The 52,436-nt window shown below is 43.0% G+C and overlaps 1 protein-coding gene and 2 long non-coding RNA genes across 4 annotated transcripts; 2 read left to right on the top strand and 1 right to left on the bottom strand.

Annotated features, from left to right (window-relative positions):
- Window positions 1–236: 236 nt before the first annotated feature.
- Window positions 237–47,120, bottom strand: jakmip2 (janus kinase and microtubule interacting protein 2). 2 transcript variants are annotated; one of them, XM_068332124.1, is made up of 24 exons: window positions 46,991–47,120; window positions 27,035–27,283; window positions 26,316–26,570; window positions 25,876–26,118; window positions 25,259–25,468; window positions 24,641–24,739; window positions 24,344–24,490; window positions 24,087–24,227; window positions 23,529–23,585; window positions 23,106–23,225; window positions 22,889–23,017; window positions 20,146–20,229; window positions 19,459–19,521; window positions 17,913–18,011; window positions 11,247–11,348; window positions 10,939–10,992; window positions 10,788–10,853; window positions 10,623–10,691; window positions 10,186–10,263; window positions 9,927–9,977; window positions 9,378–9,530; window positions 5,576–5,641; window positions 5,144–5,220; window positions 238–367 (listed from the first exon to the last, which is right to left on the bottom strand). In XM_068332124.1, exons 2-23 carry the CDS (start codon window positions 27,161–27,163, stop codon window positions 5,170–5,172), a joined length of 2,466 nt encoding a protein of 821 aa, XP_068188225.1. In that variant the 5' UTR covers window positions 27,164–27,283; window positions 46,991–47,120; the 3' UTR covers window positions 238–367; window positions 5,144–5,169. The 2 variants fall into 2 exon arrangements, with proteins under 2 accessions (XP_068188224.1, XP_068188225.1); XM_068332123.1 differs by lacking the exon at window positions 5,144–5,220 and having other exon boundaries at window positions 237–367.
- LOC137606733 (uncharacterized) lies at window positions 6,945–13,169 on the top strand. Its single transcript, XR_011037912.1, has 3 exons — window positions 6,945–9,045; window positions 9,366–9,511; window positions 11,549–13,169. It is a non-coding gene; the product is annotated as an uncharacterized lncRNA (long non-coding RNA).
- LOC137606731 (uncharacterized) lies at window positions 13,287–17,822 on the top strand. Its single transcript, XR_011037911.1, has 3 exons — window positions 13,287–16,513; window positions 16,606–16,832; window positions 16,945–17,822. It is a non-coding gene; the product is annotated as an uncharacterized lncRNA (long non-coding RNA).
- Window positions 47,121–52,436: the final 5,316 nt, after the last annotated feature.

The following is a 52,436-nucleotide window of genomic DNA, read 5'->3' as shown; positions in this document are numbered from 1 at the left end:
ATGGTGATGAATGACATACAGTATTATTACCCTGCATGGCAGAGAAAGCATTTCCCAGGCTTTGGTTTGAATTTGTGAAAGAATGTATGTGTACAAGAGTTTGCATACATTTGTCCATTGTAAGTCTTCTTTCTTGCAAGATGTTACAGTTACTCCTTGTGTTCAAATAATTTAATCCAAACACATAAAATACATAAGAAAATCTGAGCTGTGAACATCCATGGCCAGAACATAACACACCACCTATAATGACCACGCCAGGGATGTTATGACACTAGCAGCCACTGCTACGCATTGCCTTCCACACATTTCCAGATAATAAATAAACACTGCAGTCACAAACAAGATTCCAAAGCTGACGTGGCACCTGAAGGAAAGAGAGAGAAGGGTGACAAACAATTAATGAGGTTTGAAGTGCACAAAAAAGTTTTATATTTTTTAATATTTAAAAGTCAGCACTTATTCTGTCTCGTTCATAGTCAAGATTGAAATGGAGCATTAGAAATGAACATGTTGCATTACATACAGTGTGCCCTCGTTCTTTGCGGTTAATGTGTTTCAGGAGCCACACGCGATTAATGAATTCCGTGATAGAGCAACAAACTATTTTATTATTTACTGTAATTTAAATGTTTATGACCCCATACTGATATCAAGCCAACTTCATTCTGTATTACCTTTTCCCACTCTCTTGTCGACTGTTTGAACCACTTTTGTGTTGCACGTACAAAGTCCGAAACTCACGGAGCTGAGAGCACTTCAAGATGCCGTCAGCCAATAGAATGCTAGTATGGTATCATGTGACTGCCTACCAAAAAAATCCGCAATGAGATGAAGTCGCAAGCTTTGATGTGCGAATGCATGAGGGCACACTGTACATCCATGAATGAAACAGAAACAAAAACACAAAATCATGACAACTTTTTATTATTCATTTTAGGCAACTGGATATACAAGTACGGGGAACGGATGAATTTAAGTACCGACCCTTAAAATCAGCCCCTTAAGAGTGCTTGCAATAACTTACACACACGTTACGTTTGTTGTATGTGTGTGTGTGTGTGTGTGTATGTGTGTGTGTGTGTGTGTGTGTGTGTGTGCATCAATAGATGTGAGCATGTGTTGGTGTGTTGAGATATACAGTGGGAGGAGAATGGTGGAGAGGTTGTACATCTGTAGTACTCTTTTTTGACAAGAAACCATACTGCTGCTCACAAATGCTCACTTATGCCCTTAGTCTTGCTTCAACTACTTGTTACCATAACTTCATTGTATGGCTCATTAGCTTTATTCCTCTGTAGTTGCCACAACTCTGCACATCTCCCTTGTTCTTAAAAATGGGCACCAGCACACTTCTCCATTCCTCAGGCATCTTCTCACTATCTAAGATCCTATTGAACAACCCAGTCACAAATTCTACTGCCACCTCTCCGAGACACTTCCATACCTCCACAGGTATATCATCAGGACCAACTGCCTTTCCACCCTTCATCCTCTTCAATGGCCTCCTCACTTCATCCTGACTAATCTTTGCTACTTCCTGGTCCGCAACAGTCACCTCTTCTAGTCTTTGGTCTCTCTCATTTTCCAAGTTCATCAACTCTTCAAAGTACTCTTTCCATATTCCCATCACACTACTGGCACCTGTCAATAGACTTCCATCCTAAAATTCCTTAATCACCCTAACCTCCTGCACGTCCTTCCCTTCTCTGTCTCTATGTCTTGCCAACCTGTATACAGTAGATCAGTCTCTTCCTCCTTACTGTCCAACCTAGCATACAAGTCATCATAAGCCTCTTGTTTGGCCTTTGATACCTCTAGCTTCACCTTACTTCACCTTGCTTCTACTTTCCTTCCAGATGACACACCAAGTACTCTCCTACCTGTCTCCCTGATCACATTAGCTGTTGTTGTCCATTCAGCTGGAAGCACCTCCTGACCACTCAGAGCCTGTCTTAAGTCCTTCCTAAAAGTCATACAACACTCTTCCCTTTTCAGCTTCCACCATTTGTCCTCTGCTCTGCCTTTGCCCTCCTCATCTTCCTCACCACAAGAGTCATCCTACACACCACCATCCTATGCTGTTTGGCTACCCTCTCTCCTACCACCACTTTGCAGTCACGGATGTCATTCAGATTACACCGTCTACACAAGCTGTAGGCTACCTGTGTGCTCCCACCTCCACTCTTATAGGTCACCCTATGCCCATGCCTCTTCTGGAAGAAAGTATTCACTATAGCGATATATTTATTTATTTTTGTTTATTTAATATACTGTTTTGATCCCCGAAGGGAAATTAAGCATGCACACTCTAGCTAATGATTCAAACGCATGCATATATATATTAGTGTGTACAGGCCCCTGTAGCACACACACACATGAACAAGGGGGCCTGTAGGCATGCAAGGGAGGTAGAGTGGCAGGCAGCTCCATCTTGGTGCGCCTTAAATGAGCAATTTTGTAAAGGGGACGGCACCTTGCTCAAGGGCGCCTCGGCAGTGCTCCAGAGGTGAGCTGACACCTCCCACTGTCAGCTCACCTCCGGGTATTTTTTTTTGGCGGGAGCGGGAAGCAAACCGCCGATCTTGAAATCATAGGACGACCCGCTCTACCGCCCCTCCATGGGGCGGCATTGGCAAAATTAACCGCCATCTGTCCTTCTGCATACCTCTCCTGGATACCAAACCTGCCCATCACCTCCTCATCACCTGTTTGCTGCATCATTGAAGTCTGCAGCAATGACAAATCTCTCACTTCTGCATATGCTCTGCATCACTTCGTCAAAGTCCAACCAGAATTTATCCTTCTCGTCCAGCTCACATCCAACCTGTGGAGCACACCCACTAACAACATTGAACATCACACTTTCTTTTTCTAGCTTCAGACTCATCACTCTAAACACTCTTTTTACCTCCAGGACATTCCTAACAAACTCCTCCGTCAAGACAACTCCTTATCCATTTCTCTTCCTATCTACACCATGATACAGTAGAACAGCTTAAACCCTGCTCTTAAACTTCTAACCTTGCTACCTTCCCACCTGGTATCCTGGACACGCAGTGTGTCTACTTTCCTCCTCATGTTAACCAACTCTTTACCTTTTCCTGTCATAGTTCCAACATTCAACATCCCTACTCTCAATCCTATACTCCTGGCGTTCCTCTTCTCTCTCTTCCTCCAGACAAACTTTCCTCCTCTCCGTCTTCGCCCACAGTAGTCCAATTTCCACTGGCACCCTGTAGGTGAACAGCACCGATGGTGGTTGTTGTTAACCCGGGCCTCGACCAATCCAGTATGGAAGTTATATGTTTGATTTGCATGTTTGATTTGGTAAAGGTTTTATATCGGATGCCCTTCCTGACACAACCCACTGTATTTATCCGGGCTTGGGACCGGCACAATAAAACACTGGCTTGTGTCCTCTTGCAGCTACCTTAATTAATACTTTAATATTATTGCAGTAATTACCACAAGTATTCAGATGTTTTATTCAAATAAAAAAGCTTTACTAATTTGTAAAATGTTCTGTGCTACAATTTAACTCGCTACACTAAAAGTAAATATATTCTATACAAATGCCTAAAATAAAAGTACCTATGGTGTAAAATGGCTCATCAAATTAGCCATAAGATAAGAGATGCACTAAGTAGTATCAACAGGTTGTAGCTATTTTCATCAACTTTTACGTTGCTGTATAGTGTAATCTATAACAACATCGATGGTTGATTTATGATTACCATTTTATTAATCTTGAACTATACTATACAGTCCATTGTTTTGAATGTACACTAACTGAGCTAAAAAAAAAAACAAGTCACCACTTGGCTGATAAACATAATACAGTACTATGCTAAAGCACAAAAGTTATTTTTCTGGAGTTGGAAGAGACTAAAACAGAGCATAATTATAGCATAGACTTATTCTTCTGGTCCAAGAAACAGAAAGCTGCTGGACTTATAGACCAGCAACTGTCTGCTAACATGTATTATCACTATTGCACAAATATCTCTCCCTCCACATACTTCACCTCAACCTCTTGCTCATATAACTGTTACACTAAAATTGTTCTGTTCACAACGAAGGGCAAACCTGACATATGGCTTCTGACAAGTCCATTCTGAGTTCAGGTGAATGCTAATTGAGTGTGATACTAATCTATCAGTGTTTTAGCAATTAGTATGCACAGAACTTCAGTTTTGAATAATGTCAAAGGTAAAAAAGTGTTCAATGTTTAATAGAAAGGGTTTAGGGGTGAGAATGTGCATACACTTGCGCAAGCTGGGGTTGATGTTGTGCGCTTTATGGGTCAAGTTTCAATTACTGTGTATTTTTTTAAATTTTAGACTGTAAGCAAGTGTAGAAAACAGACAAATTCATTAGGTGATAATATTTGTTCTGCTGCCCCCAGGTTGTTGGAAAGGCAAATGCAGGTTAAAGGAAAAGATTAACTGCTGAGATTTACAAGTCAAGTCAAATTAGAAAACAGAATAAAATGAGAACTTATAAACCCTTTGAAAAAATATGCATAGTTTAAAAAAATCAGTGGTGATAACAAACAAGTACAAAAGATATGCTGTTGGCATTTTTTGCCTTCTGGATTTTGCAGCTCAGTAATAAATACATGTATATGGAGAAACATGAATTCAACACATATAAATCAGTAGATTGGAATCAAAGACAAACAAAAGAGGACAGCTGATTGTTTCCAGGTGAACACAAGGAAAAACTTTCATTACACAATAAATGTACAGTTGTGACACCCAGTTTTCACATTATGGATTAAAATTGAAAATTTTCAAAAATATAGTTAAAAGTTATTTCTAAAGGTTTCATTTTATGGACATAATAGGTCAGCACCAAATCAGATCACTTTAGAACTATTTCAAAAGCTCTAATCAACTGTTCTACTGTAATCTACTATTTAATTTTATTGTCCAGGTCTGTGGATTCACACAAAAAATGCATCTTGACTAAGAGCTTGTGAAGGACAGTTAAGATTTTATAGCTGGAGCTTTCCCAGATTTGGCTTTGCTGAATGCGCAAACCCAAAACTCCCAAAACTTGCTGTACAGGTGCTGCTTTAATAGAGAAATATTTGACGTCAGAAGAGACACGGTTTCTACTCAAATGTATGGGGACTCACCTCTGGTACAGGACATGTCAAAGACTTCAAGGCCAGAGGATGAAGGCAAGAGAAAAGAACAAGAACAGAAATAGAAACTAAGGAAATAAATAAGGAAAGGAGGAAAGAAAGAAAGCAAGAAAATGTTAGAACACTCAAGACATGTTAGTAACAGCAGAAAGAAACAGGTTCAGTGTACAGAGGAATTTAACTGTACCTATTGAAACATAACTAAATGCACATTGTGTGAGATTTTTATTGCAAGAGCAATTTGCATAACATGAATGGAAAAGGTTATAGTATTTTCTGTCTACTCTAAAAACTAATTTCATTATTGATTACACATTACTGATTATACAGTTTGAAAGACCCCTTCACCCTTATGTTTGAGCCGCTGCTTATTCAATCTACATACAGTAATTTCTATACAGAAAGACATCAAGAATGTTTCACCTTTTCTTCCAAGTCTTTAATCTGCCTCCTCTGGATTTCTGTCTTGTCTTCAAGGTCACGAATTCTCTGTAAGGATTGAGAGAAGAAACAGAAAACTCTCTTTGTTTTGCTGAACAACATTTCCAATTCATTTCAAATGGGGGGTAAGTCCTAAGCCCCAAAAGTATGCTAGCCAATCTCAGCGTAGCGTATCTCTGACCAGCTTCCTACATGCTTTGGAAAGGTCATTCAATACCTCCTCTTGCTTGAAAGAATTGAACAGTTTCATGGCCTGGGGGACTAAAAAGCTCCTCACTCTGTTGGTGGAGAAGGACAGAGACAGCAAATTGCTTCTGAACATGTTTGTTTGTTCAGGTCTGTCTCTACTGCTGGTAAAATGAAGTCCTCCTTATACTACCGTGACATACAATGTACACAAGTTCTTCGGATCCAAACCCTATAGAAATACTCGTGTATCCTCTATGTGGTGGTTAATTTACAGGGTAATTTGTATTCTTTCGTTTCCAAGCTTTTTATTTGATTTTACTTTAAGTTAAAGCAGCCTTTAAACACATATTTAAGTTTGATTTTTTTCACATCTCACATTTCAACATTTCTTCATTGATAATTTAGTTCAAATGATGTGCCCGACACCAGCTCTAACAGAGTAGCTGAGGCTTACAATGAAAACACAGGGCTTAGTGAAGCGTCGCTTCTCTGATATGGATATACAGTGGTACCTCTACTTACCAATGTCTCTGCATACGAAATTTTCTACTTACGAAATGCCTCAACAGGAAAATATTGCCTCTTCTTACGAAAGAAATTTCGTGTTACAAAAGATAAAAATACCTTTGGGAGCTGCTACTCACAGCTCCCAAAGGTTCCTGAACGCAACATTCTTATAGCTGCTCTGCCATTGGCTATTACCTATTATTATTTATTATTGGCTATTATTTATTATTCTCTCTGGTGGGTTATTATTTATTACTCTTTCTATTTGGTATTGGCATTACTTTCTGTGCATCTTTTCTTTCTGTGTACGTACTGTGCTGTGTGTAATGTGATGGAGAAACTAATTTCCCTGATGGAACTTCTTGAAGGGATGAATGAAGTCCCACTCTACTGTCTACTCTACCTAGCATCTTCCTGGCATTCCATTGGCTAAGACGGACCTCTGTGTGTAGCTAGATAGGTGTCAATGCTGTCATTCAGCCCTTGATCCATTTGCGAGCAGGATGATGATCTGCTCTGAGCGAGTTTCTTATGCTTAATTTTGCGTTTTTTTCTATGTTTCTGTGTATATTATTTTAACATAAATTTAGATAATGTATAGTAATATGCTAGTGTACTCAAGGGAGGAGTTGATGTCCATGAGGGTCAAGGGAGACCCAGCAACACGCGATCTCATCCCAGCCGAGCTCCGACGGAGATATCGCGGATGCCGAGCGGGTCGCGTTGAAAGGACTAGACTAATGGCTAGAGCCGCTAACCGGAGGCGAGTCAAGCCCTCCGTTCCCTCCGTCATCATGGGGTACATGAACTCGCTACCGAACAAGTTGGACGAACTGACGGCGCTGTGCAGGACTGAACAGTGCTACCGGGAGACCAGCTTGTTTGTGTTCTCTGAGATGTGGCTAACTGGTGACGTGCCAGACACTAATGTCGGACTAAACGGCTTCTCCTCCGTACAAGCGGACCGGGACACGAACACCGCCGGTGAGAAGAAAGGAGGTGGATTAATCATCTATACCAACAATAGATGGTGCCATCCGGGACATGTGACTGTGAAATCAACACTGTGTAACCACGATCTGGAGCTAACAGCTGTTAGCATCAGACCCTACTACCTGGCCTGAATTTTGACCTGAATTTTGACCTGAATTTGACCTGAATTTTGACACGTTATTGTCCTCGCCGTCTACATCCCTCCACGCGCGGACCCTGAGACTGCACGAGAAACCATCTGTGGCACCACCTCCGCTCTTTGGACCCGGCACCCGGAGGCGCTCGTCATTATCACCGGTGACTTTAATCACGTCACCTTGGACTCATCTCTGCCCACAATGGTCCAGTGTGTAGACTGCCCCACACAGAAGGACAGAACCATTGATCTGTTCTACACTAATGCTAAGGAGGCATACACTGCCACCCCCCTCCCTCCACTAGGTAAATCAGACCACAACCTAGTGTACCTACAGCCCACCTATATCCCGCTGGTGAAACGGCTGCCAGCAACAACACGACAGGTCAGGAGGTGGTCCCCGGAAGCAGAGGAAACGCTGAGGGACTGCTTCCAGACCACCAACTGGGATGTCATCGTGGGTTCACACGGGGAGGTCATTGAGGGGGCTGCTCAGTGTTTTACAGATTACATGAACTTCTGTGTGGACACCGTGGCCCCTGTCAGGACAGTCAGGTGTTACCCCAACAACAAACCCTGGGTAACAAAGGAAGGCAAGGCTGTCCTGAACAGAAAGAAGCGGGCGTTCAGGAGCAAGAACGAAGAGGAGATGAAGAAGGCCCAGCAGGAAGTGAGACTGCCTGAGGAAGGCCAAGGATGCGTACGGGAGGAAGCTGGAGAAGCAGCTGGGGCGCAACCAGGTGCGGGAGGTCATGAATGGGATGAGAACCATCGCCGGACACGGGAAAGGGCGCAGCACTGTGGTAGGGAACAGTGAACGAGCGAATGAACTAAACAGCTTTTTCAATCGGTTCAGCTCCCCCATCACTCCCGGCTCCTCGTCCCAGGTCTCTCGCGGCCCTGCAGACTGCTCCACTGATGCTCTCTCCTTCTGTGCTTTCTCTCCTTCCACCCCTGCCACTTCTCCTTCCACCCCTGCCCCTGCCACTTCTCCCAAGCCCACTCCAAGAGCTGCGAAGCTCAACAGCCCCACTTCAACCACTGGACTTCCAACCTCGCCACGACTTCCTGCTCCCACCACGACCAAGACCGTCATCACTGCAGACCTGGTGACGACAACGCTGTGGAGGCTCCGTCCCTATAAGGGCCTGTAGGCATGCAAGGGGAGGTAGAGTGGCAGGCAGCTCCTTGTTGGTGCACCCCAAATGAGTAAAGGGGGCGGTGCCTTGCTGAAGGGCGCCTCAGCAGTGCTCCGGAGGTGAGCTGACACTTCACACTATCAGCTCACCTCCTGGTGTTTTTTCTGGGGGGGGGGCAGGAGCGGGGATCGAAACGCCAAATCATAGGATGACCCGCTCTACCACGCGCTCTACCACTGAGCCACTGCCGCCCCCAGGCCACTGAGCTACTGTTGCCCCCTACCGAGCCACTGCTGCCCCCTACATCTACAATGCATCTACAATCGCCACGTTATTAAAACAAAAGGAAGTTTAAGGAGTTTAAGGCATCGCGACAGTGGTTGGAGAAGTTCAAAAGGAGGACTGGAATTCACTCTGCTATTCGGAATGGTGAGGCAAGAGCGCATGAACGAAAGAGGGCAAAAAACGATGAGGACAGCAGTTAAAAGGTAAATGACCATCATTTTTATTCTTTGTTTTTTACATTATGTAAAACTGTCATTTATTGTTTAATAATCTAATTGTAACATACTGTATATTTGTTACATGTTTTGATGCATTTTTATGCTATGTAAAAGATTTCTGTCTGAATTTTGGGGGGCTTGCAACGGATTAGGGCATTTGCATGGAAAACACTTCTCTACTTACGAAATTTTCTACGTACGCAATTTTTTCCACAACCAATTAATTTCGTAAGTAGAGGTACCACTGTATTTTCATAAAAAAATTCTGCTCTCACATTCATACCATCTACCTATCACCCATTCAGACTTGGACAGACCTGATGTGCCTGGTGCAGCAGTTCCATCCTCTCCTGAAGAATCTGGCAGTCGTATTCTCGACTTTTTCTCAGCATTTGCCTCCTGAGCTTCTCCACTGCCGTCCGCAACTCATCCTTTTGAAATTCATCTAAAGGTTCGCCGTACTTTATCACCTAAAGAAAGAAAAGTGTCAGACACAGAGGATACCGTTATGTATTTTTTTTTTAAAAAGCTCTGAAAAGATGCTGTTATCTATTGTGTAACTTTTACAAAGAGTCACAGGAACTAAACCAATTTTATTTGTACTGTACAATGTCTTTTTCATCTATGTTCAGAACTACAAAGCTTCCAGTATTCATTTAAAAAACTGAATAAATGGATAAATATATACTGGGCACATGTTCCGGAAAAGTGGATTGTGCGTGATCACAAGGGTGCATTCCTCAAAGCAAATAATTAAATTATTATCAGATGTCACATCACATTTTTCAAAATGATGCTTTGATTTGATCAAAGTCAAATGTCAAAAAATGTTTTTCAAATCTGTAATGCATTATGATATGAATCACCTTGTCCTGCTGCAGGGCATTGTACAATGTTGCTTCCAATTCTTGGATTTGCTGGCAGGAAAAGAGAAAAAAGTTTTTTTATTTGATTGTACATTACAATGATAAAACCCCAAAGGCAGTTGGCATTCACGTAGCCATGACAGCCACAGCCCTTAACCCAGGTCTTCATGGAAGTCCCAATATAAATAAAAAATGAGAGACACATGACTACTTGTCCAAGGATGGACGTTAAGCTTCACTTGCACACACACATACTGACCATATAGGCCTGGTCCAGGGCTTGTTTTCTGTAGTCCAGCTCCTCCTCTAGATATCCTTTCTGCTTACAGAACATCTCCTAAACACATTAAGATGATTAATGATTAAAATATTTGGGGCATAATAGAAATTATATTACTTTTCCTGTGTGTGCAAATCTTTCAAGCTGTAGTCTTACTAAGTGCTGTGGTGGATGTTTAAAAACTAGAAAACATTTATGTGGATTATGACTATATTCATCCCTCAAAGATGAACAATTTATCAGATTTGTTCAAACCGAGTTATTTAACTAGATCACTAGTAGGGAGAACATTGGCTGCAACTTTCATCATATCACGCTGGAGTAAAGCTGCTATAAGGACATAACTCGAGTGGTTTAAAAAGCATCATGTACATAATCAAATAGATGTTCTCCTGTACGCATATATTATGACTAACCATCTCTATCTCCAGGTCCATCATCTTCTGATGGAGTGCTGCCTCAGTCCCTTCAATCTGTTGAATCCACTACAGAACAACAAATAGTAAATCATGAGCTGCCACAAATTAGTCAGTGTGATTCTGTTTCAGTGGTGTCATTTTTACGTTTTATTAGAGACTCACCTTCTCAGCTAGTGACAAAACAGTGCTAGCCTGAATGATGGCTACTTGCTCCTCATTTCTTAAGTTCTGAGGAGAAAAAAGGGGAGGGGGGTATTAATAATGAGCTTGTTCTTGTATTATTTGTTCATATGTTGAATTCTGAATGATTCACCCCGTTGTCCCCAAGGATATCTAGAAGTTTAATGAGATCTGGTATGCACACATCCTGTGAAGAAAACAATAAACATCAGAACCATAGGATTACACAATTCTTTAAAATAACGTAGACATCAAATATTCATACAGAATGTAGTAACAAATCTAAAAACTGGCAGGTATCAATAACAAAAACAACAACAATAATAATAATAATAACAAAATGCAAATTTCAGAGCAACATTGGAATCCCTTTCATAAAGCATAGAACATAGTAAAGATTATCATAAATTACTAATTTATAGCAGATAACTACTTGCATACCTTGACACCCTCTTTCATACAATAGATCTGCAGTGCACTCACTCCCTCAGAGAAGGGATGCATTCTGAGATGGTTGAATGGAGGGGACCTCCTCTCACGCTCCTATCACAAAAGACATAAATATTTTGTTACGCAAAGAAAAAAATGGAATGTTACGTAAAGAAAAAAATAACTTTGTTACGTAAGAAAAAACTAACGCAGAAGGCGATAGGGTTAGAAGGTGTTAAAATCCTCCACTTTCTTGATCCCTTCTCCCTGTACTCTGTCTTACTGCGGCTAACCTTCATTCCTCTCCTTTCCAGGACAAACCTCCACCTCTCTAGCTTCTCCTCCACCTGTTCCCTGCTCTCACTGCAGATCACAATGTCATCTGCAAACATCATAGTCTATCGGGATTCCTGTCTAACCTCGTCTGTCAGCCTGACCATCACCATAGCGAACAAGAAAGGGCTCAGAGCAGTCCCACCTCCACCTTGAACTTCTGTGTCACACCTATAGCACACCTCACCATTGTCTTACAGTCCTCATACATGTCCTGCACTGCTCTAACATACTTCTCTGCCACTCCAGACGTCCTCATACAATACCACAGTTCTTCTCTGGGCACCCTGTCATAAGCTTTCTTCAGATCTACAAAAACACAATGAAGATCCGTTTGGCCTTCTCTGTACTTCTCTATCAACATCCTCAAAGCAATTACTGCATCTGTAGTACTCTTTATTGACATGAAACCATACTGCTGCTCACAAATGCTCATTTCTGCCCTTAGTCTACTCCTTCCCATAACTTCATTGTATGGCTCATCAGCTTTATTCCTCTGTAGTTACCACAACTCTGCACATCTCCCTTGTTCTTAAAAATGGGCACCAGCACACTTATCCTTCATTCCTCGGGTATCTTCTCACTATCTAAGATCCTATTGAACAACCCAGTCAGAATCTCTACTGCCACCTCTCCTAGACACTTCCAAACCTCTACAGGTATATCATCAGGACCGAGTGCCTTTCCACTCTTCATCCTCTTCAATGCCCTCCTCACTTCATCCTGACTAATCTTTGCTACTTCCTGGTCCACAACAGTCACCTTTTCTAGTCTCTCTCATTTTCTACGGTCATCAACTCTTCAAAACACTCTTTCCATCTTCCCATCACACTACTGCCACCTGTCAATAGACTTCCATCCTGAAAGTCCTTAATCACCCTAACCTCCTACACGCCCTTCCCTTCTGTCTCTCTGTCTTGCCAACCTGTAATGATTAGTCTCTCCCTCCTTACTGTCCAACCCAGCATACAAATCATCATAAGCCCCTTGTTTGGCCTTTGCTACCTCTACCTTAACCTTATGTTGTATCTCCCTGTACTCCTGTCTACTCTCCTCAGTCTTCTCAGTGTCCCACTTCACCTTAGCTAATTTCTTTCTCTTTATACACTCCTGTACCTCCTCATTCCACCACCAAGTCTCCTTATCTTCTTTCCTTCCAGATGACACACCAAGTACTCTCCTACCTGTCTCCCTGATCACATTAGCTGTAGTTGTCCAGTCATCTGGCAGCACCTCCTGACCACCCAGAGCCTGTCTTAACTCCATCCTAAAAGTCATGTATCACTCTTTTTCAGCTTCCACCATTTCTTCCTCTGCTTTGCTTTTGTCCTCTTCATCTTCCTCACCACCACAGTCATCCTATACACCAGCGGTTCCCAAACTTTTCAGTCCGCGCACCCACTTCTACCTCCCGACTTAGCTTACGCACCCCCAATGCCCAAAACATGAAAAAAAAGAAAGAAAAGGCGTAGTCTTTATAGCCATATAGGTATCAAGTTTAATAATAATAATAAGTTATTACTATGTAACAAATAGGCATATTTAACAAACTAACAGTTATTATATGCTAACAAATATAGAAAGAATCACAAAGAATCAAAATAAAATAGGCCGAAGTTCAACATGTTTTGTGAAAAGAACAAAAACATTATCGGGGGGCGGGGGGGGGGGGCAATTGCAGTAATACGGCCCGATCCACAGAGAGAGAGAGAGCTGGAGTGGAGGAGAGAGGGAGAGAGAGAAAGAGCGTTATTGACCTGGTAGTGTGCCACGGTTTTTTTTTCTGTGTTATTTTATTAAAATTAGAACGTGCAATGCATTGTAAAATACTTACCCACTTTAATGTGAAGGATGGGCCTGCGTCTCTGCACAAAGCTCTGTGAAGTTTGGCTCAATGGAGGACAGTTTAATGCGCATATCCTTTTCGACAGCATTTAGTCTTTGGCGATATTTTGTTTTCACTGCCATGAGAGCGGAAAATCCTGCCTCGCAAAGATAGGTTGTTGCAAAAGGCATCAAAACTCTCAAGGCTTGCTTTGCCAGGACCGGGTATGCTGTCATTACCTCGGTCCAGAAGTCTACGAGTGGCTTTCGCTTGAAATGCAGCTGCAGCGCTCTGTCGGATGTTACGTCAATCAGCTGTTCTTGCTGCTGAAGTGACAGCTGTAGGACAGGGAGGGACACTTCATAGGGGTTGCGAATCTACGCATGAGATTCGTCCATGGATGGGAAATATTTCCGCAGCTGCTCGGCAAGGTGTTTGAGGTGTTCAGTTATGATTGTTTTTACATGATCACCCACGACAAGGTCGTTTGCCTCCAAAAACTCATGTGGGGAAACACAAGACTACGTTGCTACTCACACAGCTCACCCAGAAACGTAGCTTTTTTATCACAGCTTTGGTCTTGTCCTGAGTGTTGAACAGGGTGACACTGACCCCCTGAAGACTCAAATTCAGTTCATTCAGAACCGAAAATATGTCAGCTAGATAGGCGGGTTTCTGCAGAAAATCCTCATCATGCAGATTGGAGGCCAGATGAAAGGGGTTGTCTTCAAAAAATTGCTGAAGTTCATGTCGCAGTTCAAAGAGCCTTGTCAACACTTTTCCTCGTGACAACCAACGCACTTCAGTGTGCAAAAGCAATGTTCTGTGTTCACTGCCCATTTCGTTGCAAAGTAGTGTGAACAGCCTTGAATTTAGCGGACGAGCTTTAATGAAGTTCACCAGTTTCACCGCATCATTGAGGGTGGAAAGTAGATCCCCTGGCATGTTTTTGGCTGCGAGGGACTCCCTGTGAATACTGCAGTGTAACCAGTGAATAGATGGACATACTTTCCTGATGTGAGCTATCAGCCCTGTGTGCTTCCCTGTCATTGCCTTTGCTCCATCTGTGCATATTCCCACGCAATAGCGTCCAGTCGATTTCATGGGACCTCATAAAATCCTCAATTAATTTGAAGATTTCCTCTCCTGTTGCTCGGGTAGTGAGCGGCCGACAGAACAAAAAATCCTCCTTCACTGTGCCTTCAAAGATGTAGCGAATGTAAACCAACAGATTCGCCAGATTTGCCACATCTGTGGACTCGTCTACCTGAAGTGAATAAAACTCGCTTTTATTCACACGACTGACGAGTGTTGTGAGGATGTTTTCGGACATTGAATCGATGCGGCGTGACACAGTATTGTTGGACACCGAGATCGTGTCCAACAATTTTGCCTCTTTCCCTTCAATCATGCATTGAACCATATCCTTTGCAACTGGCAAGCATACATCTTCTACAATTGTGTGAGGGAGCTACTCTGTAGCTGGCAAGATAAGAAGCCTGTAGTGCACTTTTTGAAGATCCACCACATGAATAGAACTGCAGCTGGTTTTTTCTGTTTTTCAGTTCCTCCAATTTAGCTCTGAAAAATGAAAGGGGTTTCTGACTTATACACAGATGCTTGGTGTTGAGGTGGCGGCGTAGATATGAGGGCTTAAGACTACTGTTAGACAGAACTTCACCGCACACCACACACTGTGGCTTTGGGTAGGCAACATCACCAGTCCATGTAAACCCCAGACCCAGATAGGAGTCATCGTATTTTCTCTTTCGAGTATGAGTCTCATTATGTTCTTTACCCCCTTCTCCTGATGAAGTGTCCGGGTGAGTTTTCTGTACTCTGTGCTCCTCATTTTCAGTTTCCCCTGTCTCGTCATCATCAATCTCTTTTTCCTGCTGGATTTCTTCAGCCTTGTACCCTGCACAGCTCTCAGTTGTGGCAAATGTATTCTGTCCTCTTCCATTTCTCCCAGATTTAATTCCGGACAGACTGCCCGTTTTTAACCAGTTATGCATATTATTGTTGTTGCTATCACAAGTTAGCACGTAGTTAGGAGAAAGCCAAATGCATTTTGGGGGGTTTTTTTTTTTTATTTAAAATTTTCCCAAAATGTTTTTTAATTGAAAATTACAAATGATTTCCGTGAATGAATTTAAATATTTAAACTGTTAATCCTCCACTAAAAAGTGTTTAAATTATTTATTTAATTATTTATGTATTTCAAGGTGCTCAGCTGCCATCACACTCGCGCACCCCCTAGCGGCAGCTCGCGCACCACAGGGGGTGCGCGCACCACACTTTGGGAATCCCTGCTATACACCACCATTCAATGCTGTTTGGCTACATTCTCAGCTAGATGTAGTCTACCTGTGTGGTCCTACCTCCACTCTTATAGGTCATGTTCCTGCCTCTTCTGGAAGAACGTATTTACTATAGCCACTTACATTCTTTTTGCAAAGTCACAAACCATCTGTCCTTCTGTGTTCCTCTCCTGGATACCACATCTGCCCATCACCTCCTCATCACCTCTGTTTCCTGCACCAACATGTCCATTGAAATCTGCACCAATGACAACTCTCTCACTTCTACATATAATCTGCATCACTTCGTCAAAGTCCAACCAGAATTTCTCCTTCTCCTCCTGCTCACATTCTACCTGTGGTGCATACCTGCTAACAACACTGACCATCACACCTTCGATTTCTAGCTTCAGACTCATCACTTTATCTGACGCTCTTTTTACCTCCAGGACATTCCTAACAAACTCCTCCTTCAAGATAACTCCTACTCCATTTCTTTTCCTATCTACACCATGACAGAACAACTTTAACCCTGCTCCTAAACTTCTAGTCTTGCTACCTCTACCTGGTCTCCTGGACACACAGTATATCTACCTTCCTCCTCTGCATCATGTCAATCAACCTTCTACCTTTTCCTGTCATAGTTCCAACATTCAACGTCCCTACTCTCAGTCCTACACTCTTGGCGTTCCTCTTCTCTCTCTTCCTATGAACAGACTTTCCTCCTCTCCTTCGACCAACAGCAGTCCAATTTTCAACGGCACCCTGTAGGTCAACACCACCGATGGCGGTCGTTGTTAACCCGGGCCTCGACCAATCCGGTATGGAAGTCATAGGTTTGATTCGCATGTTTGATTTGGCAAACGTTTTACGCCCGATGCCCGTCCTGATGCAACCCTCTGTATTTATCCAGGCTTGGGACCGGCACAATAAGACACTGGCTTGTGTCCTCTTGCATGTCCTAAAGTGAGGTTAGAGCCAGTCTATGTGGTGCAGCATGACAGGGCATTCTTCCGTGCCACAGTGCCACCGAAACTCTTTCATATTTGTTCAAGACTGGTGCAATTCAAATGACTGTAAGTGCAGACCTTCCAGACATGTGACAGACAAACTGGCAGCCATAAGAGAAATTTGGAACAGGTAAGAGGAGCAGCTGTCCTACTTCTACAACGCAGAGCCTGGTGTGACAATGAACAATCAGCTCTTTTTTCTCTTGACAATTGTCTGTTCTAATGTCTTCTCTCTTCCGAAGGTCTTTATCATCTCTGGTAGTATATGCCCAGCAAACTGGCAAAATACAGGATCAAGTAATGGGTTGCCTGAGTCCTACACTGCAACTGCCACAGAGGAGGTGTGTAATAAACAAGACAAGGTGATCAGAACAACCCCTGATCATCTCCCACTACATGTCAGTGCCTCAGTGTCGTCCTGGAATGTCTTTGTGATATGGAGAGAGATCAACCTCAGCTACATGCCTCACAAGCAGAACAAGAGCAGTGTGTTCCTGTCGCAGCTGGGAAAGACACTTGAGACTCCATACATCCAAGAAAGAAGTCTAGCAGAGGACCAGCAGCAAACCCAGGATCCAGTCTTTCCAGACAAGACTCAACTGTTGCCCACAAGGAAGGACTGTCAAACATATACAGTGTGTATACAGTATGTTGCCAGTGTAGGAAATATGTCTGCAAAGGCTGTGCACTGGCATACTGCCCTCCATTGTCTAAGTATGAGGGTTTATTGAAGGTGTGGACACTGCAACTGATGAAACTGGTTGTATACAGTGATGGAAGCGCAAGGATTAACTAGATTTTTCGTGTGGAGACAGCATGAGTCAATGACAGTCAGGTTTCATTGTCAGCTGACAATCATCCAGTGAGCGTTTTGACTACTTGCTGCAGGATTTTGTGTGTTTTTTTGTCCTTGATTTCACAGCTGATTTGTGCAAATATTAACAACTGCTACAAGATCCAATATTTGTACCATAAAATAAGCAATTTCTGAGAAAACTGGTTCAGTATAGCTAGAAAACCTTCCTTTGCAACCCACATGCTACACATGCATGTGCATCACTTGTTTCTATCAAAAAATAGGTGATATCTCATTTTCTGGTATATATTGAATCATGGTTTAACACAATTTAGAAAAATCTTGTCTTAATAAACAAAAATATTGAATGATGAACAATGACAAAAGCCTTGAGAAACTCTCTTTGTGACTCACCTCTAGCTCCAATATTCTAAACTCTAACAGTTCATTCTGGTCTCTGGAGTCTTGTAGTTCCTGCTGTAGTTGACTGCAGTCTGACTCCAACTTCTCCACCTGAAACAACATACGGAATCACAGAAAAAGAAAGATGGATAGCAAATAATGAGGTCTGTTTACGTTCTCAGTTATCCAAGTCAAGGCAAATCAAGAAGAGCAAAAAATTATCTACTGAACTGATTCTTTTTTTGCTCTTCTAAACATTTAGGTTGTAGCAATAAAAGGTTATGCAGTACAATGGTAAACTAGTAACTATTTTAAATGATGCTATATACTGTAGCAGCTGTTATGCCAGGTGATATAGGTAATAGATCTTCAGGCCTATATTAAGAAATTTTATTTAACATAATTCAAATAGAACTCTCTTATTTAAGACTAGACTTAAAACTTTTCTTTTTCATAAATTTTACAATTAATGGCAACTTAGGTTACTACGTTTATATTCATATAGACCTACACTGCTGGAGACTCAACATCCAGACTCACTGAGTTCCTCTCTCCTCTCCCTTCTCTCCAACCATCTCTGTTACTCCTCCTCCTCTCTGACCTCACTCTCCAAGTCTCCAATCACACCGTACTAACTAAACTTCTTCCCTGGAGTCTCTGTGCTCTATGTTCTCCAAGGTTTTTCTCAGGTTCACCCCTCATCCGCCCATCTGCTATGGACCTGCTCTTCCCATCCCACCAGTACCACCCCTAACCTAATTATCGGCTGGGGTCCGGCTTCCTTTTTCCTCCGCGCCACCATACTGTTCCACCCCTCATCCACCCATCCGCTGTGGACCATCTGCTGTGGACCTGCACCTCCCATCCACCAGTATCACCCCTCATCTAACCATCGACTGGGGTCCTGCTGCCTGTCTTCCTTGGTGTCATCTTACTTTTCCACCCCTCATCCGCCCAGCCGCCGTGGACCTTCCTCTGTGGACCTGCACCTCCGAGCCCACCAGTATCACCCCCATCTCTCCATGTGCTGTGTACCTTATCCTCCAAGCCCACCAGTACCACCCCTCAACTATCCATCGGCTGGGGTCCTGCTTCCTTTCTTCCTCCGTGCCACCATACAGTCATCCACACAGCTGTAATTGTGCCTTGACTTTAGCAACCTTAACCATATTGATACTGCCTCTATCTGGCCTATCTGTCACTCTCTCTCTGTCTCTCTCTCTCTGTCTCTCTCTGTCTGATGCTGTTCTTGTCTTCCTTTGATTTCTTTTCCACCCAACCGGTCGAGGCGGATGGCCGCCCAAAAGAGTCTGGGTCCTGCCCGGAGTTTCTTCCTCATGGAGGGAGTTTTTCCCCGCCACTGTCGCTTATGCTTGCTCTGGAGGGTTCAGTTGGGTTTCTCTGTCTGTTAAAGTGCTTTGAAATGTCTGCTGTCATGATTAAGCGCTATATAAATAAAACTTGATTGATTGATTGATTATAAAATCATTAAAGTCAGTAAATCTTAAAATACATATTTTTTTTCTAATCAAAAACCCAACAAAAGCTTGAGTCCAACCTTCTCTAAAAGCTCCTGATTCCTTCGTAAAAATAGCTGCTTCTCCTCCACCCATTTGGAGTCCTGATGGAGCAAAGACATCTTAGATGAATGTGAGGACAGAAAGGACAATGATGATGATGACCAAGTGAAGTATTTAGTGCATACATTAATCAGTTTTCATTATCTTCATATTCAATTTACAGCATGTTCATAAGGTTCATAATTTAACATATTAGGCATACTACATTTCATACGCAATCTACCGGTATATACCCACTCCAAAGTAAAGTCTGTGTGTGTGTGTGTGTGTGTGTGTGTGTGTGTGTGTAATACTATGGAGTATTATGTAAGATGTATACTGTAGATTCAAACAGTTTACATACTGCAATAAATTAAATTCACAAGAAGATACCTCTTGCTTGAATTATTTATTTTTAGCAATATACTGTAATTGTACAATACAGTAAGAACCTTAAAATAGTCTAATTTGTTGCTGCCAGTCAATTACTGTGAATGTGGTATTTGATGGTATTTGGTATGGTTAAGTGCCAAAAAAAAAAGTTATGGCCCTTTGTCTTAGTGTGTGTGTGTGTGTGTGTGTGTGTGTGTGTGTGTGTGTGTGTGTGTGTGTGTGTGTGTGTGTGTGTGTGTGTGTGTGTGTGTGTGTGTTCAGCTTTTATTCATACATATACTCTCCTGTCCTACCTGTCCCTTCATGGTCAGCTCCTTCTCAAGGTCATCTATTTTGGCTCTATACCTGAGAACATCTGCTTGGAGCTGCTCATGAGCCTGAAACATTCACATAAGGTACATTAATTGGAACCTGTTTCACTCTTTCTCAAGTGAGGGTAATGCTGGAATTTCAAGAGGTGTGTGTGATTTATAAAGGATCATGCATTTGCGCATGTGCCTGTTTTTCCATCACAACCACAGCTAATGTCACATACTACTGGACCCAAAGTTAAAGCACACAGGATGGACATATGACCATGGTTTGAATTGCATTCTATTATATCTAAATATGTACTGATAGCTCTTGTGGTTTAGGATGTGTATCCTTCCTAATCTCTTTGTTGAAAAGTCAACTGCACTTTGTAGAGGGAAAAAATTGAAGTCATTTGGCCTCTCATCTAGAAGTCATCTTCAGTTCTGAACAGATGGTGGGGATTTCCAGATATTTAACCTAATGGAAGTCATCAAGGTCTTTAAGCAATGATTAAAACCCTTATAACCCAGTCATACATGTTTCAGCAATGGAAATGGAGGCCTTCAAATCACGAAGGATAAGTTACCTGAAAATTGCTCAGATGATGGTTGAGATGTTTGATCCCTACAATCATACAAATTGATGATATGAAAATGATATTTAAGCTAACTGGGGAGGGAACACTAAACTGCTTCAGAACTGTATTGAAGACCTCCTTCTCTATTGAGGGATGACTGCTCCAGTTTGACATACATTAGGTGAGTTATTTGACTCCATTCCCATACCCTAATGTTTGGCCAATATATGTTGTTATCTTTGAACAAATGGCCCTTATCCTTGTGCACTTGGACACCTGTGTCCTGCCTTAAGCTGTTAAACCTCATGTCATCCACTTGTGGAGTGGGTGTTTTATTTACGTAATATATGTCTGGCCAGTCCTCACTCCAGTGAGATGCAGAAATTTGTTGGGAATTTCTTTTTAACCATGGAAATAAGAACAAAGCGCATCTGCTTACACAGACATTGGTAGCACAACACTTAGTCCTTGTCTACCACAGTTTTCTAAACATAGAAGTACAGAGCATGCAAAACACATAGATAACTGATACAATAGAGGCTGAGTCAGGCGGCGGCTGGTGAGCTCATAAGTTCTCAAGGATAACTTATGGCAGACACTATGGCAGGCATCATCAAGATCATAGTGAGTGAACATTCTGATGTGGAGCTCATCCTTCAAGGAGAGTCTAACCCAAACACTATAAAGATCACGTCCAACTAACATCCTCTCCAGAGGTTTGTTGCTGCATCTGTTGGAGAGTCCAGCACTGTATCCTCAGCAACTTTGTAAACTGCTGAACTTCTTCAGTAAACCTTTTTGGAATACCATTTGTCTCATCATTGAAGATACACCTCTCAACTGAGCTAAAGAACGGAAGAGGGTTTTGTTTGGAGCAAAACCCTAACACATTACCTCACTCAGTTTATGTCTGGGTGTCTTGTCTTTGAAGTAAATCAGCCTCTGTCTTAGGTTGTTGGAGGAATTAAAGTGTACGGGGCTGTTGTGTACATTAAAGATCTGTTTTAAATTATTTGATACCCCAGCCACATATAGGAAGATTATGTATTCCTGCATGCCTTCCATCTCTCTGTGGTCTGTTGTAGGTCTGTGGTCTGCTATGGGTCTGATACCCCAAAAGCACAGGTGGGGTATCCACATGATTGGAGCTAGGACCTATGAGTCTCTTGTTTTTCTTGTTGCATCCTACGAAGCAGTGATGTATTGTAATTGTCAGTGTTAGTGTGTTCGTCCGTCCGTCCACCAAATATCTTCACAACCGTTGCAGATAGAAAGATGAAACAAAAAACCCATTACTCGGGCGGCAAAGGGGATGAAAATGAGATGATAACATTGACCTTGAGAAACTAGTTCAAGGTCAAATTTCACCTTTTGTGCATTGTTTTGCACATATCTCAGGAACCGGATAAAATAGAAAGACGAAACTCAAGGTCAAATTTTCACTTTTATACCTTTTTAGGTACACAACCTGATGAGATATACAGTGCGCCCTCATTCTTTGCGGTTAATGTGTTCCAGGAACCACACGCGATTGAGGAATCCGCGCTAGAGATGCCGTCAGCCAATAGAATGTGCATACGGTATCACATGACCGCCTACTAAAAATCCGCGTTGAGGTGGAGTCGCAATCGTTGATGTGCAAATTTATGAGGGCGCACTGTAAACAAAAAACAAAAAGCAACATTTTCAGGAAGCCAGAGGCACAAAAATGTGTAGGTCAGAGTAAAATTTTGAATTCAGCGGCGTTGCAGTATTGTTGCATTCTCTGCATGCTTTTTTCCCCTCTGCAGTTGCAGGTACACTTTGGGCCCTGTGGTGTAGGTCTGATGATTCCTTATTTTGTAGAGGGTAGTGAAAATAGAACTGTAAATACTGGTCTGTGTGGGTGGGCTTCCTGTACACTTCTGCACTGAGTGTCCCGTTACCTTTCTCTTTTATCCAAGTCTAAGTTTTTAGCAAGATGATCAAGTACAAATTGTATTGGTATTGTATATTATCTTATGATTGAAAAATCACTGATCATATTTTAGTGTAATGTACATACGTAATTATTTCATAGTTTCAATAAGAAAATAAGAAATAAGAAATACAAACCACAAATATTTAGGTGCACAAATATTTCAGGTGGAAATGAAACCAGTGATTGTGATTGTGTTGGCTTGTACCTTTGCTTCCATCTCAGCATCCAGAATGCCTCCTTTTTGTTCTTGTAGTAGGGCATAGGCTCGCTGTAAGGCCTGATACTCCCTCGTTAGCTGACAAAATCGCAGCTCCGACTCCTCATTGGACAGCCCCTTGTTTCACACACGTGACGTAAAAGACAACGGCTCAGTTGGGCTTCAAACACTATTTTAATGAAACTGAATGGATCGTAGTTCTCACCACTTCCAGGTCTTCAGGAGTAGCTGGCGTTCTGTCCATCCGGAATGAAGCCATGGAGGATGTCTCCGAGTCCATAGACTCTTCATCATAACCAAAGAAGGTGTCAACTACAATGTGCCTCTGCAAAGAAAAAAGCTGATTAAAGATCTAAAAAAAATCTCTGGTGAAAAACGTCCAGTTAAATAACAAGCTTGATCCTTGGAAGGTTTTTCGTTTCCCGTGACATTGCAATTTTTTCATTTCCCGTCACAGTGCAATGTGACGGGTGAACTTAAAGTGTCAATTTTGAGATGACTGAAGGTCAGAATTTGAGGTGAAGCTCAATTTTTAGTTTTTAGTAAATGGCCATGACAGTCAAGTCAAGCCTTTAAATAAGCTGACGGTTATTTGGTTTAAGTGTTGTAGTCTTTTCATCATTACTACCTTTACTGGCCTCGAACTTCTTTTATGTCTTTTCTTTCTTAGAAGCTTTTCTCGGTCCTGGGAAAGACAAAAGATAAGAAGGCATTGTAAGAAAAATGATTACTGTATTCTATTTCCAAATTTAATTCAAGGATTGTCATTTGCACTCAGGTCATAACTTAACTATACAAATTTTCCCCACTTATAATAACTTCAATCATTTTAATCTGTTCCAGCCTCATAAAAAGATGCAAAGTTTTTGGAAAAACAAGTTTTTATCAACCACTGAACATGCATACTCTTCCTGTGCATAATTAATGTTATATAAAAAGTTAGGTAAACAATGATAAAATATATAAAGCACACACGAGCTATGTCTGAACAATATTGTGCTCTCAACTGATGCTGTAGCCATGTGCCAACTAGCGGTGGTGACCTAAAGCAGAAATATGTATCTCACTCATATGATAAGGTACTACTGCATTTATAAAATAAGATGGATACAGTCTGAAAATGAATGACAATTTTGTGAAAAATATTAATTTGCACCCTCACTAAACACATCCACATAAAACATACTCTTGTTAGTTCATCAATTATGCTTTGTTGTTCCAAAACTTGAAGCTTGAGAAAGGCTATTTCCTGGTCATCGTTGGCTTGGTCCAGGTCATTCAGAGACTTTAGCTTCTTCAGAGGGGGATGGGAGCTGATCTTTTCCTTCTGTAGACATGCGACACAAAGGGAGAACTCTTTCAGAGATCACATCCACCCGTCATTGACCTGGGCCTTTTACTTAAATATGTAAATATGAAAACAAAGCCGAACTTTGTGCCTACCATTTCAAGATTTTCCTTGGATATGCTCTTGAGTTTATCCTCCATCCTCTGGATAGTCTGTGTCAAATCATCATTCCTCTTACTCAGCAGTTTGTTCTTGTCCAACAGGGGCTTGCACTGCTTCTCTGACTCACGAACTCGCTTCAGCTAGTGCAGAGAAATAGACACAAGGGTATATGCAACTGAGACTGACAAGAGGAGGGAGGAAAGGAAGGAATAAACTGGAGATCTGAAGGAAAGAAACAGTGAAGAGATAATGGAAGAAGCATAGTTTGTAGCTAAATCCTTTGATCATACCAGTTCATTCCTTTCGTCAACCAGCAGTGTGTTGCGGTCTTCCAATTTACGTATAGTGGAGTTGAGTTCTGCAATACGCCGCTGGTTTCTCCTCAAGTCCTGAAACAAGCACACAAAAAAAGTCTTTTCATATATAAGTAATTGTATGGAAAATCCTTCATAAACATATGTTTATGAAGGATTTCATAAACAAATGTCTTTATGACATCCTTCACGGTCAGTGGTGTTTGTAGCGTCAATATTTTGAGATTTATTTTGCGGATGTCTCCATTTGGTTGGTTAAAGAATACATTTAAAGAAAGAATTTAGTTTAAATATTTGTATCTGGGCACTCCTGAAGGCTGACTTGACTAAATACAGGTCAATATTTTTTTCTCTGCAGTATCTTTAATATATTCTCATCAGTTTGGCACTGGAAAAGTAGGACCCTTTCCTGTAAAAGTAAATGTCTTGTAAGAGATCTTGACAAATGGCATTAAAGCTATATATTACTCTGAATGGGCTGAAGCAGAGAAAAAAGCAAAAGGCACTCACTATCTTTCACCAGAACAGGTCAATATTAATATTTGATATGAATACAATGAGTGTGAAAAGTCACTTTGGTTTTCCTATACTCACTGGACTACCACAGTGTTCAGCTCCATCCCCAGCTCTGCCCGGAATCTCTCGTTTCGGACTACCCAAACCACATTCAGCCTCTTTGACAAGGAAGAGTTGTTCGTCCAGGGCATCCTTCTGGAGCTGCAGCTTCTGTAAGAAACCCGTCACCGACTCCAATTCCTTCTCCAAAGCAAAGATGGTGCGATCTTTGGATTTGATTTCATCCACCTAGAATGACATTGAAATTGTGTACTAAAGAAATAGCTGGACTTCTTTTGTAGAGTTTGTAGTATCTTGATTTTTTATTTTCTATTACCACGTTGCTGTTGTCATCACAAAATACGTTTTTTGTTGAAATTTAAATTGCTCAAACATTAATGACTTCAAAATTAATCACTATCATGTTCTTCTGTAACAGTTGTATTTAATGAGGATGAGATTTCTTTTTCAAATTGTATGAAGGAGCTCATATTTTCACCTGTGTTATTATTGTGTTACACAGAATCTGCAAAGCAACACCTTGAACTTTAACAGGATGTTGCAACGTGAGCTGTAGACCAAATATACCATATATGATAATATCAATATTAGTGTCAGTGAGGTTTTAAATGTTGAGTATTAGCGACTTTGCACACCAGTCTCCGGATGTCCCTCTCACAGTCCCATTTGATCTTGGAAATCTGCTCCTGGTGTTGCTGGTGCTCCACCCGCAGGTCACCGGCCTTCATCTTGTCAGCTTGGATCATGTTGCTCAAAGCTTCATCAGTCTGCTTCTTAGAAGACTTCAGCTCAGCTATCTCCTGCAAAAGCTTCACACGTTCCTGGTCAAAGAAGCGACGTGCATCTTCCTTGGCTTCCAGGGTCAGTGCAGTGCGAACCTGAAAGAGCAGGGCAAATTTCCACAGAAATACTCATTTGGGTTTTGATTCTTTATCTGGAAAAAGAAAACATGAGTAATGAGTATATTTTTCTATTGCTCCCTATCCTTTCTCAGAAGTTGTTTTATTTTGAATTAATTGCATGTTCCTCTTATTCACATCTAAATAATCAAGCCCGCTTGAAGCTGTAAACTCACCTTCTCTCCACTGCCATCCCGCATGGTGCTCAGTGCAGCTTTGAGCCTCTGGTTCTCTTGATCTTTGATTTTTGCATGGCGGGCAAGCTCCTGCTCATGCTGCCGCGTCAGGTTTTCCCTGAGAGCCTGAAGCTCCTTTTGTTTTTCCTCATGCCACTTGGCCCTCTGCTCTGTTAACATCGCAGTGTGGCGGTGCTGCTCCTGCTCCTTCACACGCTTCACCTCCTGCACTTTGTCACGCTCCAGTTTGCTCACCTTTGAGAGAAGCAATGAAGGAAAAACAGACAAGAAGTCAGTTACTTTACATCTGGTACAGCTAAAGTTCAACTTTATTGACCTTATAGGTTTCAGACATGAATTCCAACTGGTTCAAGAGTCTTATCTTCCATGATTTAATTGTAATTTGTTTAGTTTGACATTTAGCATTAACTGGACATACGGTATGTCATACAAGGATGACCTCACAAAAATTAGAAACATACTAGATGTGGTTTAATGTTACAAGGTGCACTTGCATCTTCTGGTTAAAGCAGAGCAACATCCAGTGGTCGCTGTAAGTATTCCATTGAAAGCTGATATCATTGCCTTTAAAAACATAATGAATCACTTACACAATGGTGGGATAAGAATCTGTATAGCTTGCATTGAGTGTGGCCTCCACAATTAAAAATATTAAGGGTTGTCAGGGAACATATCTGTCTTTTTATTTTGTACAGTACCTTGCATTTTTCCTGGTGGAGCTCTATCTGAATGTCAGTCAGCTTGGACCTGAGATCTTCATTTGCTGCCTGGAGGGCAGAGATGAGCGCTTCAGGCTTCTCACCCTTTGAACGCCCCTTTTTGGCCATTGAATAAATCACTAGAGATAGTCGTCTGATGCTTTCATTGAGACCTCAAAGAAACTTTCCAAAGTGCTCCAAAGGTTTCCCAGTACCTTTTCTTCCTCATTCTCCTATCAAAGAAAAGGGCTTGAGGGGATGAAAGAGTGACAAATTAAGACATGTTACCACTACAGATGCTGATGTTTAGCATGTATAATGTTCACAGTGTAGGCATTCTTAGTATAATGAACGCTGATCAGATACTTAGTATTTCTTTAAGGTATTTGACCATAAATAATAGTAATAATGGATTAGATTTTTGTAGCGCTCAAAGTCGCTTATTATTCATTCACTTCTCATTCATACAAGGTGATGGTAAGCTACGTATGTAGCAGCAGCTGCCCTGGGCAGACTGACGGAGGCGTGGCTGCCAATCCGGCCTCTCTGACCACCACTGGAACAATCACCTACATTCACACACCAGCGAGTGCCTCACTGGAGGCAAGGAGGGTAAAGTGTCTTGCCCAAGGACACAACACAAATGACTCGGCGGTCTGGAATCGAACGGTCGATCTTGAATCACTGGACGACCTGCTCTACCACTGAGCCACTGCCGCCCATACAACAATCACAGTTGGTTAATTTTGGGGTACATATACAACTTGAGGGCGGCACAGTGGCGCAGTGGGCAGCACTGTCGCCGCACAACAAGGAAAGTCGCGGGTTCAAGTCCTACTCTGTGTGGAGTTTGCATGTTCTCCCCATGTCTGCATAGGTTCTCTCTGGGTTCTCCGGCTTCCTCCCACCTCCAAAAACATGTGCTTCAGTTCAATTGGCTGGTCCCAAATTGCCCTTAGGAGTGAGTGTGTGTGTGTGCGTGGTTGTCTGTATTTGTTTGTGCACGGTGTCGTGCCCAGAGTGTCCCCCGCCTCACGCCCTATGCCAGCTGGGACAGGCTGCAGCTCCCCGTGACCTGATGCGGCGAATGAAGCAGAAGAGAATGGATGGATATACAACTTGATAGATATCACTTGAAAAAAAAACTTTCGTAATAATCTGGAAATAGGGACCTTGTTACTATTGTGAGGCTGGTCTTTTTCAGTACTTTTTTCAATGATGCATAATTTTACAAATGAAAATATTGAGAAAATTTTTGACAGATTTCCATGAAAGCAAGTGGAAAGAGAAAAAAAACTGCTGAAATTGTAATTGTAAATTTTTGCGTAGAATGAGATAAAGAGGTAGACGAATTATTTTTTGATTTATTTATTTATTTTGCTCTAAAGGGACCTTTGGGGAAGTCATTCTGATGGACCACATGCCTTGTTGGAATAGGATTAGGATGCAGTTAATTAAAATACTTTTCCAATATAAATACCCCTAAACCCGATCAAGCTTCATGAAAATGACCTTACCTTAATTAAATAAAGGTTTAAGTTCTTCTGTATCAGCCAAGATTTGAAGCTAAGACCTTCATGCAACAAGGTAGTGGTGTCTATGTGTATTCTGACACACATGTTGTGTTGATCCGGCTAAAACAAATCGTACAGTCAACCACAAATCTCACCATTACTAATACTGTATTAACCTGCAACCATCCATAACAGATTTGTGCTATTCCAAAGGGTTAGACTAGACACAAATTTAATATGAGCTCAAGTCAATCTGATTATGGTCGTATTCCATTTTTAGACGACTCTGGGAAGTTTTGTAGCTATTCAAACGAACACAATATAAACAGAGACAGGAAATATGGGTAATATTGGGCCATGCACATGACGTTGCCTCAATTGTTTACCCACTTTTAACCTTCATAGCTCATTTAAATGTATTACTTTTACTGGAAAACAGTGTCTTGTGAATTAAATTAGGTTAACTTCTTATTAACTTCTTCACTTCTTGTATTGTTGAGTTTTAACTAAAAGCAGAAATCCTTCCTTGTTATTTCTCCTCTCTTTTTCGAGGGGTCCCACAATTTAGCAAAACCGTTACATAATGAGATAAATAAATTGTATTAATTATTTAACAGTTTATATTGATTTCAGAAGAAAAAAAACAACAAAGTTCAATTAATAAAAAAAATATAATTTTAACATTGGGGTGGCTAAGAAGACCAGCTGAAATAGACAATACACAATAAATAAGCCCAGAAGTGATTGAATATTTGTTTACAGATGCAAGATGGAGACAGAAGTGCTTCCAAATCTAAGCTAGACGATTGTAGCCCTGACTTTAGAAAGCAGTTGTATTTGGTTGGCAGCACAGTGGGCGGCTGATGAGGGCTGTGACATGAGTCCTGACCAACCGGATGAGACTCCCGGCATCCCTGGACACCTGAGGTCTGGTCTACTCCTTGCCGTGAACCGCGACACTACCATTTTGTCCTGGAGCGCACGCTGCCGGACCGTGCAAGTTGTGAGAGAGAACTACGAGGATTCCACAGTCTAATAAAGAACAGCAGCATTGCGGCCATTCAATGGTGAGTGGAGAAGGTCCGCTGCTTCTCAGTACATATATATGTGCATATATGAGTTCATACAGATTAGACGGGAATTGAAAGTCGCACTAGCCGCGCTAATCGTGCTAGCTGTGGTAGTGAGGCTGGTTGTGGTAGCCATGCTAGGTGTGCTGGTCACATGAATCGCTGCTAATAATTGCCTTGTTAATAATCGCAACGTGAATACTATAGTTATTATCATTAATCCAAACAAGTGTGTTCCTGTTTAGGTTTGTTCAACCTTATGTTGTGTAATATTATTTATGTATGGCCAGTCTGCAGGGCAGGTTTTTCTGGTACAGGGTGAAATTGGGAGTGGGTTCAGGACCGGAGAAGCGCTTGTTGCTCTGTTGAAGAAGGACGCATCCATTGGATGGAGGTGATTCTTACAAAACCGAGTCGTTCACAAAATTACCGTATTTTCCGCACTATAAGGCACACCTAAAAGCCTAAAATTTTCTCATAAACCCGTAGTGCGCCTTTTAATCCGGTGCATCTTATATATGGATTAATATTCATATTAATATTGGTTAAAAACATGATCTCTGAAAAAAAACCGGCAGTCTGGCCGCCAGTCATGCCGCACTCCACCACCAGAGGAGCACCCTCACAAGGCACTCAGGCCTACGCCCCCTAACAACAGTAGTCAAGGGGCATTACCGAAGTCCCGGCTCTGACTGAGCTGCTCATAGACGGTAGAGCAGACTGTAGGAGCACCGGTGATTACCTAGCAAAACGTAAGGAACTTTCAACAATTCTGTTAATAAAGTTTGACTGACTGACAGATCTCAGTATTTCCTAACTATTTGGCGTCGTAAATAACCCACTTTAAACTTAATTGGTCTTAAAAATGCCATTGTGCTATCATCTGGAATCTAGTGACGGTCCTTTCTATTAGTCTGTGGAAACACACGGAGAAACTGACATAAAGGTGAATGAAAGACCCTCAAACCTGAACTTCCAGTCTTTTCTGAAATTTCAAGAGCAGTCACTGCTAGACAAAGGTGCAAATGGGTATGCTACAATTGATTTACAAATGTAGTTGATAGCTCTGGGCGGGCGGCGGAGGGGCATATTCAGGCTTGTGTATTCTGTCTGCAGCGACATGTGGTGAGATTCACGGCGATGAGATACCGATGTTAAAGTCAGTTCTAGGAGTAAAACAGCGTCATATTTGCCAGTAAATTAGCAGCCTGACATTAAAAACTAGTTAAAAAATTGTTTAGGACACACAGCAAATAGCTGCAACTCACCTCTGACTGGACTACCGATCGATTGAACAATATTTAATTAATAAACGAAGACGAACGTCGGAGCTTAAATATCTGCTTCGAACTTCAGATCAGGAAATAATCCGCTCTGTTCAAACTGACTGCACTTGTAATGAATTTAACCAGTTTTTAATGTCAGGTTTTTTAATATGCGTGTTGACTTCTTTCTAAGATGGCAAAGTTATTTAGTGATCCGGTTTGCTTGATGAGGCTCAGAATGGTTTATTGACATAACAATAGGGGCCATTCAAAGGTAGTCAGGAAGTCATGAATGCAATCATGACTGCCTGAGCAGCGCGGCTCTATCTAGTGGACGGATTGCGCAACAACAGCCGCTGCAGTTTATCAAATAAATTTTATTTATTTTGTATTGTGTGCGCCTTATAATGCGGTGCGCCTTATATATGAAATAAATTATAAAACAAAAAAATTATTGAGGGTGCACCTTATAGTCCAGTGTGCCTTATAGTGCTGAAAATACTGTATGTTCTGTAATGCTACAAGTTACTGATTAAATGCCAGAAATCAACAATGTGTGTTCCCTGTGTAGTGCCTGCTCTGACCGGAGTTACCGCTGTGGATAAGGTGGTTCCAACACACAAACAGTCCCCCCAATTATATCTCTAATAGATGGTGATTACACGAAGGACTCATCCATGAAAATAAAGAAAAAAAAATAAAGGTAATACAGAAAGTAAGATATGATTCTCTCTGCAAAGACAGTGAAGGAAAGGACACGCAACATCACCAATCAGCAAATCAAGGACATTAATTCAACTCCAGTATACTCAATTAATCATGATGAGTCGTGTGATGTGTTCGATATTGAACAGACAACGCTGTTGTGCAGGTATGTAAACTCCGACGAGCCGCACGAAGAAATGATTGAATTAATAGCACCGCTTGTTTCGAACACATTACCTAAACATGCTCAATAAAAGTCCCCAGGAGCGGAAACACTTTTGTCATTGGAGCTCAAGCTGACTGAACGCACCAGGGATGTACAGCGAGGCTCTCTCACTTTCCCTCCCTGAAAGAATCCAGAGACATTCATCCCCATCACACACTGAACGGGTATTACTGTATTTAGGAGCGATCGTCGATTTGTGAGCTGCATTTGGGAATCAATTTGATAGTAGGCTAATATACACACTTAGAGCTTGTGTTGCCTTTTTTTGGTAGGCAGTCACGTGATACCATACATGCATGCTATTGGCTGACGGCATCCAGAAGTGTGCTCTGGTCCGTCAGTCTTGGACTTTTGTGAGACACAAAGGTGCTTCAAACAGTCGGTAAGAGTGTGGGAAAAGGTAACACAGATAGAAGGAAGTTTAATATCAGTATGGGGAGGGTTTATAGTAGTATGGGGAGGGTTTAATATCAGTATGGGTAGGGTTTATAAAATGTAGCCACAATAGGAAACAAGCCAGTGTCTTATTGTGCTGGTCCCAAGCCTGGATAAATACAGAGGGTTGCGTCAGGAAGGGCATCCAATGTAAAACTTTTGCCAAATCAAACATGCGAATCAAACCTATGACTTCCATACCAGATAGGTCAAGGCCCGGGTTAACAATGACCTCCATCGGTGCTGTTGACCTACAGGGTGCCGTTGGAAATTGGACTACTGTTGGTCGAAGGAGAGGAGGAAAGTCTGTTCATAGGAAGAGAGAGAAGAGGAACGCCAGAGTATAGGACTGAGAGTAGGGTCATTGACAGGAAAAGGTAGAGAGTTGGTTGACATGATGCAGAGAATGAAGGTAGACATACTGTGTGTCCAGGAGACCAGGTGGAAAGGTAGCAAGGCTAGAAGTTTAGGTGCAGGGTTCAAGTTGTTCTATCAGTGTAGATAGGAAAAGAAATGGAGTAGGAGTTATCTTGAAGGAGGAGTTTGTTAAGAATGTCCTGGAGGTAAAAAGAGTGTCAGATAGAGTGATGAGTCTGAAGCTAGAAAAAGAAAGTGTGATGTTCAATGTTGTTGGTGGGTATGCTCCACAGGTAGGATGTGAGCTGGAGGAGCAGGAGAAATTCTGGTTGAACTTTGACGAAGTGATGCAGAGCATATGTAGAAGTGAGAGATTTGTCATTGCTGCAGACTTCAGTGGTGTAGCAAACAGGTGATGAGGAGGTGATGGGCAGGTTTGGTATCCAGGAGAGGAATGCAGAAGCACAGATGGTGGTTAATTTTGCAAAAAGAATGGAAATGGCTCTGTCCATGCCTCTTCTCCAGAAGAGGCATGGACATAGGGTGACCTATAAGAGTGGAGGTGGGAGCACACAGGTAGACTACATCTTGCGTAGACGGTGTAATCTGAAGGACATCCCTGATTGCAAAGTGGTGGTAGGTGAGAGGGTAGCCAAACAGCATGGGATGGTGGTGTGTAGGTTGACTCTTGTGGTGAGGAAGATGAGGAGGGCAAAGGCAGAGCAGAGGAAGAAATGGTGGAAGTTGAAATGGGAAGAGTGATGCATGACTTTTAGGAAGGACTTAAGACACGCTCTGAGTGGTCAGGAGGTGCTTCCAGATGAATGGACAACAACAGCTAATGTGATCAGGGAGACAGGTAGGAGAGTACTTGGTGTGTCATCTGGAAGGAAAGTAGATAAGGAGACTTGGTGGTGGGATGAGGAGGTACAGGAGTGTATACAGAGAAAGAGGTTAGCTAAGAAGATGTGGGACACTGAGAGGATTGAGGAGAGTAGACAGGAGTACAGGGAGATACAGCGTACGGTGAAGCTAGAGGTATCAAAGGCCAAACAAGAGGCTTATGATGACTTGTATGCTAGGTTGGACAGTACGGAGGGAGAGACTGATCTACTGTATACAGGTTGGCAAGACATGGAGACAGAGAAGGGAAGGACGTGCAGCAGGTTAGGGTGATTAAGGACTTTCAGGATGGAAGTCTATTGACAGGTGCCAGTAGTGTGATGGGAAGATGGAAAGAGTACTTTAAAGAGCTCACGAACTTGGAAAATGAGAGAGACCAAAGACTAGAAGAGGTGACTGTTGCGGACCAGGAAGTAGCAAAGATTAGTCAGGATGAAGTGAGGAGGGCATTGAAGAGGATGAAGAGTGGAAAGGCAGTCGGTCCTGATGATATGTTTTATGTTTGAAAGTGTCTAGGAGAGGTGGCAGTAGAGTTTCTGACTGGGTTGTTCAACAGGATCTTAGATAGTGAGAAGATGCCTGAGGAATGGAGAAGTGTGCTGGTGCCCATTTTTAAGAACAAGGGAGATATGCAGAATTGTGGCAACTAAAGAGGACTAAGCTGATGACCCATACAATGAAGTTATGGGAAAGAGTAGTGGAAGCTAGACTAAGGGCAGAAGTGAGCATTTGTGAGCAGGAGTATGGTTTCATGGCAAAAAAAGAGTACTACAGATGCAGTTTTTGCATTGAGGATGTTGATAGAGAAGTACAGAGAAGGCCAAAAGGATCTCCATTGTGTTTTTGTAGATGTGGAGAAAGCTTATGACAGGGTGCCCAAAGAGCTAACTGTGGTATTGTATGAGGAAGTCTGGAGTGGCAGAGAAGTATGTTAGAGCGGTGCAGGACATGTATGAGGACTGTAAGACAGTGGTGAGGTGTGTTGTAGGTGTGACAGAGGAGTTCAAGGTGGAGTTAGGACTGCATCAGACATGAGCTCTGAGTCCTTTCTTGTTCGCTATGGTGATGGACAGGCTGACAGACGAGGTTAGACAGGAATCTCCGTGGACTATGATGTTTGCAGATGACATTGTGATGTGCAGTGAGAGGAGGGAACAGGTGGAGGAGAAGCTAGAGAGGTGGAGATTTGTCCTGGGAAGGAGAGGAATGAAGGTTAGCCACAGTAAGACAGAGTACATGTATGTGAATGAGAGGGACCCGAGTGGAAGAGTGAGGTTACAGGGAGAAGTGATCAAGAATGTAGAGGATTTTTTTGTTCAGGTCTGTACATAGGAATAGCATTTAGATAGATGGATGGATGGACGGACGGACGGACATATCCACTGGAGGAAATTGTACATATCCACTGCTCAGGCATTACGTAGCGAATAAATACTGGAAAAACACCATGAGAAAAAGAAATACTGACATCACAGGACATACCACAAGACATACACTATACTAACAGACACATGCAGCATTAACAGGACTTATATACTAAACTATAACTAAATTATAAACAGTTCATTCATTCATCTTCTAACCCGCTTAATCCGCAAACGCGGGTCGTGGGGGAGCCGGCGCCTATCCCGGCAGTCTGAGGCGTGAGGCGGGGGACACTCCGGGCACGACACCAGTGCACCGTGGAGCCACATAGAAACAAACAATCAGTCACACACACACTCACTCCTATGGTCAATTTGGGACCGGCCAATCAACCTGAAGCGCATGCTTTTGGAGGTGGGAGGAAGCCGGAGAACCTGGAGAAAACCCACGCAGACACGGGGAGAGCATGCGAACTCCGCACAGAGCTGGACTCGAACCTGGGTCCGCTGTGTTGTGAGGCGGCAGCGCTAACCACTGCGCCACCGTGCCACCCATTATAAAAAGTATAAAATTAAAATATAAACAGTATAAAATTAAATTAAAATATAAACAATATAAAATTAAATTAAATCTGGTCAACCACGTGCTGACCTCGCCACCTCACCCCGCTCCTCCTGACAGAGTCATTGTACCCCCTGGTGGCACGGGACACGAAGGAGGACCTCAGCCTCTCCGTGGAGGCGCTGTGTGACAGCAGTCTGCAGCTGAAGGTGCTTCTCTGCTGGGAGAAGGTGGTGTGCAGGGGGTGGCTGGTGTTGTTCATGATAGCCTTAACTTTAGACACGGTCCTGCTCTCCAGAAGCGTCTCCACAGAGTCCAGGCTCAGACCAACCACTGGATCTACTCTGCGGATTAGTCTGTTAAGACGATCCATATCTCTTTTCCTGGCCCCACCACCCCAACACACAATGTCGTATGACAGCACACTGGAAACTACGGACTGATAGAACATGAGAAGGAGCTTAGGACAGATGTTGAAGGAGGCCAGCCTCCTAAGGAAGTACATCCTGCTCTGCCCCTTCTTGTACATGCAGTTTGAGTTGAGTGACCAGTCCAGTCAGCTGTCTAGCTGCAGTCCCAGGTACTTATAGTTTTCTACCACCTCCACCTCACTTTCCTCGATGATCACTGGCTGTGGAGAAGGGGGTGCCCGCCGGAAATCCAGCACCATCTCCTTTGTCTTGGAGATGTTGCCATTGATCTGTATCTCACCCTTAGGTTTGTTCTCCAGGGTTGTTGTTCTGGTTTATTTCTCAGGTTTATTACATAGGAAATACTGTAAACATTATCAAGATCTTCTAACCTTTAGGGTTAGAAGAACATTTGGTGAACCCCTTCCACAGGATTTACCCCCCCCACACACACACACACACACACACTTTGTCCCTTTGTTCAACTGTAAAGTAGGTTCTCTCACAGGATACAATCAACACTTGCTAAATAACCCCAGTTTCATAGCCTTTGAAGATCTAGTTTATGGAGTTTATAATGTTTCTCACACTGTCCCTTCACCATTTGTTTCTAAGACTGTCCCTTCGCCATTTTCTTCTAAGGCCCCGTCCACACGATAACAGATATTTTAAAAACGCAACTTATTTGACGATTGGTGGTTCTGGTGATTTAGTGTAGGGAAAGTTTAATCTGGCAAAAAGAAGTAAGACAAATTCTGTAGCCATAAGTGTAGGAAAAGAGATTAAAGGAGATTAAAGAGAAATAAGAGAAGTCTTGTAAACTTAGGGACAGTGCAGGAGTGCACGTAGTGAATTAAAGCGGAGTCAGTTACTGCCATTGGTAGAATTCGTGTAGGAGAAAGTTAGACTGTAGTTGTTGAGGGTCAGTGTAGGAGTGCACGTAAGAGACGTAGTAGAGAGTAGCGGAGTCAGAAGTACTGCCGAATAGTGTAGGGAAAGAAACGTGATCACTGTTGTTTTGTTGTGTGTGTTGTTCTGAGTTGGCCAACATGTGTGTGTGTTTTGAATGTGTTTGTGAGACTGAGAGTGAGTGAGAGTGCCGGCGGGAGATTGTTGTTAGTTTTGTTTGTTCCTTGTTAAGGCTGAACGCTAAATAAGACTGTTCAAGGAATTCAGTGTGCATCATTTTTATCCATCATAAGACATTTTGTTGGCGTCACAAATAGTTGAGAATGGAGGGTGAATTTGATAGAGAAACCGAGTGGTTTGACCTGGATGTTGTGCGGGAGTATCCGGGGGGGGGGTCACACTGGGTGACCAGCTGGAATCTGCTCTTAAGATTTATTATGTTGGTTTGTCCGATGATCATAAAAGACAAAAGTTTCAGAAAACTCCAAAAAAGGTGTTTCAAATTTATAAGGAAAAAGATATGTTTCCACTGATGAAATCCAAGAAGGATTTGTTTTCTTTGATGGCCGCAGCAGAGAAATCTGCTGTGGCAAAGATTGAATCTGTGAAGACGGTGTCTGTGACGGGGCCCCCGACTGCAGTGAGGCGCGCCCATTCACTGCTTGAGTCTTTTAATAAATTTAGAACAGTCATACATCCAATTGGTCTGGCTGCAAATTTGGTGTTATATAAAGGAGAGTTGGTGCGAAAAGAAGGGGGCAAAGAGTGTGTCCCTGAGGAGAAAGTCGTCCCTTAGGGGGGAGGATTGGCTGTAGTGACGGAAGGCAAGGAGGATTCAGACAGAAAAGATTTTGAGGAGGAAACTGTTAAAAGTTCATCTCCACTCTTGACTGGTGTCCTTTATCCTGTATTGCTGCCACATCCCATACCTACGCTAAATGTAACACCGCCTCCATATCTCACACATCACAATTCTTTTATCCAAGCATCTGGGGGGCCTATTATACAAATTCCCCAATTACTTGTTAAAGCAGGACAGTTTGATTGCTAGTGTAACACTTAATCCAACCGTATCGTGCCCCAACATAACGAAAACACAAACGACGAGCACATCTCATCCAGATCTAGGTTTTGATTTGAGTGCCGTATATACAAACATTGTGATGAAATTTGAGGAAGTTTTAAGGATATGTAGGGAGATAGATGGTTATGATAGTGTTGACAATCGGAAACTCAGAAATGAATTGGAGCGAAAGATTAAGGAACTCTACAAGCGACATGACTTTGACAATGACATGAGAGAGCGACTGACACATAGATTGAAAATTACTTTAAAGAATTTTGAGCATCATATACTGGAAGGAAAAGAGCAGGAAAGTAGAATCTAAATTAACACCCAAAACTGATCCTGACATGTCACGCGACACCAGACAGTTACAGATCGACTCTGAGGATAACCCTGATGCTAAGTCATCAGAAGAACACACTCCCCGTTTGTCGTATTCGGTGTTTGGGCAAGGACTTGATGAGGCAATAAAAGAAAATAAAACAAAAAAATAGAGGAATAGCTGAATTTGAAAAAGTGACTGCTATGATTAAACGTGCTTAGTGTGAGTGTTACTGATGTCAGAGAGAGTCATGCAGATACCAGAGCAGAGGGGGGAGTTGTAGCCTCCGGTGCACGCCCCCACACACGTAGTCAAACTAAAGGATTAATGGCACCACTAGTAGCGCGTCAAGATGCAGACACTGGTAGAGTGCTTATGCAACATACGCCCTGGTCTTTTTCAGATACCTCGACCATCGCTTCCCAACTACCGCCCCTTTCATCAGGAGGCCGTTTGTGGTTGAGAGAAGTGCATAGGATTACTGCAGGATGCAGGACAGGTACTGTGTGTTGGCGACATTGTTGCCCTTCTGGGCCGCTGTTGCTCAGTGATGGAAATGCAGACCTTATGTGCATCTCTCGTGTGGATGGAGTTGGTGCATAACACTCCTTTTAACAATTTTATGTCTACTACACTTATTCAGACGCTCATTGCAATGTTCCCTACGCTTGTGTTTATACTGATTTGTGTTATTCTATTAAAGAGAGTGAATCACCTGAGGATTTTGTAGGTTGTGCTACAGCTGATTATGTGAAGGTTACTGGAGAAGCTCATACGGCGACCCCATGCAAACTCAGATGTTTAGAGCAGCAATTTTAAGAGGTGCTCCTGCCTCTGTGAAAGCAGCTGTGGAAGATAATCCAGACATGCCTAGTGCTGATGATGGATGGTGGATGACACATTTCAAACATCATTTAAAACGACATATGCAAAAAATTGATTCACATGATGGTAAGATCAATAAAATGAAAGAGGAATTGACAGCACTTCGGCTTCAAGAAGCTAAATGTACTGCCTCACAACCAAAGAAAAACAGCAACATCATGGTACAGACCCCTCAACCATTGCAAGTGAATTCGGCCGCAATGATGTATCCGGAAGCTATTCCCTACATGCAGCAGCCTTTTTTGCCTCCTATTGAGCAAAATTATTATAATTTTCTGCAGTTTATGGGTCGTGGAAGTGCAGGTTGGAGTCGTGGTGGTCACTGGGTGGATTTACTGCCTCCAGTGGCTATAGATGTTGGCTGTGTGTGGGAAGGAAGGTCATTTTGCTTGTGATTGTCCTAATCAACAAGGACTATGGAGAAGTATGCCACAGAGAGGAGGATATTGTGGTTGTGGGAAATTTCAACCCCAAACGCCTTATCAGCCTCCAAACCAACATCTCTCTCCAATACCTCAGGATCTAAGGCTGGCTGGTCAGTACCCTCAGTGATGGAGCCCAAGGGAAGACACGTCACCAGGGTTGGTGGATCCCTGTGTGACAATAACTGTGGATACATCTGACAGAGCATATACCTATCCAGATTGCAGGACAAGTTTTCCTACATCGATTCATCTATGCTCCGAACTGTCCTTTGAATCTTCTGGGAAGGGATTTGCTGATTTGCTGGGGCGGCAGTGGCTCAGCGGTAGAGCGGACGTCTTGGAACCAGACAGCGCCCAGCCATCGGCGGTTCGATTCCCGCTCCAGCCAGACATCTTCGGAGTGTGAGCTGACAGTGGGAGGTGTCAGCTCACCTCCCAGCCACTGCCGAGGCGCCCTTGAGCAAGGCGCCGCCCCCCCCACAAGCTGCTCATTGGGGCGCACCCCCAAAGTTGCGACCCGTCCCTCCACCTCCCTGTACTCCTTGTTATTAACTGCATGCCTACAGGCCCCTAGTGTGTGTTGTGTTCAGGGGCCTGTGTACAATGTTTGTGTGTGTATGCCGACTAACACATATGTATATATGCATGTACAGAAAACTGGAGAGGAAAACATAATTTCCCCATTGTGTGGACTATTAAAGGTGGATTATTATTATTATTCGAGCTGCTGTAGCTATTAAGTGCTCTTTTGATGGACTATTGTTGACCTTTCCTGGTCTTGTCCTTCTCATACCACATGCACCAATGTTTTGTTGTATTGGAGAACGACCCAGAGCTCTGTAAGTAAAGTACGATGAACTTCAACCATCGTCTCAAGAGTCATCTGTCTGCCCTGATCATCTAACGAACGCGCTGCGGAGCTAGGTCAGAATCCGCTTCAGTACTTGGGGTCAACAGTCCAGAGCAATGGAGAAAGAGGTGAAGAAGCATGTACAGGCAGGATGGAACGGATGGAGAAAGTGTCAGGTGTGATGCGTTATAGAAGAGTTTCAGCTAAAATGAAAGGAAAGGTGTACAAAACTGTGGTGAGACCAGCAATGTTGTTTGGTCTAGAGACAGTGTCACTAAGGAAAAGACAAGAGACAGAGCTGGAGATAGCAGAGATGAAGATGCTGAGGTTCTCTCTGGGAGTGACCAGGAAGGATAGGATCAGGAAAAAGTACATCAGAGGGACAGCACATATTAGAGGTTTTGGAGATAAAGTCAGAGAGGCCAGACTGAGATGGTTTGGACATGTCCAGATGAGAGACAGTAAATATATTGGTAGAAGGATGCTGAATTTGGGACTGCCAGGTAGGAGGCCTAGAGGAAGACCAAAGAGGAGGTTTATGGATGCAGTGAAAGAGGACATGAAGGTAGGTGGTGTGAGAGAAGAGGAAGCAGAAGACAGGGTTAGATGGAGGTAATTGATTCGCTGTGGTGAACCCTGAAGGGAAAAGCCGAAAGGTAAAGAAGAAGTACAAGGAGGATGAGAGTTTGGGCATCTAGCGACTCATCCCAGGTGTCTTCATCTGAATCACATTCTGACAGAGATATCCAACTAGTTATAATGTCCCATTTTGGTATACTGTGTGTATGGAAAAGTTAATCGCGCTACCGATGCTAACATGCTAGCCCTTCAATGAGATTTTCCATATTATGTTAGCATTGAGCTAGCCGCTATTCGTTACTGTTGGGCTGTGTGGAATTAATAACAATTCTAGTTTATATTAATGTCTTGTATTTACGAATGTATAAGGATCAGGACCTGACATGCTGTTTTTGTAGGTTTTATTTCAGTTTCACAGTTCTTTTCAGTAAAATGACCTATCACTTTTTGATATTGTTTACTTTTCACAAGAAGAAGAAGAAGAAGAAGAAGAAGAAGAAGAAGAAGAAGAAGATTTTTTTTTTGATTTTTGCAAAAACACTTTAATCTCATTCAAACATTTTGCAGTTTTACATTAGATGAAAGCATTTAAGTGCCTCAGAACATCTTTTCCAAACAAACTTCAATCACATTTAACATGTAGAACATTTAGAACATTTAGAACATTTAGAACATTTAGAACATTTTACAATTTTTCATTAGATGAAATTTCAAAAACACTAAACACTCAAAAACATTCAACACCAAGAAACAAAGGGAAATACAATATAAGAATTAGTGCATTATAACAGGAAGTTTGCAAAAGTGAGGTGGTCATCAACTAAAGTGCATAGGACATTTTTGTAACACCAGATGTTCCTAAAGTTATTCAGGTCTTTTGTCAATTTATAGAAACCAAATTAAGAAGAAGAAGAAGAAGAAGAAGTATACTTTATTGATCCCCGCAAGGGGAAAATTACAAAGTCACTCGTTGACAAGTATATAGGCCCCCTGAACACAGCACACAAGGGGGCCTGTAAGCATGCAGTTAGTACAATCACATTAAACTACACACATCAGGGAGGCAGAGTGATGGGCAGCGGCTTCGGAACGCGCCCCAATTTTGAGCAGCTTGTAGCGGGGGACGGCGCCTTGCTCAAGGGCGCCTCGGCAGTGGCTGTGGCAATAATAACATAATACCAAGTGCCATAATCGCGCGATAATCTGGTCATAAAAACATTTATACAATACCTCCAGTAGCTCCAGACATTAATTAATTATCCACTAAACCTTGGGAATTCAGAATAAAAACTATGGGTTGTCCAAAAATGATTTTACCTTCAAATCTCTTTGGAAATCATCTGAGGTAAAGTGCTCATGACAGATCCTCGGATCCTTTGTCACATTGACCCGGTTTATCTGTGCTCTCCATCTCCTTCCTAGCTTCCGAGAAGGTATTCTAAAGAAGGATAGGTCCTTGTCTTTGTGTCTTCTTGATGTTCTGTTGACACAACCGTTCACTGCAGAGGTAACCATTATATTTTTGGAGTTAAGCGCGTCGTAGATTGCATTGTTTCTTATGGCTGCCAAGCTATGTTGGGCGCAAGTGACATATGACGCCCACGTGACCACTGGATGCGGAAGCTGCAGCGCAGATTTTAAGGTTTTCTGACCAAAGGGATGATGCTACACATATAAAATGTATTTTTTTCTTCTATTTTTCATAATGGTAAATAAATATATATGTCACTTAAAATTAAGTTTATTGTCCCTTTAATTAAACTCATATCTCAAGGTACTATCCTCATTCATTCATTCATTTTCCAACCCGCTTAATCCGCTAACGCAGGTCGCGGGGTAGCCAGTGCCCATCCTGGCAGTCTCAGGGCGTGAGGCGGGGGACACTCCGGGCACGACGCCAGTGTACCGCGGAGCCACATAGAAACAAACAAACAACCATTCACACACACACACTCCTATGGTCAATTTGGGACCGGCCAATCAACCTGAAGCGCATGCTTTTGGAGGTGGGAGGAAGCCGGAGAACCCGGAGAGAACCCACGCAGACACGGGGAGAGCATGCGAACTCCGCACAGAGCGGGACTCGAACCCGGGTCCGCCGTGTTGTGAGGCAGCAGCGCTAACCACTGCGCCACCGTGCCGCCTTCTCAAGGTACTAATATATTTTAATTCTATGGTTGATGATGTGATGTCACTCATTCATTCAAAAATCAGTGGGACAGATTTGTGACTAAGGACACGATAGATTGAGTCATCAATCCCAACAGGTATGAGCGGATATACGTCGGACAAGATGCTACCTAGATGGTGTGAGGTGTGAGCAGGTCACCTGTAATATACTGTACAGCATAATGCAGGTTAGCCGCTAGAGGGAAACGCAATTCCAGAAAAGTAAAAGTATCACTAACACCTATGCCATAACCTCTGCAGGTGAACTGGAGCTGAGTTTAAAGACTGAGGACCCTTCTAAAATGCCCTCAGGCCAAACTGGGAATACAACTGGAAATGCAGACAAAAAGACTTTCCACAAATACTTAAGAGCTTAAAATGTTTTGAAAATCGATTGAGTCAGACTGTTGACATGCCTTATCATTCGATCCAACTTGGACTATTACTCAAGTGATAGAGGTAAGGCGACAATAACCTGGAGAGTGGCTACATAAAGTGTCTCATAGCAGGGGAAGAATTGTGTGCTCTTGATTATGGAATCCACCACCATTAAAGTAATGGAAGAAGAAGCTCTCCACGGGTTCGTATAGCCAGGTGATGTATAAAATCCCTTCCTCTGTGTCCTCTCTCTCAGGGGAACCCTCTGCAGATAACTGAGTAGGGCTTCTCGACCCATCCACCTTCAGGATTCAACAGTATAAGGAAGAGGTTGTTTACTGAGATGAGGGTTTCCCAGTGGAAAGTAAAGGTAGCCAAACACTGCTGTGCACTTGTCGTAGATATATAACTCTTTCAGCGCATTTGAGGGACACTGTTTAAAATGGGTCGGAGTCGCAGGACAATCAGTGGACAATTGTGTGTTGCCGGTCAGGGCTGCGTAATAGTTGGAGAGGTTCAGCGGACAGTCTGAGTCAGCCCTGTCTGGGTCTCTCTTACAACCACAGACCACAACCTCAGCCCAGGATGACTGGTGGTACAGTCTTGAGGAGATGGAAGGCTTTGCTGATGAAGGGATCCCTCCTAGCTGTCTCTTGGAGGACTGCATTGAATGAGGCAATCCTGTCCCTGATGGTGATCAGGAGGCAGTCTTTTTTCTGATGTTTATTAGACATCCAAATCGTATCCTCCCAAAGGTCAACCATCTTTTAATAAGCTTTCAAGAGTAGTCACTCATCTTCAATGAGTAAAGTTGGCATTGTTGACCTGAAGCTGTATATCATGGAAGCAGCTGACAAAGAGTAAACAGATCAGGTCAAGCTAGTGGTAGTGAAAGTAAAGTGATGAAATGTGAAGGAATTCTGAAGTCTTTCATTTTTAAAGTATGTCTTTTTACCTAGAGGTAACATATTCTCTATCAACCAACTACCTGCCATCCATTACTCTACTGAACAAACATATTTTACTTCAGGATAGTGTTGCAATAAATAATAAACTATAGTGAGAATGCCAGACAAGAAAGCCAGAAGCAGCTCTGTAGTGAAGGAGTGAAACTATACTGATCATTAATTTAAAGCATTATGACTTAAATAAATAAAGCTGAAGGGCTTTGTCAAGAAAGTGACTATCTCTTATTATCCAATCAAATTAGTATGAATGCATTTCATACATAAATGACACAACCTGATAGCGTATTATAACATATTATCAGAGTGGAGTCAAACTGTATAAATCTCCACATTAAATCAGTTACAACACAAATGTTGATTTTAACTTTCCTTCATTCATTCATCCATTCTTCTTGTTATAGACGAAACAATCATAATCATCTTGTCTTTAGCCACTTATCGGCTTTGCAGGTCACAACATTGCTGGAGTTCACAGTCACTCGCCAAATGTATCCTATCACCTGGACAAGTCATCAAGTCATCACAGGGCCACACACGGACAAACAAACAAGCATTCATTTAACCTAAGTTCTATGTTTTTGGGGTTATTTTTGGTGGTGGGAGGAATATGGACAACCTAGAAACAACCCACACAGACAAGGGGAGAACATACAAACTGCACAGAATGGCCCCAGGTGGACTCGAACCCAAGACCTTCATGCTGCAACATGACATGACAACAGTACTACCCACTGCACTACGATGTATGAGAATGCATGCAGTCTGTTTGTCCATTCTCATGGGGATCAAAAATCAATATGATATTGACCCTCTGTATCTCTTCATATGTGCTCAAACTGCAAGAACTTTACATTTTAATTTATCTTAATTTTCCAACAAATGAAATCCCACTGCTTAAAATAAATATTGTCACTATTTTTATTATTGTTTTTCTTAATCCAGTTTTATAACAGTTCATTTCCAAATTCTTTATTTCAATTACACATTAAGTTATTTTTTTCTGTATTGGTTCTCATAACAAACCCTTTTTATCAGTGTGATTCAGTAAAGCTATTGGGATATTCTGATTGAGGTGGTTGATGCAACCAAGTGTGCAAGCAGTAATCTGATGTCAGTACTGCTCTTATGTCAATGAGCAACTTCAAGGGAGTTGTTAATCTGGTTGTGATAAGTAGTGGTTTAAAGAGTTGTTGAGGTCTCTAATATTTCTTTTTGGATCTGGTTTAGCCTAAAAATAAAATTAAATACCATGTTGCAAACTCTAAATAAAATGTGACACACTCATATTAAGTTGGGTGTTCTTTTCTGCATCAGCTTCATTCTTCCTCCTCCTCCAGACACGTCACTAAGTTAAAGTTCACACTGAGTTACAGTTTGGCTCCACTGCAGTTCAAGACAATGTACACTTCTTATCTTAACAGTTTGGATCTAAAGGACTTAACATTCATTGTGCTTTTGGTCCAGCAGTGGTGTTCATCATGAAATTTGATTGTGGAGCAGTTTTTGAAATTCAAGTCTTAACAAAAAGCTTTGGGACTCCACTAGTAAAGTATGTCTATGAGGGGGTAACACAATGTTTTATCAGCATGCGATTTGCAAATATGCACCTTGTGAAAGATTATATTAAGGTGTTTGGATAATTCTGCAATTGTAGCAGTAATTAAGCCGTTTTAAACTGATTTTTGTGTGATCTAGTTCCAAAATGCAAACTAGATTGCATATTTCGACATTCAAACTAATACAATGGCAACTGAACGTAGCATCCAACTGTACAATTGACCAAATCTGCTTTTAGAACTCTATAATCTATAAATATGTGGGCATCCTACAGGCTAGCCTACATTTGTGCTGACCTGAAAGCAATAGAGTGATAAATACTTTCCCTGCAGGGGTGATTTGTGTTAATCAGGCCGGTGTGATACCCTGAGGTGCTTCCAGCTCTCAGACCCAGTGCTTCAGACTCAAGGCCCTGCCAGCCTATAGGCTGGCAGTATACTGTGGACCAGCATCGACTTGCAGCATCCATACAAGGTGCCTTGACAACATATTCGGCATTGTATGATCACTTGTCACGCAGAAAAAGGTACACACCACAAGCATGAAGTACAGCATCCTGTTGTACGCGCATCCTGTTGTACTGTACGTGAGGAATAACAGCTGGAAGTTTCACTGTATAACATGTAAGGCTGTCAAAAGCCCGCATACACGCGCTGATGGTGCATTTTGAGCATCTTGTGTGTCGCACGGCCCTACATGGCGATGAAGAGCACCAAGCAGATGCAAGCCTTCATCCTCGTCATCTCCGACAGGCTGGCTGGTGCAGGCCAGGCTCAGCTTCCTCTGGCATGCGGGCAAAGACAATTCGCGCTGCAATTAGACAGGATTCTGGTTTCCGTGTCATCATGCACGACGATTGCGAGTGGAGTGGTAAGGTTTAGGTTGAACGCGGCAGTGGAATAAAAACGAGCCCTAAAAGCGCACCGAAATGAGAGCTCTGACTCAAACCAGCAGGCCCGCTGGTCCCATTAACTCCCCGTTAAGACGACGTTAGAACCTCCATTAACAGTATTTAATAGCGGTTCACGCAGCCTTACCTCGTAATCATCGTGTGTGGAATCGTCATCTGTATGAAACCGCGTCCGAGACATGCTTCTTTTAAAGAAAGAAAAAAACCGCCTCCGCTACGATCTTAGCATCAGCAGCTGCACGTACAATGAAGCAGTGATGGCTGGGGGTGATGATGATGCTGGGAGCCCCGCCCTCCTCCCCACGAACCACAATGAGCTCACCAGTTCCACGCCGTCCAGCTCCGCAGTTCACCAGCAGGGGAGGCAGCCACCTCAATGTCCACGACGTTGATGAAATAAAGTGAATTTGGAAGGGGTGCATTCAGTATGTATTGGGTCACTGTGCAGTGACTTAATTATATTATATTTCTCAGATATAAAATCCATTTGAATGACTTCAAATCTGAAGTACGTCAGTTAATATTGTTATCAGTGCCATGTCTGTGTTTAATGAGAAAGAAAAAGATCTTGATAATCTGGAAAAAGATATTTTTCCATAAACAAGCAAGTGTAACCCACTCTAAGTGAATACACTTCTAATCTAGGTAATGTTGGAATTATATCTTTTTATGTTATGTTGGAATTATATCTTTTTATGTTATTTTGCTGTGGAAAGTTACTGAGCTTAAAGTTCATCTTAGGTCACATCACGTGACAGTTAGAACTGCTGACTTATGCTAAATAATTGCACAGCTAGTCGAGCAGAAACTCTTGCAAGGCCGTCTTCCTCTTTCTTCTCTGATAACTGGCGTATATCTTCTTAGATAATTGGCGTATAGCTACGATAGTTTTCATGACCTGTCTGCTTATCACCTCTTGCCAGGCCGTCTGCAAGGCCGTCTTCCTCTTTCTTCTCAGATAATTGGCGCACCATGACATCACCTGAATGTAACCCACTGTCTTGCCTGCTATCTTGCAGCTGTTGTGATACCAGGTGAACCCCGCCTTCTGATGTGCATAAAATCCATGTGCTGCAAGTGCATCCTCGCACTCTGCAGGGAGTAATCTCCCATGAGACAAAGTGCCGAGAATATTCTCTTTGCAATTGAAAAATAAACTTTGAAGCTTCGACATTTCACTGAGTGTTTTGTTTATTTAACTCTGTTCAGAAATTGTCCACAACCAAGAGAAAACGAACACGAAGTTGGAGGACCAAGGGTCTTTAGGACCATATTATTTGGCTCCACTTCAACATTTGGTGACCCCGACGTGATCTTGGCTGGACTCCTGCCGGACAGAGACAACTCCAAAGGGTACCCCGACTTGTAAGGTAAGAGGAACTTTGCCTCTTAGGGCCTTGTCTCTGCCTGTCAGTATAAGGTTAAAATCTGTCTTTCCCTATTTGGAAAACGTTCTAGAATCATTGACTCGAACACCAGTGATTTGATTTAATAGACGTCTTTTTGTGAATGTCAAACCGGACGCTGTTTGGATTGATCGGTCTTTTAATTATACTTTGTGTCAGCGTCTGGTGGTTCTTACACCTAAATTATTCTTACAGTAAGAACACTCAACTAGGTTTACAGACGTTCAAACCTAGTTGTTTTAATGCTGCGGTCGCTCAAAGAGTTTGTGGGGTTGCCCCAGCTGATGACATTAGGCTGTAGAGGTTAAAGCAAACTATTGGCTAAAAACGTCTGGTAAATTCTTCCATAACTGAGTAGACTGAGAGGATTGTCTGGGACATCCTGCGCGCTAGAGATTTTGCGTCTGGGACGCCCGTCTGGGAATATTAGTGAAACGATCCGGGATCGTGGGTCGAGTGATACTGAGTTCCGTGTTGAGGTTCTCGGAGGAAACGACGCCGAATTTTCTTAACTAAATTGGGAAAAGGCCTAATAGAATTTACAATGGAAGGTGAATTCGATCGGGAAACAGACTGGTTCAACTGGAACTTAATTCCAGACGACCCAGATGGTGCACCATTAGAAAATCAAGCAAAAATTGCTATTTTAGTGGCATCCGAGGGACTGCCCACAAAGATCCGCAGTAAGACGGAGTCTGAAATGAAAGATTGGTTTGAAGATTGCTGTAAAAAGGATGGTTACCACCGCTAACATCCAAAAAATCATTCGTCTTACTGATGAAAGAGGTTGAAAAAGCATGCATTAAAAAGTTAAATGTACTGGCCACAACTGTCTCTGCAACAAATAGAATCAGTATTCCAGGAAGGCGGGCACGAGAGTCATATGTAAAGGTGGAAAAAGTTAAGTCACATGTACGATTGCTGTCAATGGGAGGATCAGTCAGAGTAAGTAGACAAGAGGTCAAAGAAAAGTGTGCTTGGAATAATCCTGACCCACCTCCTTATCTGGGGGAGAATTTTGCATCTGTTTTTTCCAAAACTAACCCGTTTGCCAGTAATCCTTATGCAGAATTACAACAGACTCTGACTCTGACTCAGACCAGACCAGACCCGCCGTCACTACACTTCCAGGCACCAGTCTGGAACATCACCAGCGGGAAACTGCACATGGATCAGACCGCCCCATCCGCGCCCACACCCGCGACTGAAGGTAAAGTGGTACCGGAACATGTCAGAATCATGGCCGCGCCCTGTGAACGAGCTAACAAACAGCTTAAAGATGAGTTTGAAGAAATCCTCAGGACCAGTAAAACTTATCCGGACCTGAGGCTTGCCCTGAGTGAGTTCAAGACGGAGCTGCTGCGCAGAGGGAATGCCTCCCGCAGCGTCAGAGACGAACTCCGTCAGAGGGTCCTACAAGCAGAACAAGAAGCGGAGGAACACTTCAAGACGTCACTCAAACATCATGAGGTATCATTTGACAACGAACAACATTCCACTTTACAGAAACAGGTGGCTGCACTTCAGGAACAGCTCTGTCGCCTCTCTTCCCGAGTGGAACCTCCCGTCTCCGCTCTTCCCCTCCCTTCTCTCCCTCCCCGGCCTCCAGCAGCGGAACCTCCCGTCTCCGCTCTTCCCCTCCCTTCTCTCCCTCCCCGGCCTCCAACCCCGCCTCCCTGTCAGCCCACCTCAGAGGGACCTGTGACTCGATCCAGAGCCGCTGTGCAAGCTCCATTGATGGATACAGTGGACCCCAACTCCGGACGGCGTGTTGCCGTCTACCGCCCTTTCCCTGCAGCAGATCTCAATGCCATGCTTCAGACATTGCCACCTATTTCATCGGGGGGACGCAATTGGTTTGCATCCGTGCAGCGTCAGGCTATGGGCCACGACTTGTGTGGTGGTGACATGCAAATGATTTTAACTAAAGTATGTCCTTTGTCTATCTTACCACAGGTTCTAGAGGAAACAGGGGTGGGTCGTATGGCTAAAGATGAACCTCTAGACCACGAAAATTTGGACCGCATTGACGTAGGTCTTAACGCACATTTCCCTTTGCCTCTGTGTGCTGTCCATGACATGGTGTTCACTCCAAAAGTTGGAGAGGACGCGACTACTTACGTTGATCGGGCCAAAACTGAATATCACATTAAAACAGGTTTTCTACATAATACCTCGCCTTTCCATGACTCAGTCTTTCGAGCTTCCATTTTGAAGGGGATTCCCAAAACAGTGGTTACCGCCATGGAAAACATACCAGATCTGGCTGAAATGACGGATGACCGGTGGTGTTCCTGCCTGAGACACTTTCTGAGGAGACATGCCAAAGAAAAAGATACTAAGGTAGAAAAACATCAAACTGCTGTTTCTCAATTGACCGTCATGCAGATCCAGGACATCAAGAAGAAAGAGGACTCTGTTTCCTCTCCTGCCTCTGCTCTTCCACCTGATGATGCAGATAGAATGATGTATCAGTCGGGGCCACGATCTTGGGGTGGGGCTGACACTCAACGTTACGTATGTTTCCGCTGTGGCAGAGAAGGTCATTGGGTCAAAGATTGCCCCGAGAGGCCCCCACCTAGGGGGCGTGGTCGTGGATTCCAACGCCCTCGTGGACGTGGCAGAGACATGGGACGGTGGCAGTCTCTAGATCGGCAGCAGTACCAACAGCGCCGCCCAGTGGACTCCAACCAAGGTTCGCCCGTCCCGAATCGCCAGCGTCTGCCCCCTGGTGAACAGTTCTCACAATGAAGATGCCCTGAACCCACGGACATAGGCATGCAGGAGCCTATGATCACCATTACGGTAGGAGGAGTGTCAACTCCTTTTATGGTTGATACTGGTGCCCGTTATTCCACCATCCAACGGCTTCCTCCTGGCGCCTATGTCACCAATGACGTAATTCCTTTAGTTGGGTTCAAGGGTGAAGAAATTGCCCTGCCAAAGACTTCCTCCATTTTGGTTTCTGCACACAACCAGTTATTAACTCACTCCTTTATCCTGGCTCCCTCCAGCCCTGCCAATCTTTTAGGGCGTGATTTAATGTGCAAGTTGTGTCCTTTGATAAAGTGTTCTGCCGACGGCCTGCAACTGATGTTTCCGGATGGATCATCCCGACTGTGCCTGTCTGCCACCAACCCCGTCAACACCATGTTTCCGGTACATGCCAAAGTTGCTGTGGTGTGCATGTATGCTGACATCTTTTGGGTTGTGATGGACACTGATGCTGGACAGTGGACTCCTGTTGAGACTTTCTGGACAAAGTGGTCGCCCTGGGTCCGTCACCTACGCCCCTATGATCTGGTCTCTGACGCTTTGCATTGTACTCTGTATTATGACAGGATGGAAGACACAATTTTCCTGGGAGCCTTCCAGGAGGTGGAAGGACTCCCGTGGGATCTCTCTCTCCAAGATCTCTACGTAGGACCTCAGGGTGTGGCTTGGGCCGTATCCTTGACGCCCGAACAGCAGAAGTGGTATCGTATGGATGATCCTCCAGATCCTTCGATGCCGCCTTGCTATCCTCATGTCTCCTTGGCTGTCTCCCCAAAACACACACAGAAAGATCTGGGTCCCTTCGTGAAAGCTTGCATCGATGCTGATGATTGGAAGCCGACATTCTACTCTGGTTTGCACTATTCTGCATCTCTTGACTCATATCGCATTTTGTCTCCAGAATTTGTGATCCCTTCCGTCCTAGAACACAGCGTCCTGGACAGGCACCATGGCAGAGAAACATCCGACAGCGATTTGGCACCTGCGCTGATTGACTCTCTTCCCGACTCCCTCTGGACCCAGGGTCCTACGGATGTCGGTCGTTGTGACGTCACGCCAGTCACGTTTCAAATGAAACCGGGTCCCATTTGGGTTCCTCAATATCCGGTTCCTGCGAAGGGTAAGGCCGGTGTAACTGAGACCATAAACGGGTTGCTTGAAGCTGGTGTGCTTGCTCTAATTGAAAGCTCTCCTTTTAATACACCCATTCTCCCTGTAGAAAAGAAAGGTACAGGCAAATGGAGGATGGTCCATGATTTGAGAGCTATAAATGCTGCAGTCACCACTCCCACCCTTCCGGTCCCGAACCCTCATGCTGCACTCTCACTGTTGTCGCCCTCTCACACTCACTTCACTGTCATCGACTTGGCTAATGCTTTTTTCAGTATTCCT

This window comes from Antennarius striatus, chromosome 13 (genome assembly GCF_040054535.1).
Source record: "Antennarius striatus isolate MH-2024 chromosome 13, ASM4005453v1, whole genome shotgun sequence".
Lineage (NCBI taxonomy): Eukaryota > Metazoa > Chordata > Actinopteri > Lophiiformes > Antennariidae > Antennarius > Antennarius striatus.
Note: the sequence above shows the minus strand (reverse complement) of the source record. Positions and strands in the feature narration are given on the sequence as shown.

What these genes read in the sequence shown, in the direction of transcription:
- jakmip2 (XM_068332123.1), bottom strand. Translation starts at nt 27,163, where the DNA reads ATGGCCAAAAAGGGGCGTTCAAAGGGTGAGAAGCCTGAAGCGCTCATC. An exon ending in CCAAGGAAAATCTTGAAATG is followed by an intron (nt 24,228 to 24,343) that starts GTAGGCACAAAG and finishes GCATGTCTACAG; the next exon opens with AAGGAAAAGATCAGCTCCCA. An exon ending in ATCAGGAGCTTTTAGAGAAG is followed by an intron (nt 18,012 to 19,458) that starts GTTGGACTCAAG and finishes ATGTTGTTTCAG; the next exon opens with GTGGAGAAGTTGGAGTCAGA.